The sequence below is a fragment of the Solenopsis invicta genome, chromosome 5 (genome assembly GCF_016802725.1).
Source record: "Solenopsis invicta isolate M01_SB chromosome 5, UNIL_Sinv_3.0, whole genome shotgun sequence".
In the NCBI taxonomy this organism is placed as follows: domain Eukaryota; kingdom Metazoa; phylum Arthropoda; class Insecta; order Hymenoptera; family Formicidae; genus Solenopsis; species Solenopsis invicta.
This window is the reverse complement of record NC_052668.1, coordinates 26,879,284-26,951,372: the sequence shown is the minus strand read 5'-3', so window position 1 is coordinate 26,951,372 and position 72,089 is coordinate 26,879,284. Positions and strand designations below refer to the sequence as shown.

At 34.0% G+C, this 72,089-nt stretch overlaps 2 protein-coding genes and 1 long non-coding RNA gene across 5 annotated transcripts in view; 2 read left to right on the top strand and 1 right to left on the bottom strand.

The window, feature by feature from the left end:
- The window catches only part of LOC120357929, a 3,487-nt gene extending 1,796 nt beyond the window's left edge, over positions 1 to 1,691 (bottom strand). The window contains exons 1-2 of the mRNA XM_039449943.1: positions 1,532 to 1,691; positions 1,328 to 1,466 (exon numbers count right to left, since the gene is read on the bottom strand). Of these exons, the coding sequence (XP_039305877.1) occupies positions 1,328 to 1,466; positions 1,532 to 1,581 (189 nt within the window). The 5' untranslated portion in view covers positions 1,582 to 1,691. The remainder of the gene's footprint in view (positions 1 to 1,327; positions 1,467 to 1,531) is intronic.
- A 9,861-nt stretch (positions 1,692 to 11,552) lies between these two features.
- Positions 11,553 to 12,077, top strand: LOC120357928. The gene is made up of 2 exons (XR_005574927.1): positions 11,553 to 11,681; positions 11,795 to 12,077. It is a non-coding gene; the product is annotated as an uncharacterized LOC120357928 (long non-coding RNA).
- A 20,781-nt stretch (positions 12,078 to 32,858) lies between these two features.
- On the top strand, positions 32,859 to 71,503 carry LOC105204147 (calcium-dependent secretion activator). 3 transcript variants are annotated; one of them, XM_039449941.1, is made up of 15 exons: positions 32,859 to 33,317; positions 52,221 to 52,783; positions 53,118 to 53,285; positions 55,334 to 55,825; positions 55,991 to 56,397; positions 56,513 to 56,977; positions 57,494 to 57,853; positions 59,266 to 59,508; positions 60,443 to 60,758; positions 61,979 to 62,135; positions 62,278 to 62,729; positions 63,369 to 63,527; positions 63,638 to 63,754; positions 64,049 to 64,287; positions 65,310 to 71,503. In XM_039449941.1, exons 2-15 carry the CDS (start codon positions 52,361 to 52,363, stop codon positions 65,506 to 65,508), a joined length of 4,197 nt encoding a protein of 1,398 aa, XP_039305875.1. In that variant the 5' UTR covers positions 32,859 to 33,317; positions 52,221 to 52,360; the 3' UTR covers positions 65,509 to 71,503. The 3 variants fall into 3 exon arrangements, with proteins under 3 accessions (XP_039305875.1, XP_039305876.1, XP_025996889.1); XM_039449942.1 differs by lacking the exon at positions 32,859 to 33,317 and adding an exon at positions 48,335 to 48,870; XM_026141104.2 differs by lacking the exon at positions 32,859 to 33,317 and having other exon boundaries at positions 52,361 to 52,783; positions 60,443 to 60,755.
- Positions 71,504 to 72,089: the final 586 nt, after the last annotated feature.

Sequence of the window (72,089 nt, the reverse complement as noted above, 5' to 3'; positions counted from 1 at the left end):
ATAAATAAGTTTTAAAAAAGAGCAATAAATAACTTAGTCAAATATGAGGCCCACCATTGAATCAGGTACATCATGTCTTTTATATAAATTGTGTGATTTTATACAAATACACATTAATACGCAGTAAGAACCACGTTGACTCTTATTCGCCCTTTACAATTATTGATTTTTTATATATAAAAGATGGAAAGTAAAATCAATTAAAATACTAAGAAACGTTTTAAATTAAAAAAACCTAAAAAATTCTGTTAAATTTATGAAAATTTCTTAATCGATATCAATTGATTTTAAACATGTGAGAAAATTCAGCAGTTTAATTTGAAACATATACCTACAATAAAATATGATTAAAATAGAAAAGTCCAATAGGACTCCTATTGGAGTCCAATAGGATTCCAATAGGATTCATGCACTGGTTCGAATTTACTTTTTTTTCTAAAAAAAACAGAAATTTCATACATCTTAAACATGTAAGATGGCTGATAAAGAAAACTGCTGTACACTGAAAAAAGAGCTTCGTAATAGCTACGAAATGTTAAGTGAAATAATGCCAATTAAATATTTGATTAATATAATCAAAAATAATTTTATCTTCCTAAATATGTAGTAATTAAGTATAAATAAATTTGGTAATACTTACTAAATATTTAGAAAAGTAAAATTATTTTTTGGTTATATTAACAAAATATTTAATTAGCATTATTTCACTCAACATTTGTTAGCTATTACCAAACTTTTTTTTCAGTGTACGCGTGTGTGTTACATGCAGCAGCCGCGTGTCAAAGAAATGACAATCGTCACACACATATATACATGCACAGAACTCGCATGCAGCGGTGCTCAGCGTGCGACACGGGATCATGCACGAACTTCCGAGCCCTAGTAGGGCTCCCGTGTCGCACGTTGAGCACCGCTGCATGTGAGTTGTGTGCATGTGTATATGTATTGTTATTTCTTTGACACGCGGCTGCTGCATGTAACACACACACACACACACACACACACACACACACACACACACACACACACACACACACGAAGTGTGATGAGGATATATCAACACAATTCAAACAACGCAATGATTGAAGTTTTAAGTACTGATGTACCGTTGTGGCTGAAGATTGCGACTACAAGTTTACTCTATGTATCACTCTTTCTTTCGACAATTAAGTTTACACTATGTTTTACTTATTACCTCGAGCTCTTATAGAGCCGAAATTGCAATAAAACGTAGCAATATCTTTTAACATTTAACAATTTAACACTTTGAGGTTACGAGTACTTTATAAATCCATGAAGCTGTTTGTTAATTTGAAATAATTCTTACCTCGGCAAAATTTTTTATTCCGTTATTTCCTCTGTCCGCGCGATCAACACTCGACTGGAACGACCGGCACAACAACGCGACTTCCTTTTGTCTCGTCAGCCTCGTGGCTCTCGTAGCTCGTGTCTTCTTCTTCTTTTGGCTGTTAGATTTCCAATTATTAAAATACTCAAAATACCATATACTTTCAAAGATATCAAAACTTACCAGCTCGCCGCTCGAGTCACACACGTACGCACACACGGAAGCATTAACATGCACGCATCATCGTGCACGCATCAGCACGCATGGTCGATTGTTGCGCAAGCGCGTTCTGCATGGGAGATGCGTTTGGCGCTTGCGGCGCGGCGTTTGGAAACATTATTTGTTCTTGGCTACAGTCAACGTGACGTTACAAGTGCTTCGAAGCATTTGAAGCAATGTCAAAACCTCGATCCTTATACATTCTCAGTTTAAGATGCAAGAAAACAATGATAAGTATTACATATATTACATATATTTTATATATATATATTTTTTTTAATAAAAACTATATTAATAAAAACGACATATATATATTTTTAATAAAAACTAACTATTAAAAAATGAACTGCTTCGTATCGCATTAATATCGTAAAATATCTCATTAAGAAATTTATATTTTTATGCCTGTGTTGTGTATATATTTTCACCAATTAAGTATACAAAAATAAGTTTTAAAAATTTCCAAAAACTGATGACTGGAACATATTTTAATAAACGTGTTTAAGTTTTAAAATATGCGATGAATTGTGTAGTGATAAGTTGGTTTACAAATATATAAAAAAGTTAATTTCTAACTTATATGCAAAGTTTAGTCCATTTTTAGTGTCATTTCGGCAAAACTACGATTTAGCACGCAATATTGCTGCAATTTTACATCAATATAAAACATTGCATTCTAATATTCTGTAATGTCACTACAATATTGTATTGCGATAAATCATAATGCAACATTGCTGCAATATTACAACAATATTATAGTATGATACATTGCATTCTAATATTCTTTGCAATATTGTATTGTGATATATGATGTTACAATATTACTGTAATATCACTGCAATATTGTACTATGATATATCATATGCAATATTACAACAATATCAAAGTAATATTACAGTGTGATACTTCGCATTCTAATATTGCTGCAATATTACTAAAGTATTGTATTGTGATATACCATGTTACAATATTACTGCAATATCACTGCAGTATTGGAATATGATATATCACAATACAATATTGCTGCAGTATTACTGCAATATTGTATTGCGATATATCATGTTACAATACTACTGCAATATCACTGGAATATTGTACTAAGATATATTATATAGCAATATTGCAGCAATATCAGAGTAATATTACAGTGTAATATCTCGCGTTCTAATATTGCTGCAATATTACTTCAATATTGTATTGTAATATACCATGTTACAATATTACTGCAATATCACTGCAATATTGCAATATAATGTATCACAATATAATAAATTTGCAATATCACTGCAATATTGCAATATGATATATCATATTGCAATATTACAACAATATCAAAGTAATATTACAGTGTGATACCTCGCATTCTAATATTGCTGCAATATTACTAAAGTATTGTATTGTGATATACCATGTTACAATATTACTGCAATATCACTGCAGTATTGGAATATGATATATCACAATATAATATTGCTGCAGTATTACTGCAATATTGTATTGCGATATATCATGTTACAATACTACTGCAATATCACTGGAATATTGTACTAAGATATATTATATAGCAATATTGCAGCAATATCAGAGTAATATTACAGTGTAATATCTCGCGTTCTAATATTGCTGCAATATTACTTCAATATTGTATTGTAATATACCATGTTACAATATTACTGCAATATCACTGCAATATTGCAATATAATGTATCACAATATAATATATTTGCAATATCACTGCAATATTGCAATATAATGTATCACAATATAATATATTTGCAATATCACTGCAATATTGCAATATGATATATGACAATACAATATTGCTGCAATATTACTGCAAAATTGTATTGTGATACTTCACGTTACGATATTGCAGCAATATTACTGCAATATTGCAGTGTGACGTATCACATTGTAATATTGCAGCGATATTACCACAATATTACAGTGTGATATATCACACTGTAATATTGGTGCAATATCGCTGCAATATTACAATATCGCTGTAATATTATTGCGATATTGCAATATTGCAGCAATATTGCAGCAATATTATGTGCTGTGCGGGTAGGTAGGTAGGTATAGGTTAGATCTGGATCTAGAATTTTCACGCGCCGCGTATGCGCGTGGCATCTAACATTATTTTGTTACTCATTCAAATTCATGACTGCGATTTGCAGTAAAAAGAACTTTGCAAATTTTGTAAGATTATTTAATATGATTGATTTATACGTTTGGATTTAGTAGAAATTATATAAGAGCAAGAATAATAATATTAAAAATTTAACAACAGTTATACAAACTCAACAAACAAGGCGACGTCAAATAACGTCTTAATAACATATTTTAATGACGTCTCTATTATCAATAAAACGCCATTGAAACGTTATTTGACGACATATCTTAAAATTAATTGGTAGGAAAGGTGCTTTTTTGTTGAATGTAGTCATGCAATATCAAAAAAACGGTAAAAAAATCTAATATATTAATATAAAAGACTTGCTTACTTAAAAGTACTACTTAATTAAGAAATATATTAATTAATAATATTTATTGTTATTCGTTATAAAGATGACTTGAAAATGACGATCAAATGACGATATATTTATGACGACAATGTTTTGTGATAAATGTTACGTTTATTTGACGTCATTATTTAGTCCATTGACGTCAAATGACAAAAACTGACCATAAATCGTCGTCATAATGACGACATCTTGCTACCTGGGCGATTAAGGCGTCGCGAAGAACAGCCGCAAAATTTAGAAGAATTGGGAGAAATTTTAACGAAAATTTGGCACAACATTCCACAAGATCGTATTGCAAGATGTATAAATATGCGAGAAGCCTTGCAAGCAGTAATTGATCAGAGAGGAGGAAATACACACTATTGAACACTCATGCGCGCGCGCGCATACACACACACACACACAGCAGAGAGGGTTTGGAGTCATTAAATACCGCAGAAGTGACGAACTGTGGGGTCCTTATCTCTGCTGTGATACACACACATACACACCCACGCACACGCACACGCACGCGCGCACGCACGCACGCACGCACACACACACACACACACACACACACACACACACACACACACACACACACACACACACGATGTGCAAAAATCCGACCGGCAACCTCCACGTGGTACACATTGGGTAATGCTAATGTCGGCGGTAGACGTTATTTTCCAAAAAAATGTACTGTAAAAAATGTGTTTATTCGAAGTCTTGTAACTCGGTCAAAAAAAATCGTAGAAAAAATTTTAAAAAAGCATTTTATAGACAAAATGTCATTCTTTATGGCACTTGCATTGGATTTGTCGAGAAAAAATTTTTTATTGAGCTACAGGCTATTAAAAATACGTAATTTCAAGGAAAAAACAGTGTATCTTTTTTGGGGCATAGTACTAAGAAATTGAAAAAAATTTTTGAAAATTATTGATAACATGTTAAAGCTGAAATTTCGAGCTTTAAAATGGTTTTTTAATTTTTTGTCTACGATGATTTTTCACGGAGTACGGATATCATTTGTAAAAAATGCAGGTTTAGCTTCAAAGTTGCGTAACTCGGTCACAAAAAATCGTAAAGAAATTTTAGAAAAAACATTTTGTAGGCAAAATGTTGTAGTTTATAAAGCTTTACTTGAATTATTCAAAATTTGTTGGTCGAGCTGCAAAGTGTCAAAAATACAAAATTTTAAGGAACAAAACAGGGTGTGCTTTTTTACTGCATAAGACAAGGAAGTTAAAAGAATTTTGAAAATCTGCTGATATAGCGTTAAAGTTGGATCTTCAAGCTTCAAAATGCTTTTTTTATTTTTTATCTACGATGATTTTTTACCGAGTTACAGTCATTTGAAAATAGCCTAATTTTTGGTGTCTAAAAAGTGTTCCCTATTTTTTTTTAAGTAGTGTATATAAAAAGCAAATTGAAATAGCTTGGAATATCGAAATTATGATGAAATATTGATGTCTAAATGGAAAATACCTATAAGTACAAGCAACTTATATATACATATACATATTTTTTATTAAATTACATAATTTCTATAAACTTACATATTTTTTTATATTTATAGGACTAATTGTATAATTTTACATCTATTATATGTAAATTTATTAAATTTTTTGACAGTGCAGAACAATGAGACACAAATCACGATAACGTCAAAATAATGTCAAAGTGAATCATGATTGATCAAAAAGTAACTCTTTTAGTAATCAATTTGCAGTCACTTAGGTCGATATTCATAATCGACTGGATGAGGCTATCTCAAGATGATACTTAAGATGATCATAAATATAAGAATCGACTATGAATACCGTTCTTATTTGGGCTTTTATTTACAACATTCACAGAATATATTATTTATTTAAATTTGCTATTTTTTATTTAAATGTGCTTTTATATTTATGCTTGTTTTCTCAATTTTGTTTAGTACAATTTTGGTCAAAGACGGTTAAAAATGTTAATGTGCGATGAATAAATACGTTTAGCCACGTATATTCTTATCTTACTGATTTATTGTGACAAATCGACGACTTTGTATTATAATAAATCTCATCCTTTTGCTTTTAATAGACTGTGTTGATGCAATATATAGATTTTTATTTTTATCTCTTTTATTAATGTTTTTCCTTCAACGATCGCGTCTCTATGATCTGAAAAAAATATATGGCAACAATTCATTAATATAGTAGCACCACAGTCACTATTTGTCGGGACATATGCATAAAATATTGGGAGTTTATTTTATGCTATTAATCAGAAGCTTACTTTTGAAAGAAATGCATCACTAACAAGAGTTTTCGACTTCCAAGTAAGTTTCCCTAAAACGTTATGATATTTTCTGAATTTGTAACATAAAGTAAACTTTCATATCATATATATATCCGGGCAATTAATATTATGACTTAGCGCAGTGTGGCGCTCATATAAAAGCACTTTTGTATGTCGAACGATGGTGTAGCAATGGAAGGATTAATATATAAAAATTTAGCAACTTCTTATATTAATCAAATTTTTTTATATTGTGTGCGTTTTATATTGCGTACATTATGTTGTATTAATTTTTGTAATAACATATTATTACGTTCTTTTACATTTTAGTAAAGCTTCACAATCTATTAAGCATTTACTTCGCTACACATAAGTATATCTGCAACATTTATTAGATTATATTTGTATTGCATTCAACATTGGTTTGTATACTTTACTCTGTTAATAACTTTATAATAAACAGGCAACGATTAAAACTGTTTAAAGCTTACTTATTATTAAGATTATAAACTTGACAAGTTACATTAGTTACAATACTCTGAAAAGAGGTTCTCTAAATACAAATGCTTAACGAGTGCCAGACTTCAAATTTTGACCACTGCCCGCGGACCAAACTAATAATCTAAAGAGGTTATTACGTGACAGTCGAGCATCGATCGGAGAAAAAACTTTTTAAGTATAATTATAACTATTCTTATATAATTATAACTATTCTGGTAAGCTCGTATGCAATTTAACAATTAATTGAAAAGGCCAGTGAGACGAGAAAAAAGGTGTAGATGTTCGTATAGCTAATAATACATATTTATTCGTATATAAAATCAACATAAGAATAAAAAAATTGATTAACACGAAATTAAATAGCGGAGTTCAGAACTTGGTCGACGTGCCGAACACGAGCGTGGAAAGAAAAAAGTACTTGGTCTTCCCGTATTTAAAAGACGTGTCTGAAAAAATATCTACGTCCCTGAATAAAGACATAATTATACTAGGTTTTAGATGTCTAAATAAGCTGGATAAGTTTATTGTTTCGTACTACATCGCATTTGATTTATATCTCCCGCGCGAGCTAAGTTTCCCTAGCCGAATTCCCGCCTGACTACGGGCGCTACCATTCGCTGCCGTGTCGCGTGCGCTCATAGCCGTCCGCTCTCTCTCTCTTGGCGCTCTCTGCGTCCGCCGCCAGCGACACAACCCGTACCCGGCGTTCCTTTCCCGCTAAAATTTGTATTCTTCTTCGCTACTCGGTACCACAATTACCACGTTTCAAGCTGTACCCGAAAATCGGCTCGTTCGGTTGTGATAATAAACTACATACGAACCAGAGGAGGATTACCTCCTCCTCGAACACGCCCGACCGCGAGAAACACGCCGCGGATCACAATGCGTGGACGGCGTTGTTGCCGTAACATTTATTAAGGCACACAAGGACAAGAACATAAAAACAGAATGTAATAACGTCGTCTATAAATTAAATTGTAACGACTGCAATGCCTCGTACGTAGGACAAACAAAGAGAAAATTAAAAACAAGAATCAAGGAGCATGTGAACAACATTAAACTTGAAACAGCGAAAATATCAGTCATTAGCGAACACAGACTCCAACAAAATCATTCGATCGATTGAGAAAATGTAAAAATCCTTGATTTTGAACCAAATTATCATAAACGCTTAATTTCCGAGATGATACACATTAACGAACAAAAAAATGGCCTTAATCAAAAAACGGATACGGAACTATTAGACGACTGTTACAACATTATTTTGAACAAACTGGTCGATATGTAACAAAGAAAGTATAGGGAATAGAATTGTAAACAGAAAAAGATTTGACTCATACGCAGGTTGCGTACGCTTCGCAACATCAGAAACGTTCAGTTTCCCTTGTCACGCCGATCAATACAGATCGACCGTTATTCGTTAACATTGTAAGCGATCAGCGTTTGAACATGCCTTACAACGACTCTAACGACGAATCGTAAGTTTAACTATTTACACTAAACATGCGATTCAACTGATACAGAACTTGTAAAAAACGGCTATTAGTGAATTTATTAGTAAAGTTTTTTTTTTCTGTTATATTTTTTAAAGTATCATTGGTCGGAGATTAATTAATTTGCACGAGTCGTACAAGAAGCGATAACGTAGACTGAATTGTTGACACGATTTGTTTCGCGGACTGGAAATCGACGAAGCAAGAATAGAAATTTCGGACCATGGGCTTTAAATCCCGGACTACTGTATTTAAGAGGCTGTTATGAAGATTTGTTCGCGCTCTGCGTCTGTATATAAGAATACACACACACTGAAGAAGACTCCGTAGAGTCGAAACGTTTGTGTCCTTTATATACGAATAAATATGTATTATTAGCTATACGAACATCTACACCTTTTTGCTCGTCTCACTGGCCTTTTCAATTAATTGTTAAATTGCATACGAGCTTACCAGAATAGTTGTTATTTTACGCTGGTATTAAAATGCGTCAAGAAACGGATCTTCACTCATTTAAATTTCATCGCTACAATTTTAATTTTATTGAACTCCACTTTGGAGAACGCGGAAGAACGATGTTAAAACGATGGATAGACACCAATTTTAAATCGATTAAGTATAGTTCTCAATTACAGTTTTGAAACTCTGTAAATCTTACAATGTTATACCTTTTCACTTATGGCACATCTTAAAAATTAGATTGAATCACCACAAGTCGATCAAAAAATTCGAGAACATAACCAATAAATTTAAAATAGAGGTTTTAAACATGGAAATCAGGGACTTGCACAGAACAATTTACTTTCTCAAAAAAGAACTTACAAAACTTGCTTATTTTCTTCCGGTATACATTTGGAACGACATTACCGCACATTTTTCTATCACGTTTCAAAGATACGTAACAAGAATAAACCTGACACATAAAAAGAAACTGGACAACCTAATTAAAAAAGACTCTTATAACAAAAACAACAAACTAAAACCAATCAGGTTTTATTGTCATTACAAAAAAAAAAAACAGGGGGAGATGTGTTCAAGTACTCTTCAAACATACCCATAACTGTGCATGAAACGGAAACGGTAACAACAACACTGATTGAACCTACCGCGTTCAAAAAAGAAAACGAATTTAACCCACTCATTCAAACAAACCAAAAGTGGTTTATAAACCTTTCAAAAACCGTAATTCCTAACGAAGTATCGAACCTATTGCAATTGGGAGGGAAATTTTGCATATCTAGCATAAACAAAAAATCGGCGATACACGAATTTATAAAAGATATCGAAGGTAACACCACCAAATTTAACGCATAACAAAAAACCGATATTCGTAACATTGTAGTTCCACAATTGCAACGGTTCCTAGATACTCGTACAAACAATAACGACATTGATAAGAAACTGATCTCCATGTTTAAATACACAACACAATTTTTAAAACAAAATGACAATATAATAATCACGCGTGCGGACAAGGGGAATGCAGTGGTTGCAATGGATGGAGAGGATTATTTACAAAAAATGCAAAGCCTACTTAATGATGAAGACACGTATTCCATAGAAAAAAGAGATCCAACAATTAAATTAGAAAAAACATTAAACGATCGTGTTAAAACATGGCATGCTAAGAAATACATATCAAAGCAAAAATTCTACTCATTACGAGCAAGTGACTGCATGCTACCAAAAGCTTATGGGTTACCAAAAATACATAAGTCTAACGCGTCCTTAAGAATTATTGTGTCGTCGGTGGGTACTGTTCTTTATCCATTGGCAGCCTTTCTGCAGAACACTATATCAGACAGCATCCCGCGAGCGTTGGGCCACGTCGATAACAGTTTTGAACTCTGTAAACTATTATCGAATAAGAACATACAGGACTCCGAGACCTTGCTATCTCTTGACGTGACATCCTTATTTACCAATGTGCCGTTAGACCTTGCGATCGAGGGGATTAATTCTAGATGGAAATTCATAGAAAAAAAGACCAACATCCCAAAAGACGAATTTATTACAGCGGTACAATTTGTCTTAACGTCTACGTTTTTTACCTTTAATAATAAGATATACAAACAAACGTTTGGTGTCCCTATGGGCTCACCCTTGTCACCAGTAATTGCAGACAGTGATGCAAGATCTGGAGTCCAAAGTTCTGAATAACATAAATGTGATTCTACCGTTTTACGTATGCTACGTGGACGATATCGCTTTGGCAGCACCCACCGAAGCGGTTGATAATATCCTGAATGAATTTAACGGATACCATAACCGCTTACAGTTTACTATCGAACGTGAAAAGAAACGCAGCCTCAATTTTTTAGATATCTTAATTAAAGTCGATAACAACACCTTACATACTGACTGGTTCCATAAAGAGACCTTCCCAGGTAGATACTTATCCTACTATTCACATCACCCAGTTAGCCAAAAAATAGGAACCATCTACAGCATGGTAGATCGGGCGTTGTTATTATCATACCCCCAATACCACAAAAAGAATCTAGAATTTTGCGTTAACACCCTAATTAATAACGGCTACCCATTGGAATTGATTTTTAACAAAATCAACATAGGAATCAAAAAATTGATTAACACGAAATTAAATAGCGGAGTTCAGAACTTGGTCGACGTGCCGAACACGAGCGTGGAAAGAAAAAAGTACTTGGACTTCCCGTATTTAAAAGACGTGTCTGAAAAAATATCTACGTCCGTGAATAAAGACATAATTAGACTAGGTTTTAGATGTCTAAATAAGCTGGATAAGTTTATAAAGGCACACAAGGACAAGAACATAAAAACAGAATGTAACAACGTCGTCTATAAATTAAATTGTAACGACTGCAATGCCTCGTACGTAGGACAAACAAAGAGAAAATTAAAAACAAGAATCAAAGAGCATGTGAACAACATTAAACTTGAAACAGCAAAAATATCAGTCATTAGCGAACACAGACTCCAACAAAATCATTCGATCGATTGGGAAAATGTAAAAATCCTTGATTTTGAACCAAATTATCATAAACGCTTAATTTCCGAGATGATACACATTAACGAACAAAAAAATGGCCTTAATCAAAAAAACGGATACGGAACTATTAGACGACTGTTACAACACTATTTTGAACAAACTGGTCGATATGTAACAAAGAAAGTATAGGGAATAGAATTGTAAACAGAAAAAGATTTGACTCATACGCAGGTTGCGTACGCTTCGCAACATCAGAAACGTTCAGTTTCCCTTGTCACGCCGATCAATACAGATCGACCGTTATTCGTTAACATTGTAAGCGATCAGCGTTTGAACATGCCTTACAACGACTTTAACGACGAACCGTAAGTTTAACTATTTACACTAAACATGCGATTCAACTGACACAGAACTTGTAAAAAACGGCTATTAGTGAATTTATTAGTGAAATTTCTTTTTTCTGTTATATTTTTTAAAGTATCATTGGTCGGAGATTAATTAATTTGCACGAGTCGTACAAGAAGCGATACGTAGACCGAATTGTTGACACGATTTGTTTCGCGGACTGGAAATCGACGAAGCAAGAATAGAAATTTCGGACCATGGACTTTATATCCCGGACTACTGTATTTAAAAGGCTGTTATGAAGATTTGTTCGCGGTCTGCGTCTGTAATGTAAGAATACACACACACTGAAGAAGACTCCGTAGAGTCGAAACGTTTGTGTCCTTTATATACGAATAAATATGTATTATTAGCTATACGAACATCTATACCTTTTTGCTCGTCTCACTGGCCTTTTCAATTAATTGTTATATAATTATATATCAAATATGTTCATATTTATTGAAAATATAAGTAATTATGCAAATTTTATAAATAATTATATATAATTATGCATCTTTTTTTTACATAAATTATATTGTTACGTCCAGAATTCTCGAAATAAGTCTCTCGGGTCGATTGGCAGGTAGAGACTTAGGGAAATAATTTGAGCGAGATAGGAAGAACGGAACAGGCCTAATCTCGCGCACACATGTTTCCGGGCGAGTGCGACGAGTCGAATGCGTCAGGTGTCAGAATGTAGGTCAGGTGTCGAGAATGACGACCTATGACTCTCATTCAAACTCTTGCATTCGTGTAGTCCTTATTTTGCGTAAACGAATTGAATCGCTTTTACGCGGGATCGGACCAAGTGCAATTTTATCGGAGCGGGAATTAGAGGTGATTGAAATAAACGAAAATGATTAAAATTAAAGATTACAATTTATTTTAACATAATAAAAGAAATAAACGATTACAATGATAGGTGATGACTAAAATAATAATTATTAATTTACAAATAACATTTTTGTTAGCAGAGAACATGTATGATAAAAGAAGAAAAATCTTATGATCTTAACAGAAAATGCAATTATAAACTTAAATTCTAATTGGTTACATTTGTGCTTAACAAGATATAAATGTGCATGTGTGGGTGTGTATTGTGATCAGGGGATTTTTAATTATCCAGGTAAGTTTTGGAGCGAGTTAAAGATTTCTTCCAATTCATTGGCTACTCTTCGATTCGCTTCGATATTTTCGTTTACTATATTCTCTATTTCTTCGGGAGTAAATAATGAGTAGGAATGCGGGTTTTCTTGAGAAAACTCTAACGCGGGGGAGTATGGATCTTCGAATAGGTGAATCGGGATTACGATGAAAAAAATCGAGGGAAGGTGTAGGAGGAAAATCTGTAGGAGAAAAGATTGAATCCCGAGGAGATGCTAAGGGCTCTGCAAAGGGATCGAAGATAGAAGAAGGTGACCCTGGTGATTGTTTAAAATCTGTTTCTACATGAGATCCAAGGGAGTAAAAGGGGGAGGAATGACGACAGGGGGAAAGAGAGAATGATTCGGCGGACGGATTTGGGATTGGTGGAGATGAATCGGTCGGTTCGTCGGAAGTTCTTAAATTAATTAGAGCGTTAGGCAAAACAGAATTTTTTCCTCGCTGATTGTGTAATTTTCCGTAGAGCGATAACGAAGCTTCCGGAGCTTCTTATTTCGACGATTCCGACAGTTCTTAATGCCTCTTCGAGCTTTATGTTCAGGGACTCGCTTATGCACTAGAATGAATTTGAGAATTAAGGCTACGTTCTCTCTTTCTAATGAAGGAAAATAAAATCTATATTTTATCTTCTTGAAAGAAAAAAAAGGAAAAAAAAAGGAAAAAGTTTGAATTAATAAAAGGAACGGAATTCTTCGTTTCCGATGGAAGGAAAGAAAGCTGCGAATTCGATCGAACGAGAGAGAGTTCGATTGTATCCAGCAGGGAATAAAAGGTAGTTGCGGATTCAATCAAAGAGCGCGATTGTATCCTGCAGAAAATGAAAGGAGAGTCGCGGACCCAATCGAAAGAGCTCGATTGTATCCTACGGGAAATAAAGAGAGTCGCGGACCCAATCGAAAGAGAGAGAGAGTTCGATTGTATCCTGCGGGAAATAAAAAAAGTCGCGGACCCAATCGAAAGAGCTCGATTGTATCCTGCGGGAAATAAAGAGAGTCGCGGACCCAATCGAAAGAGAGAGAGAGTTCGATTGTATCCTGCGGGAAATAAAAAAAGTCGCGGACCCAATCGAAAGAGCTCGATTGTATCCTGCGGGAAATAAAGAGAGTCGCGGACCCAATCGAAAGAGAGAGAGAGTTCGATTGTATCCTGCGGGAAATAAAGAGAGTCGCGGACCCAATCGAAAGAGAGAGAGAGTTCGATTGTATCCTGCGGGAAATAAAGAAAGTCACGGACCCAATCGAAAGAGCTCGATTGTATCCTGCGGGAAATAAAGAGAGTCGCGGACCCAATCGAAAGAGAGAGAGAGTTCGATTGTATTCTGCGGGAAATAAAGAGAGTAATAGAGGGAGGAAAGGAAGGGTGGTGAAATAATATTGTATATATGAGTGTTTTGAAAAATATAATAAATATCTTACTAGAGAGAGAAGGTAGTCTTATGAAGAGTAAATAAAAAAAAAATAATGGACGGCTAAGACTTACTGTTGGGTGAAATTAGTGAAGGTGCGAACGATTTGGAGGAGTGGATTCAGCTTACAACGGCGGACGGCTGGTCGACGGTTGGCACTCAGAGTGTTCGGAGGTTGAAAAGAACTTGTTGATTAATTCTCACAATGCCGCGTCAAATTTAAGTACGATAAATACGAATCCGAACGTCACAAACTCGGACATATAATGCCACGGAATGTGCGACGGATCGAACTGGAGTGAATCGCGAACGAAAAATGAGCGCTTGAGCAGAATGAAAAAAAAAGGTGCGGTAAGTGCTCGTAAATGACTGTAAATGACTCTAAGTAAGTGCTCGCGGGCTCCGGAGTTTCTTCCTTTTATACCTGATTCTGTCTATGATTTCTATGGGATTTTAATCCGCAGGTGTACTGTCTCTTATTATTGCCCGCGCGCTACCTATTAATTGCGCGACAAGTGTTTCGTGTCGATGGGTTCAATCATCCGCCAAAATCGGCACGTGTCAAGGGTGAACCAGCCGTATTGACTCGACTTTAGCGTATCTGCGCGGTTAAGATAGATCATCTTTTCGGTTGCTTGGCTGCATCGATTTCGAAAGAAAAGAATTGTTACTCCGCAGGACGTAACAATATGTACAAAATGTTTTTCCCAAAGTTACTGTGCAGAAAATTATTGCGCAGAAATCTGAACTTGCGGATTCTCGTTTCTTGCTACAAGATAGATAAAAAAAATATTACATTTTGATATACACAAATTTTCTAACATGTAATACTTTATAAAAAAACGTGTTTTAATATTCAGTATACATAACGTTAACTACATGTTTTCAGTGTAGGCAGTGAATATTGAAACATGGCCTCAGTAAAATTATTAAACATATTACTGCGTATGCTTTGCCGTTCGACGTTTGATGGTCCCATGTAATAGCACCTAGTAACATAGGCTTCGTTCTACCTGGGCGCTTACGAGTTGTAAAAACTTTATTCTATTTTTTTTCCCGTATAATGTGCGACAAATCTAAAATAAAGCTTACAGTATATGAGCGTTCAAACGGAATGCAGTTATATACGTACTCTTTGGCATCTTTACTTTCTTATTTACTCTCTGTCGAGTTGGCGGAGATAAACGCGGTTAAATAATTAGCCGGATTTTGGACAGGCATATGGACTACCAGTACAAAAAGGATTTGTATACTATTACAAGATTCTACTGTAGTCAAAATTTCATATTTTGGAATACCATCGCGGGTTGGACGTTGAGCATACGTGCCCTAAAATATATGTGTTTGATATAAAGCAACAATCATGTGGAAAAATATGTAAAAGTTATGTGAATGCTTTTGTACATGTAATCCAGATGATCCAAATGCTTGTAATAATAAATACAGTTTTAAAGGTTTGATGAATCCAGAAAAGTCTAAAACAAATTATTGGATTAAAAATAAAATTTAATTAAAATAATTATAATAAATTATTTTGATTAAATGTGTTGAAATTAAAATAAAATTAATCAAATATTGGAGAGATTTGTTTACCTTTTAAGTCTAATATGACTTCGAAAGTACTACATCTTCATTAAGCAAGAATAAACGTATGCCTTTGCAATGATTGATCATATATTTCGTCCAATCAAATTTCTTTATATCAAATTTAGATAATTGCTGATCTTGCTCGTTTAGACTATTCCACATTGCTTCAACATTGTCACGAGAAAAATTGAACAATTTCGTAATGAAGGGCTTGATTGCATTTAAATAATCATGTATCTTTATGTATAATTTCCACATTTTAAAAAGTATTTAAATTTAATGTAATCTTTCCATTTTATACAAGAACGATTAATTTTTATAGACTATTAGATATACATTAAGCTATTTATTTATATTTCTTGCAATAGCTTGGACGATTATTCATGCAAATGCTTACGGAGTCCGCAAGTAAAGCTGGAAGCAAGTGACCAAGCCATTTTTTTTCCCAAGCCAAATACAAATTTTATATAATATTTTTGAATGTACCACTGTTAACATGGGTAACCACAGAATTCCGTTCAAAGAATATATTTGACTTATTTCAATAATTTTAGAGCAATATTTACTAAAAGTTGGCGTGTTGACCGGCGGTACAAAATTATAAACCAACATGTTTTTGCCATTTCTACGAGATAAATTCACTCAAACATTTTTGAGTTGTACTTACTTACTTAATCCTTCTTCGTGCAAAATTATAAATAAGTATGTATTGATGTGTATAATGTGTTTACAATAGGACACAACCTCAAAAAAAAATTTTTTATATGTAATTAGGAGAGAGTGGGTAAATTGGACCTATCTGCAGTTTTTGTTTTCTATAAGTCACAAATAAATTTCGATCGTGTAATTGAAGGTGCCGTTGGAAAAATAATTTAATTCCCTACATTTTTGCTTTAGATCATTTTGACGTACTTTTTACTTGTGTTGAGCTACAATGCAAAATGTAAAAACGCTTTTTTCAGTCCGATTTAGAACCAATGATTTCAAAATAGAGCACCCCCTGGTCAAAATCGAACATTTCTGTTTATGCTGATTGTTAGATAAAATTTTAAAAGATTTTAATATATTTGTTTTAGTCTGGAGAAAAAACGAGCAATTTAACAATTAAAAACAAAAATTTTATTAAAAAGAAAGAAATTAATGACATAAATAATTATATAATTAGACGTTTCATGATTATGTTATAATATCGTTATTATGTAATTACAGTTGAAATTAATAAAATTCAATTATTCCGAGTGTAATGACTCATAATATTTTACTATTTTAATATTTTTAAGATCAGATTTGGTCGATTGATCATCAGTGTTACATTCAGGTTGCTATGTAAAAGTCTAATTGTCTTCTAATTTGAACACGAGTCATTTCGAAATTTGGAACAAATTTTATAATAAACTGCAGAAATAGTGACAAAACGCTTGATATTTTTGAATTCTATACTCTTCAATTATCTTAATCCAATTATCCTTCAAAATTTTAACACCTTTTCAATAATGATTTACAATGATTTTCTTCTTTTTTTTTTAATTTTTGCATGACGGCCGAAAATACGTATTCGCGTTTATTCTATAAACGTTATGACAGAAAACTGTCAAACTGCTGTCACATGTTCGGTGTTTCATAAAGACTTTAAATTATAAATGGCATGCAAATCTGCATAACCGTATTCATTTAAATTAAAAAAGTCTTATTTGGAACACGATCCGATTTACTTGAGCCGAATAAGCCCAGTACTAAACAAGGTTCCCTTTTAAATTTACCATTTAAAAACCCATTTTATGTTTGAAATATATGCTTAAAAAATATGTCATAGGAAGTAGATAAAGATTGAATAGGAAATTAATACCGCTGGCAACACATTTATTCGGTGCAACAAAAGCTTGTAACAAAGTGGGTAAATCAGTCGTTTTTATAAAAATGTGTTGTAAATTTAATAAATATACATTATTTTATGGTTTATTATAACATATTATAATATTATTCAACTTTCTAACTATAGGAAAAAACAAATATGTATATCAATTTTTTGAAATAAATATATTTTTTTATAAATAATGATTTAATAAATAAGGCCCACTTGTACATTAAATGTTATAGTCATTGTCATTTGTTTATTATGTATGTGGCTTGCAACAGAGAATAACGATTTTCAATGATACTAACTTTCCATAAGCTAAAATTGCACTAAAATAGCCAGAATTTCTTACAATTAAAATATTATTTATAGACAAAATTAAAAATAATTTTGATGTTTTACTAGTATAATAGATCTTAAAGGATTTCGTATTTGTGATTAATAATCATTTTAACAGTGAGTTGGAAAATAATATTTAATTCCTTTGTTATTTTTAATTTATTTTTAATTTAGACCTTATTAAAAACACAAGAATTTAATAAGGCCCAATGTCAGAATTTAAAAGCATTTCTTTTTTGTTTACTTAAAAATGTTTTATATAGAAGATAATTTTATTTTGGCGAGTGGTTGAAATAAACATTTTATTCTGATTTAGTTTATTTCAATATCTTTGTAAATAGAATTTATAAAAAATAAAATATGTTAGGTGGACCTTATTTGGCTTGGGTATCTTATAACATCCAAAAACTTCATCAGACTACGCCTGATTTCGTCAAACTATAGCTATAAAGGGTCAGGAAAAAACCTATTCTTTTTTTCAATATTTCCGCGGATTTTCTCAAGGGTAGAAAACTTTATCGGAAGAATTCAAAAAGTAATATGATGATACCTCATCAATGTCAAAGTTACCTGTTTTACGATATAATTTCTTCATTTACCTTGCCACACTTATTTTCCGGTCCAAAGTTCGTCATATTTCGATCCGTGAGACAGCTCAATTTTTTGCTTTGTTACTTTCATTTTAATTAATATCTTTAATCTTGTATTGTATAAATTAAAAAATATATAATTTAAATACCATGTTCGTAAGATAATAGCAAGTTCAGAGAATGATATAAAATAATTAAATTTATAACAATATACAAGAAAAAGTAAACTATGAAAGAGATTGTGCTTCAGGAGTTCACCGTATCCTGATCCGGTGAACTAGAGTTAAAAATTTGTGTTAATGAGAAATAACTAGAAAATAGTTCGTATAAAGTTAGACTAATGTTAGTTTTTGTCTTCAAGTTTCAGTTCTTAAAGTTATTTCTTTCTATTTATAGTAAGTTAATTTAAGTAGATTTAAAGTAAATTAATTTAAGTAGACTTAATGATTATAACTGCTTTTTTTTAAGTGCATTTAATAATATATGTATAACAGAGTAATACTGCTTTATATAGAAGACGTAATTATTTATTCTAATTAATTTAAAAAAAACAAAAATTATTAGACATAACATATGTATTTTATGTATAATGTCAATCTAAAGATCAATATTTCTTAACGTTGTCTCTATTAAAACGGAGAGATAAATATTTTAATGAAAATGAGAGAAAGTGAAAGAGAGAGACACTTAGTATTTTGTTAAATTTGACATCTCACAATTAGTATTGAGCACTTTATAGCATTTGTGCGTTATAAAGACCTGTTATAAAAACAGATTGTCCGGCCTAAAAATTTTGTGTTAGTGTAGTGTCTGTTTTAATTTTTATATTTTGTTTATTATCCATGATGCCAGATTTAATATTTAAGTTACAAGTAAGTTTAGAAATATTTATTTAATCGAACGTTTGCATAATTAACTACGCACGATTACGAAGAATTACGAAAAAAATTACGATATCTCTCTGGTCTCTCTCGAAAAATAATCTGCAGTACCGACGTCGAGGAAGTTCTTCTGTTACTTTAAGCATTTTCTTAATGAGAAGACTCGGTCGTTTCGTACGTGCAAACATTTTCCGTGTAATCGCATTACATTTCTCGGACTAGCTACACTATTGATCTCCTCTCAGCGTTACGTGATTTGGATCGGCAGATAGAGCACGATAGAAATGCACGAGAAAGATATATGACTGTATATTGAGCCCGAAGTCGAAAAGACGTTTGACGAACCGTTTGAAACGAATCGATAAGCGAATGTTATACACATACTAATTTTTAATTTTAGTCTAACTTGAAGGCCTTGAATGTAAATTATATTATTGAATTTAATGTATATCATTAAATTTAATAATAATTCAATAATCATTTATGTGCGTATAAATTTGGCAAATAAAGTCATGTTATACACGTGAACTGTGGTTGTGGAATATGGTCGTCTACCACGTGCATTTCTTTTACGACATTACAATAATTTTATTTTAGATATTGTATAATGTTTATTAAAACCAAAGAAATTATTTTAAAAAGTTTTAAATTTTATTTCAAACATTTTTTAAGCCAAAAGACTTATTTAAAAAAAGTTTTTTTAATAAAGTATATTTTATGATAAGTTCGTAGAATCTTGTTTTGAGTTGACACTTATTTGTGTGCAATCTACGAGTAATCACAAATTTATATTCTTTTTATAAATAAAAGTACTTTTCATAACATTAATTGTTAGTATTCCGCGACTCCTCTATTCTACAAACGCATCCTTTATTCCCCTCTTCAGTAAATTGTAAATTACGTTTGTTCTATACATATACCCGATGAACTTCTACCTATAGGGTAATTAGTAGAACTCTATGACTAATAAACTGGTGTTAGTTAGAATTGTGTCGCGTTAATATTTACTTAGTTATTGTCAAAAAACAAAATGGTATTTCATAACCTCCTCTTTTCCTCTAATATTAATGCTTCACAATCATATATAAGATTTTTCCTTACCGAAGAAAAAACTGATAAAATGCTCTACCCTATCTCTCGCAGGTAAGGTATTCCACAGAAGAGTCAACAATCTACGTCCCTCGACAATAATAAATATAGTTGAATAAATAAAACGGACGCCCATTTGACGTACCAAAAATGACCTGGGGTCCTATTCTTAAAAATGCGCGAATAACATTCGTATACAAAAATGGCAGAAAAGCTAATGGAATTATTCAATAGTATTCTCTCATTGACTTTTTTTCGTATGCAACAGTTATTTGCATGTTTTTAAGAATATGGCCCTTGAAGATATTCTAGAAGTGTCTCTTTTTACGTACAATATCTAGTGTTTAATAATGTCCAAAAGACGCCGTGAAGACAAATTTTAGACATGTATGTGTGTTGTGTTGAATTAAAAAAGTACATTATATAATAATTATATTTTAACATGCATTTTTCAAGGATATAAAATTTTTGCATTAATTTTTAAATAAAACTAAAGAAAACTTTATTAACATTCAAAATATTCTTATTTAATTTTTTAAATAAGAATTTTAAAAATTTGACGTTAAAAAAATATTCATGTCAAAGGGAAAAATCTCATAATTGCCCCTCTTGTTCTATCGCGTATATATATTTTACGAGTATTTACAAGCAATTCAATTTTGCTATTTATCGGCAATGCTGTGTGCTGCAGTGTCCTTCGGATGTCTGTTGTATAATGTAAAAAAAACATGATATTTTAGAACTGTTATCGAAAAAGTAAATTTATTCAATATTATTTAATAAAATTAAAAATGTTTAAAAAAATAATTTTAACGTAAAAAATTAACGAGTTAAAAAGTTAGACATATTGCTGAAATCCCTTAGCTGTCTTTAAAATGTTTGTGTAAATACCCTTACTATACGATATCAAAAGATACCTCTGAGATATATTTTAGACATTTAATCTTTCCACGAAATAAACAGAACCTTTCATTTAGAAGCGTTTCGGATATCCTGGGACAAATTGTTGCTTGGGGACCTTGTTTCGCGAGAAACGCGGAAAAAGATGCTCGCACTATATAAAAAATTACGTGGAAAGTCGCAATAAGGGGTGCGAACGATCCTTTCCCAAGGGTGACTTACCACTGACAATGAGAGGAAAATCGCCTGGACCTACCGTTCCAACGAAATTCCCAGTTCCGAGACGGATCGCACGACTGCTCACCTCGTTATTTTATTCGTTTACTCGTTAACTCGCTGTTTACGAAGAATTTGACGACGTATCACGTAAGTCAAAACTGGTTGATTGACTCTCAATTAAATTTTACGACTCAGCCAAGTGACGAGTATTAGGGTGCTTCATTTTTTTGTGTCCTACTTGCTTCCTCTTTTTTTCTCGTTTGTACGCGACACGTTTTATGTGGTAGCTTTCTTCCTCTTTCTTTCTCTCTTCCTCTCCCCCATCCTTTTTGACTTCCTGGACTTTCGTATGAACATGATTTCGCTTTATTTTAACTTTTCTCAAATACCTTCTTTTCTTTTTTATTTGTTACAATTCTTACTACACATTCTTGTAATTCTTTACAATATTTAAAACGAGAAATCAAATCATTCAGCTTTTAATTCTAAAATAACATTATCATTGAATGATATAATTGTATACAGTATTAGTAGTAATACGTAAATTTTACGTTCGAGAAAATAAGATCCTCTTAATAATGATACACAAAATTTTCATACATTTTACACTTTAATTAACAAAATACTTAATATACTTACTAATATACTTACTTACTACACTTTAATTAACAAAATACTTACTAATTTAGACCTTCGTAATCACAATTAACTAATACTTCAAAAAGTGGGTCTAATGAGAGCCACCATGCGGTTGTTGAGGTGCGTGTCAGTAAATCTTCCGTGTTTATTAATGGAAGTTGTTTAATAAACACGTAAGATTTATTGACACGCACTCCAACAATCGTTGTAACTCTCATTAGTCCCTCTTTTTGAAGTATTAAATTTCGTGAGTCTTAATAACAACTAAATTATTAATTTTAATATGACATAATTAGTAACTTTAATTATTTTAAAATGGATATTTTACTTTATTAAACACTTTATAGTACTTAAACGTTAAATACCTGTTATAAAGATCGATTAAATCAAAATTAAAAATTTTGTATTGGTGTACTATCTGTTCCAATTTTGATATTTTCTTTATTATTCATAATGCCAGATTTAATATTTGACTTAAAGATAAGTTTAAAAATATCTTTTTAATCAAATGTTTGCTTGACTAGACGCAATTTTAAAAATAACGAGAAATATATATTAATATTTTACTACATATAAAAAGTTATACATTTATCATGTTTAATTATATATAATTAAACATGCTAATACGAAAATTAAAATAATTAATAATGTTCTCTCAAGCGTTACTCATAATTATTGGCGCATTCTAAGAGAATACTAAAGTAACAAAACTTCCTCGACGTCAGTACTGCAGATCACTGTAGTTTATTTTTCGAGCAAGAATAGGCTATCGCTCTTTGTCCATCGCATAGATCTGTATTTGTTTTTAGATTATTTCACCATCTGCAAAAAGATCTGTTAGGTACAGTGCGTTGCATTGATGCCTGGGGTACCGATTTTAGGGACCACGTTTCTTTCTTGATTATTTTTATGTTCATGACTAAATGCTGCGGTGATCGTTGACGGCAGCATTTGCTCATAAACGTAAAAATAACTAAGAAAGAAACGTGGTTCTTAAAATCGGTACTCCAGGCATCAATGCAACGCACTGTACCATACTTCTTTGTTTATGACAATTCAGCTTCGCTGATTGTGAGCGAAATATGCATGTGGTAAAAGCACATTAGCATATCTTTTTTGTTAGGCGTTTAGTAATTTCACATGGTCATCATGCAGTGTTATTCATCGTGCATGTTTTTTGAAGATCGCTCTACTATCATTTTGTACGTACAAACTACACAACTTCTGTATTAAGGTAAAGTTAACCTCAGGTGACGGCTATACGAATGAATTTTTAATGACTTCTTAACTTTTTGTTTGATTTTCTTGTAAAATTTGTCTGAGCAGTTTTGTCTTCTTTTTATGCGTATTTCAATTCTATATATAAAAGTTTTTATGATTCTGTAACGCCAATTCGAAGATATTTAGAAGTTGTAAATGTCGATAATTCGCGGTACTGTAGCATGCTCTTAAGTTCTCCTTTTTTTCTATTTTTTCGTAGATTTTTTTAAATAATCAAGTTATTTGTTAATGAATGCTGAACAAAATATAGTACAGACACGCACCATAATAACGCGATTTTATCAGCAATCTAGTAAGATGGATGAGTATTCTGATCAATAATTTGTGGATGTAACACAAACTCGAATTGTATCCATTTTCGACATTTATCGACACCTATTTCGAGTCTATGTGGCCGGTATTCATAGTCGATTCTTATATTTAAGATCATCTTAAGTATCATCTTAAGATGCCATCAACCAATCAAAGAGCCGTATTAGCATCTTAAGACGTTACTTAAGACGATCTTGAAATAAAAATCGACTATGAATACCGACCTATGATTTTATCGGCAGTGCTGCAAAATGGATGTACTACGTAGTTCCAATTACTAAAATAGATGTACTGGCGGTAGTGTATGGGGGATTTCTTCCGTCCCACCTAAAACTCGCTCTGTCTTCTCTCTGATTACTTTAAACAGAGAGAAACATAGATTAAAAATACCCTTGCTTGTACGTAAAATCCATTTATTACAAAAAATAAACGTGCCTGTGCCAATGCGTTATTTAAGTAAATCTTTAAATTGTTTATTATTAATCTATAAAAGTTTTAATATGCTATAAGATCTTTGGCTAAAGTTTGTTTTATGTAACATATTAACTATATACTTTGCTTTCTTCATAACTTGCTCCAAATATTTCTTTTACGTTTACGAAGTTTATTTCTACAAGCGAATATTGCTATAATTGTAGGTATTATTTAAACTAATGTTATTATTAAAGAATTTTCTATGATATATTTTTATTATATTTACATATACAGGGTGATTCAGAACGACCCATGTGTCCCTGTAAAGACGTGTTCTTGAATAAATTCTGAGACGATTTTTCCTATACGAAAATTTTGTCCGACGCTTACTTTTTGAATAATAAGAGGATAAAGTTAGCGAATCACGGGCCGTGTACACATGGTAGACAAAGGCGGCGCAACTCGCCGTCCTACACGGGTAAGCGCCCGCGTTGGACGGTTAGTTGCGCCGCCTTTGTCTACCATGTGTACACGGCCCGTGATTCGCTAACTTTATTCTCTTATTATTCAAAAAGTAAGCGTCGGACAAAATTTTCGTACAGAAAAAATTGTCTCAGAATTTATTTAAGAACACGTCTTTACAAGGACACATGGGTCGTTCTGAATCACCCTGTATTTCTTAATGTCCATGTTATACCTTTAATAACTTAACTATGTCAAAGAAACAATCAAGTAGGTATTCTATACATAAGTTAATGTAAAATTATAAATAGAATTCTGTCTTGAATTCTGTCAAATTATACATCATGTAAAGTGAGCTTAACTTTAGTTTACCTCACAAAATTAATATATTGTTTGTACAATATCGTTGCGAATCGAAAAACTTTTACCATATATATTGTAATGTGCTTTTAGAATTTATCTCTTTCATGCTCTCATCCTTATCCAGGAATTCGTCGTAAATTGCAAAGTTTTGCTATAAATGTCACCAGTCAAGTGGCACTAAATTTATCGATATGTGCATCGCCATTGCAACGGCAAAGTGGCTCGAAAGAGCACCGATCGTGTCTGATCGATGTTCGTGACTACTACTATCGTTACATATCTTGGCCACTCAAATTTACATTCGATATGGAGCGGCGGGCGGGATAATTGCATTAAGATTATACACCATCGATCGTGGCCTATTAATAAAATCAAATTTCCACCTCGCAAGTGCAATCGACCAGCGGTCACAGTCGGTGAAACCAGATCGCTGTTGCTGTTGCTGCTGAATGGCAAAGTTCAAAATTGTAAGCTGATCGAAGCTACTTGATCATCGGTGATTTTGCTCAAAAAAACAAGCCGACGCGTACTGGTTGTTTACTTTTTCGAGACTGTGTAGAAAGTTGCGCCGGAATTTTCTTTAACGTTTAGCAGCATCTGCGAAATGATAAAGTCAATACCTAGCAACATGATGACGTATTAAGGGGGGAAGGCTATGTAATCGGCCAAATAAAAAGGTAATTTTCATAAATCTTTTTGCGGCACAAGACTTTTAATGAGCTGTCCATAACTTTTCTCATTATATATTTCTTATAATTCGTAGATGTAAAAAAATATGTTTTAAACCAAATTAGTTCAAATATGGCGGCGTAATGACACTCGCTCTCCACGTCCTAATTTTCGAGGGGGATCAAAACGGTGTACAATATAACTAAAAAAAAACATTCCATCAATATAGCTGAAACGGTGCATGTTTATTTTTTATTAAATTCTCCACCAAAAGTATCTATAAAACTTGCCAAAATAACTATCCAAAATATATTTTTCACATTATAAAGTAACTAATTTTATGCAAAAATTCAACTTTTTTTTCAAAACTGCGTAGAATTTTTATTTTAGTACTATTTACTATCAGATTTAAGTACTTGCGGTGTGCAATTTTATCAAAAAGACAAATTCGTTCAATTTTTTATTTCAGGATGAGATAAAAAAATATTGCATTGTACGCCATTTGACCTTCTCGAGAACTTGGAGAGCGAACATCATTACTCCGCCATATTTGAACTAATTTGGTTTAAACCAATTTTTTCTACATCTTCGAATTATAAGAAATATGTGAGAAATATTATGAACAGTTCATTAAAAGTCTTAAGCCGCAAAAATATTTATGAAAATCAACTTTTTATTCGGCCAATTACATAGCCTTCCCCCCTTAATTATGTAAAAAGTGTGTACTTTTGTGACCACTAATTTCAAGTAACTCACAATGTACGTTTCTTTACGTGATTTTAATGCCGTTTTAATTACGATCCAATTTTATATTTAAATATCGGATCAAATATGCCATATGCAGCGACGTAGCATAACATTTGCATAACATAAATTACATCACTATGTTGCCTAGTGTACACATATAATTATTAGAGTAGGTAGTAACGAGTTAATGCCGTTACTGCCATCGTGTCATTTTTCGGTAACGATTGTTATTTTTTTTCTATAACCGTAATGGTAACGTCGTTATATTTGTACATGCGACGTCAACGATAAGGAATTCAGTTATTTTTATTGTTACTTTAATTTTTTCTTATTTTTGTATCTAATTAATTCTTTACCTAAGAGGTGCAGTATAGTGCATTAATTCGCGTGTTTTCTCACGAAAAAAAATGCTAGTACTCAGTAGTGCACAGTAGTGTCACTACTGACATGCAATAGTATCACTACTGAACCAGTAGTGCTACTAATAGTGCTAATAGTGTTCAACAGATTCGAGTGGCAGAGCCAGGCGAATTAATACACTGCACTGTGTCTGGGTACACATTTCATTGGTTAACAATTTTTTTTTAATATTCTAGTGATCCTAATGCCCTAAAATTTTACAAATAAACCATACGTTCCATCTAGTTTAATTTTTTTCCAAAAACATTTTTTTATTTTATATACCATAAATAACATATGATTTTTTATATTATTTCTTATATTATGTAGTTAAAATATTATGGCTAAAGATATAAATGAATAAAGTACTTAGAAATGCAAAAAATTTAAATTTTGACTTTTTTCATTGAATTTCTATACAAAATATATATAGATACTGGACCACCTCTTTGGTAAAATAAATATATAAAAGATAAATCCTGATTGCTCAAACAACGGTTATTCCAAAAATTGTTTTTAGCAAAAAATAAATCTAGATAGCAAATGTAATTTATTTGTGAAATTTCAGGACACTAGAAACACAAGAAGATAAAAAATGAATGTTTCACAAATGAAATGGGTACCTGAATACTCCTTCGGCCTTCGGTAAAGTAAATAGATTTGCACATGTTTTTTTTAATGTATAATGATATGTACAATCGGTGTGCCAGGTCAATGATTACGTCCTATAAATGCAATCATATGTTTTATTTATTTTATATTGTAAATATTGAAAAATATTCTGCACTTTTATTCGAAATTGTGTTTTGATAGTCATTATTGTCAATATTGAAAGTTTACACATAACGTACACATAACGTTAATTATAAATTTTTAGTACTGGCAGTGCACATTAGAATTTTTTAGCAAAGATATTAATGTTTAATAAAACCGTTTAATAAAAATTGTTGATAAAGTTTATATATTTGTAAATTGCAATCTATTACAATTTCTAATGGTAAGTACATTACAAAAATAAAGATATTATTATAAGAAATTTAAAAAATTATTAAGTACTTTTAATATAAAAAAAGGAAAGTTTCTTATATAGTTTGGAGTTTTACGTTTTAATAACATTGATTTTTTAAATAACATAACTTTAAAATATAATATCTCACTCTAGCATTACAAAAAAAACAAGTAGTAATATTTCCAATTCTGATAATTATGTATAAAAGGTACATATGTAGCTGTCGTATTTTATTAATATTTTTAATATGTTATGTTATATTCAAACAAATAACAAAAAAGCAGAGTTAAATAAATTAATATATTTGTTTAACTGAATGAAATTAATGACTTATAAAAATAATTTCTTTATCTTAAAGTTTCATGAACAAAATGTTAAATATTACGTTAAGATTAAATTAATTTGAAATAAAATTTAATTTTGTAGACGAGCATTATTTATATATAGTAAAATTAGAAATTTGTAACTTTTTTAAATTAGATCAAAATAATTATAATGTAAACCATCAAACAAATTTAATATTATTTTATTTGTACATTTTTATGTAAAATAACAAATCTGTGAAAAAGAAATAATTATTTTTTAAGTGAAAATGTATTTTTTCTTTTATATAGATACATTTTTAAAGTAGGAAAAGGTTAATAAATTCATAATTGTAATCCAATAGGTTAAATTGAAATAAATCAAATATATAGTGCACATAATACCAAACACAATAAGATACCATTGCATGTGCATTTGTGTAATATAATTAATGTTAATAAATTTAAATTTATATGTTTCAAATGTTTCAACTAGATAAAGTCAAAAATTAAATTATTTAAAATAGACCAAGTTAAGTTAAATATAATTAAATTTTAATTTTATTATTCAACTTTTTAACCAGTTACCACCCATTTCCTGCAAAAAAGTTATTCCAGACATGTGAAATTAATAAAAACTGTAACTTCATGTTCATATTTCTAAAAAAATTATATATATTCTCATCTTTTTAATAACTCTATTGAACTAATCCATAACAGATTGTGTATTTATTAATAGCACGTGTTTGTGTACCGTGGGAAAATATTTCCTAACGTTCATATAAATAAAGCAACGTTGGAGGGCGACCCCAACATGAATGGGTAACCGGTTGAAATCACCGTGAATTATTTTCTCAGTATTTTTTATTCATAATTTTATCGTGTGTATTCTTAAATGTGTTGCTAATCAATAAATTTTATTTCACTTGTAATGTATACATTTGGTCAAAAACCACGTCATTCAAATAAATATATAAATGACATCATCGGAAGGTAACATTTCAACATTATTTTTACGTTCCATTATCGGAAGCATGTTTTGGTCTTTAATGACATAACTAATGACGAAAATCTCACAAATCAACGTCATTACGTTTCCTGGATCGTAACTATTTATTAATTTATTTGTAAAACTGAAGTTGGCATCAGTTTCATTAGATAACATTGTCCGTGTTGAATTATGATGTTCGCTTCGTCGCTCACAATCAGATAATGAGTAGTCTTGTATAATTCGAATCGCCAAGGAAATCTCGGCTTATCTCATTCACAATTAAATGTTTCATGCTATAAATATAACAACGGCGAATGAACTGTTGCGATGTATTATTATTAAAGAAGAAAAAAATTGAAGATATGTATATTAAAACAGAAATGCATAAAAGTTGACTTAATTTTTTTTAATTAATCCACAAAAAATAAACACGATTTTAAAATAAAAATTATATTAATGCTATCTCTTAAAAAGATTAACTTATTTAATTATATAATTATGAAATACATAACGTATTATTTTAATAACAGATAAATTAATTAGTGTATACACAGAGAAAAATGCTTTAATATGAATTAAAATGTAATGTGATCCGATTAAACGCCGAATCACGTGCTGTCATTAATATATGTAGTCAACTAAATTTTATTTATTTAAGTATATTTATTATTGTCTTTACTTTTAATCTTTCTGTGTTATTAATACTATCATTGAAAAATATTTTCAATTAGACTGATGCTCTGTTGATTGAACAGCATTTTTTCTCTATATATTTGTTATTAATATATTAATATATGGTATGTTACTTCTTAGATAATTTTGTGATACATTTCAATGGCCATCTTAAGTCTAAACAACTAGATTAATCAAAATACACGGAATCTGCGTAATAAAAATTAGCAATCTTGAACATGTTTATCGGTCTTGCGGACGTAGCTGGCCTTCGGTTTTTTTCTCACAAGATCAATATGTATGCCGAGTTTCTTGTAACGTCAATGCACTCGTACATAGATAAGGAAAAACCGATCGATGCAGCGTGTGTTTCTTTGATATCGCGTCACGCGAAGCGGTAAGAATAGACGCGATTTGTCTCGGTGAGATAAGCCAATAACACGTTTCATCGTATTCCGACAAATTCTGTCAATCGAAAGTAACATACACGAATGGGAATAAAATTTGTAAAACAATTAAACTCAACTTACAAACAATCATATTGCCTTAATATATTTGAATTTCAACTATTGCAATTCTCTCAGATTAATATTATGTGGCTTTTATTTTTATTACATTACTTTTTTTTAAATACTGTTTAAAAAATTATTTTAAAACAGTATTATAAATTAATTTCAGGCAATAATTTTTAATTGTTTGTGTTTAGTAATACTTATCAGAATATTCTTTTTGTTCAAACACACCGCCGAATTAAATATACTGAAAGAATTTTAACTTCTTAACTTCCTTTCTTATACATCTCTTTGAGAATTACAAATATGTTAGAAGATTCTTCAGTAGCATAGAAAATTATGATATTTTATTTTTGCTAAAAATTAAATTTCTTATTATACATATAGTTTATAAATATTTCGTTGTACAATATTTTTTTTTTAAAGGCATAATACTTCAGAAACTATTATTCTTCTACCTCCGCTTAAAATTAAATTTCCTATATTGCTGAGCAATCGTATACGGGACGACACACGTACGCTAACGCGACTTCTCGACTTATTATTAGGCCCACTTGACCCAGAAGATCCCAGAGAGTACTAGTCGCACGGAGAGTACTAGTCACATGGCCTCAGAAAGCTTCCGAAACTGCGTTCGCCATTATTTTCAGGTGGCTTACAGCGTAAATGAGAGCGAGCAGGAATTCGCAGACGAACATCCCTCAGATGTGTTAATCCCCAATTCCCTTTACTAACTCTGCCGCGGTTTCGCTCCTTTCGCTTCACCCCTTTTGATCCTGATGCGCTTTTCCATCTCTCGTAGCCGCAATCACCGCGTTCCTCTTGTTTTTCTTCCTAAGTGCTGCGCGCGCGCGTGCAAGTTCGCGAGGGAAGTTAACCCTGTATGCAACGCAAAATGCTCAGCTGCTACGGGAACGACAACGACGATGACGATGACGACGGCGGCGCGGCGGTAGCGATGGCGGCAACGGCGACGGCGGTGGCTATCACCGCGCGCAGCCGATCGATGGCCCAGTGCCACCTCGCGCGCGCATACCGTCCTTGTCCCCCTCCCACCCCCACCCTAACGATTTGTCCTCCTCGTGCATTCTCTCGGGGTGCGGGGAAGCCTTTCGTGACGAGCGAATGCACCCCCTTCCTTCCTCGTTTCATCTCGTTCTTTCAAGTCCTTTCTTTTTCGCTCCATCTTGCATCTTCTATGCATTTCTTCGTCCCCTGTGCTCTTTTGCTTCCCTCTAACATCGCGTTTAGCATTCTATTCTTTGTTGACACGTTTTACAAAAGAAATTTTCGAATTTCTGTTTCGTGCAGTCAAATGCCCTTTTGTCTCAATCGCATTTAAGATTTTTATTCCAATTCTGAAAACGTCCTCTTCCTGTTTCTTTACTATTATCTTTTTCATTGCATCAAAATATCAAGTACAAAAAAAATTGTTCTTTTCTCTTTCATTTTTTATTTTGCGTATATTTTCTAAGTTCTAGCTTCACGTATGTTACGTTTTCCACGAGTGCTGCCTTTAGATCTAAGGAGATTTATTCTTTCAGTAATTTGTGTTTAAAAGACGGAGTCCTTTAAATTTCCAACTGAAATAAGGTTTGTCGTTTTAGTAAGGCATCCCTTTCTCGTACGTATGTTTTTCAGAGGCTTGGTGCTCATATGTAAGAATCGCCATCTCTCCATTTTTCCATCCAAAATATAAGTGCATTTTCCAGTCTCTCGATCCTCCTCTCTTTCCCGCTGCTTTCCTCTCAACGAAACGAACGTCCGTCACGTAACGACCATCGCCGTTGCTGATCTAATCGCAGCCTTGACAGCGCTTTTTAGCTTTTAGCTCTTTACAAACTTTAATAACATAAAATGCTCGCTTCTCCTTCGCAATCACCGTTGGACCACCGTAGGTCTTCTTCCACCTTGATTCGTCTCCTCCTCATGGCTGCACCGGCTAGTCATTACCGTGGCTCTCTCTCTCTCTCTCTTTCTCTCTCTCTCTCCGATGTTTTTTTTTCAGATTCTCACACTCTTCCACCCTTTTTCCACTTTTCTTTCTCTCTCCCCATTTTGCTGACTGCAACATTTCTTTTTCTCCCCTTCAACCTCCTCTTCTTCTCGCCATCTCGATCTCTCTTTCTTTAGCCGCCCTCACGTCAGCAGCCCTTCACTCCTCTTTTTCATCCGTTTTTCTCCCTCTCGTTTGCTCTCCTCTGCTCCTCCTTCTCCTTTACTAATGTCGACATTTGCCTACCTCTCTACACTTGCCTCTCTCTCCCTTTCTCTTCGGCATTCCCACCCCTCACCAACATCATCCCCTTTTTCCACCCCTTCTCCCTACCTCGGCAGAACGGCAGTCGCGCAGAGCGGTCGCAGTTCGAACACGCCAGCTTTCGGATCACGAAGGGTCTGTCCGTCCGCCGCTTCCACCCTCGCAGACGATTCCTCTTCTCGTTCCTTCGAGCGCCGTCCGGCCTCACTCTTTCTCCCTCTCTCTTTCTCTATCTTTCTCTCTCATTTTTCCTCTCTTGCTTCTCTCTTCTCCCTCTTTCTCTTTCTCTCTTTCTCTTTTTGTCCTTGCATTCTTTTCTCTTCTTATACTCCTCGCGTTCATCCCGAGTGATCGACATTGGTTCCGTCATCGAGCGCCGCTCGATCTACCTTTCAAGTGGATACGCCACGCACCGGTCAGACCGACGCACTATACCGCCGCCGCGGTATCGTCGCTCGTCGTGCCGTTCGCGTTCTTTCACAGTCGCAAACGTCGCAGCGGGATGGCACTTTGGCAGACCAGGGAATCGCGACCACGCACCGGTTGATAGGAGGTTAGTCCACACAGAAATGCTCGCTTTTACGAGTACACGAGTCTCCCTCTCTCAGACCCGAGCCTGTAGACTCGCTCGATGGGAGACCTCTGGGAGAGCCGCTGCTCCGAAGCCCATTGACAGTTCACGGGTAGCGTAACGACACACCCAGGCCACGAAACGTGCAGCATCGAGTGTGCCTAGGGCAACGGCGAGCCTTGCTTCGAAGCCGCATTTGACGCTGCTAGATCAATAACACGCCGTGCGAGGAAAACTCGTACGCGCGGAAACTTCTCGGTCGGCTAAGAGTTCGCACCACTGTACGGTCCGCCTCTCGCGATCTCACGTTTTCTAGAGCAGCTTCTAGAGCGGCTCTAGAGCGCGATAAGCATTGGTGTCGAGACGTCAGCGAAACGTGTCGTGTGGAGATCGTGAAGACGAAGTCGTGTAGTGATAATGACAGCCATTGACTAACCAAACCACGCACACAAATTGACGGTAGTCATTGCGTTCTTATTATCTAACAATTAACTGCGCTAGTCAACATTAATAATGGACCATCTCATTAGTTCACATTAGTTGACGGCGGACTTTAGGGTGACAATCTGCTAATCTCTGTGCGCTGATTGCGGATAATCCTCGGTGAATAATAATTTACAATTAATCATCTAACTAATTCAGTTGGCGTCGATTTCGAGTTTATATCATCCACTAGCTAGACAGCTAAATATGGTTTACGATATTCCAATAGATTAACGGTAACCGTTGGTTTTTCCATTGCAATTGCTGCTGGTGTGCCGAACGAGGAAGTCGGATTCCGCTTCGACGAGCGTGGAAGGATGCACGTAGCTGCGGTGTGTCATAGTAAATTGAGACGGCTATCGATTTTTTACGTGTGCGCCTCGTCGGCTTGAATGTCGAGGATGAACGGAAACGTCGCGGTGGATATCGGCATCCGATGGACGCGGCAGCCGATCGAACAACGATTTTGTGTTCCAATTAAAGAAAATTGTGATTCTCCATGATGGCTTTACGAAGTCAACGATAATAAACATAGTTGTGTTGTGCAGAGGAGCATTCCAGTTGCGACTGCAATTGAAATTTTAACAAAAAAGTCCAGCTAGTGTGCAAACGTTTGGAATAATATTATTTTTTAATCGAATTTTAGCAAAATGGCAATTTTTATTGATTTCCATTGGACAATTTTTTTCTCTGATATTGAATGTAGGTACAGAACACAATCCAAAAGACTAAACGTTTTGTTTTATTTTTTGCTAAATATTTTTTTGATAAATTAATTTTGTTTATTTTTAAATTGATTTAATTTTCAGGTATTTTTTCAATTTTTGTCTTTCGAATCTTCATGTTTTCAATTAAATGTCTCAATATTAAAACGATAACTTTAAAATCTTTTGTCAAACATTTTTTTACTAAAAAAAATTAATTCTCTCTCCTTAAGAAAAGTGTGTCGATAAGCTGATCACTATAATCAACAATTGATGATATTTCATCAGTTACAATTGTAGCTAATCAGTTTATTGAAACACTTCTTCTTAAGGGAGATATTTAATATGCGTGGGGCAAAGTCGCTTATTATGGGATAGGTTCCTAATATGAGACAGCGAAGTTTCTGCTACATTAATAAACGCATATGGTTAGTACCATCATAAGCTTATTACTTTTGCCGTGAAATTTATTTAGTAGAAAATTTGTTATTAGATTACGTGTGCATTCGTTAAAAAAAAATTTTTTTGAAATTGAATGTTGTCAAGTTTGATTGAGATGAGTCTTTAAACCTTGTTTATTATAAAATAAACAATTATTTGATAATAAATTCTGTGCATGCAGTGATACAGTAAAGTCGTATTAATAGAAAAATACGGAATGTGATGATTTGCTTAATTATAAATGTTAGATTTGATTATCGAGGAACCGCAAAGCGTGGGACTCGTAATATGAGACACTCAAAAATCCTTAATTATTATTGCATATTCTGACTTCAAAAGCTCTCCAAAATTCTATAACGATTTTGAGCTTAACTTGAATCTAGTAAGAGCCAAGTCGATAACACCAATGTCATATAAAAAAAAATCTTTGTATCTCATATTAGAAACCCTTTTCTTGAATTAGCAAAATTGGCAATTTTGCAAAAAAATTTCATATACAACAAACTATAACTATTATCGATTCGTAACCTTTATCGATCAAACTTAGATATATTTACTATAATTTGAATATAAAAAGAAAAGTAAATAGTTTAAATTAAATAAATTTTATGTCTTTAAAAAAAAGTATCTCATAATAGGCAACTTTACCCTATATAATCTTTATTAAAGAAGCGTAATTTCTAAAAATAAAGCTTTTTTGCAGAAGTCAAAAATTCTACTACATTTTTTTTTAAATAATGCAATTTTAATTTTAAAATATTATATAAATAGTTAAATAATTAAATAGATACACTTAAATAGTTGCAATAAATAACGAAACAGAAACGATCAAACCAGAAGACTCGTTAAATACTTAATCTGTAATCAAAACTGACTTCACGGATTCTGATGCACGGATTTTGTATACAAGTTTAATATAGTTACAGTGAAATTATGAATTGTATTACCAGTAGTAATACAATTCATAACTGGTATTACATGAATTGTATTACCAGTGGTCTCGTCAGTGCGTGGCTATTGTATTACTAAGTAGTAGAATTCATCGGGCGAGACGAAGGATAATGAAATCGCAATCTCACGAGTTAGATGATAAATTGCTCCTTCCATTTTTCGACATCTACCGTCGGAAAATCGCATCGATCATAAGAGTGATTTTCCTCTTGCCCAGAGGCATATACGTAATGTGCATAGTGAAAAACAAAGCGTGTATACGTGAGAGGTACAAGTATTGTTGTAAAAGCCAGTCTACGCGCTCGGTCTTCGAAATGAAATGAAATTTTTCTGTACTGTGATTTGTGAATGGTGTATCAGTGACGGCATCGCCATTCAAGCTCTTCACAAAACGACTTATCGACCATGCTGAAGCTGTAGCACGCGTTTTAATGCACGAGAAAGTCTGAGGTCGCGTTTCCTTTGACACATTCTCCCCCGCGCAAGTTTACGGAGAAGAAATCAAATTCAAATTGAATTTATGCGTGGGTCAACGTTCATTCTTGGAATTCCGCTTATAGCTGACGTATTTTGTTATTATGATCGGACGAGATATAATAAAATATTCTGAAAGTTGTTTGGCTGAAAATTCTTCAATGAATACGAAACATATTGTTCTCAGCGAAGGTTTTTCAAAAGCATTTGCTGAAGTAACTATTTAAATTTGGATAGTAACTGTCACTTTGATCCCGATTAAATTTTGAACAAGGTAAATTGTTAGTAAACTAAAATTATCGTACGTTCACTTTTTGTAAATGTTGTCAATTTCTTGCATCTTCATTATATTCTTGACATTTTCAGCATTGCAGCAAAAAAATTATGTAATGTGTTTATCATCTTATATATGTATGATGCCTTGACATTAGAATAGAATATATTTCTGATCCCCTCAGGGTTAAAGATTTTATCATATTTTATTTTCGGGCGCTGGCTTACATCTACCTTACAACTGGCTTATTCTAACTTATTTCTAATTTGCGCTAACTTATAGCCTCGACGTTAAAATGGCGATTATTACTTTTTATAATATAATAATTATATTTTAGAGAGAGATTTATTACATCTATAAACGATGAACGTGTAAACAATTTTTTTATTATACGCACAAGCGAGAGACACAATGTCCGATGTTGCAGAAATTTCAAATTTGCATACAAATAATGTTAGAAAATCTAGTTAGTTGTTTCTGAACTTGTGTACTTAAAAATTTGTTGAAACGAATCTGACGTAACGCAATGTAGAATATACATGCTGGTAAATAGGCCGGTGAAAATCAATATATTTATTCTTTCGCACGGTTCGATACAGGTAGTACTCTATGACGTACTGGTTTAATCTTGATAAAAAGCGTGACCTCGTAAACGATAAAAATAATATCCCAGGTTTTACCGGGTCCAACTTTAACCCTTTTATCCCGTCTGAAATTCAATGTAATGATCTGGTCGTATACAAAAAAAAGAGAGGAAGTGATGCACATCCTGGAAATAGGCGTCTTGTCACATATACCGTGAGCTCAAAATAACACGTAGTTTTCTTCCCCCTCTGTTTCCATATCGTGTTCTTTTTTTTCTGTGTCTCTTCCGCTAGAAGGAAAATTAATATTTCTTCATGAGTTATACAGAAACGTAGAAGCGGCAAGGCTCATCGTCTGCGAAAATTGTCATGGATTGATGGAAGCGACAGACGTGCGCTATGATAATAAGTGGATCAATGTGCGCGCCATATTTAATAAGCGCAGATAAAGGAGCGCATCAATGTCGAGCTGAAAGCATTGGCATATGCCTGGAAATTCGATTGACACGGCATTTCCTCACCGAGCCGCTTCTATCGCGGATGGTAACAAAATTTCTGATGGAAGTGACGTTTTTAAAAATTCGTTACAAACACAGCTAACGAGAGAATTATATTTAGCGCTAAATTTTTTTGATTACTATGCTAGAACTAGTCTCTCTCTCTCTTTCTTTCTCTTGTTTTCCTTATTATCAAATTTATTTTACTGTTGCATGTTTGCTTCTTTGTTCAAGATTTTGTAAAAAATACAATATCAAAAGCGCGCGCGCAAAAACATTCGTGAATAATAATTTATAGAATTATTTTCTTATCTTAATTAATTTCAGAATACATAAATCTTGTTTAGAAATACGAAAGTTTCTCGATCTCTTTTAGAATTCGAGATTAAATTTTAAATACGAAAAGCTGTGGAAGAAATTGACAGAAATTTCTTTATAAATTTACTCCCATCTTTTCTTCAAAAGATAAAAAGCTCCATAAACTCAATTTATTTAATTTCTTATTTAAATATTTATTATATTTCCGTTGCCGTTTTTACTTGACGCGACTATCGATTCTGGATTGTATTGTGCTTAACGAAGAGTTGATAGAATGCGAAAAATGTACGCCGATAATGCGCTGGTAATTAGCAAAACTGAGCGATACTGGACGAAACTGGACACGGTTTATCGATTTCCTATAACTCCGGTGCAAATTTCGTTTACGAATCCCTATACTCTCGCTAATGCGATCAATTCAAATGCTGACGGTAATCGATGCGATTCCTTTTTTTAGCGCATAGCGCTGCAAAATACCTTTTAAATAAAAATAAATTCTATTATTATATAATAAATATATTCCCTTGCGAACGGTGGCGTTAGGCGAAGCCATAAGCTGCAGCGCCGAATCTAAATCCGGTAGCTGCGAATCCATTTGGAAAATGTGCAGCGATGGCACGCCGCTAATTACCAAAACCGAGCGCTGCAACACGTACGTACATACACGTAAGCCGGTTATCGATTTCTCTTCGCGTATATAAGTTTGGCGGAAATTTCGCGTCGCGACTGCGGCGCAATCGTGCCCCGGATCCATCGCCTCTGCTCCTCCTCCTCCTCCTCCTCCTCCACCACCTTCATCGCCCCGCTTTGCCGTTTCGAAACTTTTCCCCGTGGGTCGCGTTTACACGATCCAATAAGTTAATCGCCCGTACCGGTATCTATACCGTTGTACATGCGGGATTAGTATCTTAACTTGATAAACTTCGCGTCGTGTTACGTAATCCGCTCCCGACTCCGGTTTTCGCCTAGCCCGCCCGACACGTCGGCTCCCCTCATTTCTATCGCTGTCGAATGAATTATTTACGGGCGCTTATCTGCCGTTTCAACCGGGTTTCGGTTTGCGTCGAGTGATAGTACTGCAAACACCCTCGCACTTTGCCACGTAGGATGTACGAGGTACTCCGGAACGAATGTGGAACGTAGCAATACATTTCTACTCTCGAAACGGATGGCCAAACCCCTATCAAAAATTAAAGTCGCAATTTCGATTTTTCTATTATCTCCGCGATGCAGGCTGCCTTTAATATCGGATTACTGTGGTTGATATCGAAGAAACGTAATTATACGTTATAGTCAGAATGGACTTATCTTCGATAATGAACTGCTTATGTAACTGAATAGATCGGCAAACAATATCAATTACGTGTCTTATAATAAGAAAATTCATGAAAGGTCGTGAATTATACAACGAAGAAAAGGAAAAATTATTGAGATAAACTTAAGTATTAGGAGAGAGCTGTCAAATGCGTATTATTTTCAAGTTACCTTTTATTATACTTTGCATTTAGTACTGTTTTGGATGCAAATTAAAGTTCAAAATTCTAGCTTGCTGTTTCAATCATTTACTATTACATATTAAACCTTTCAGGTAATAACGAATTAATTTGTTACAAATTATTTCCTATAATATGCTGTGAAAGATACGATTTAGAAAATCGTTAGCGTCTAAAGCGTATCCTTAGTTTTTTAAATTGTTTTATCTTTGAAAATATTAAATTTATGAATTAAGATAGTTAAAAATATAAACAATCACAAATTAATGAACAGTTATTTTTTTTAATAAATAATCAAAAACTCAATAAAATATTTAATGTTCAATAATTAATAAAAAATAATCATGAAAAAATAAGAACACGGAAATAAAACCGGGTTGAATTTTTTTTGTAATAATATATTTTTATTGGTATACAGCAATTATCAGTTTTACATTTATCAGTTATGAATCTTATATTATTATCTGTATTGTAATTTTATAATGGTACGAGTTAGGAAACTTGATAAAATTTATGAAAATATTGATTTAATTTTTTAAATAATTATAAATATGTATATAATATGTATACAATAAATATAAAATATTTTACAAGCTTTTCCTCGTGAAAATATTGTATAATGATTCAAAATAAAATTGCATCATGACATTATCAGCTTCATAAATTGGTGAAAAATTTACATCAGATGCATCTAATTTTTTAAAATGCTGATCACATTTACAAAACAAGATGAGACTTGTTAAACCTTTATATATATTACTTATTCCTATATTTACTCTTATTTTTGTTACTAAATGTTGCTTATGTGAAATAAAAATGTAAAATATTGAAAAGATATGTACGCTTTAGGAAACTGGTATGCATTTAGCAACTCTGCCCTGAAATCTATTCAAGTTACTATTCGTATATCAATGTTGTTTCATTCATTTTTTATTTGCTATGGTTAAATCTCGTCATGCATATTTTCGTTAATATGAATAATGTAAAAAGAAATGATCTTTATGATAACTAGAGATAAATAAAACAAGCATTTTTGAAATTGAAATAAAAATCAAGTAAAAAAGTTTGTTTATGGTAAAAAGTATCGAGTAATTCAGATTTTACGATAACAACTGTACTTTTACCAAAATATTAACAAAAAAACGAGAATCATAAAATTTATTGTTCTACATAATTGTTATTAAAACTTTTGACATACGTTTGATACGTTACGTCGTTATAATTTAATACTTCTGTGTATTTATAACTTCAAATCGAAGCGAAAATATCCTTGCGTTGCGCGAATCAAATAACATGAGCTTTAAATTCATTTCCTGCTTCCTACTGACAATGATCTAGATATTCATGGCCATCGTCATTTAATTATTGTATTACATTTCGATTGTTTACACTTATATATACACAGAAATCTTCTGGCTGAATGCATAAACTGAATTCTAAAATAATACGAGATTAAATACGGAAAAGAGATATATATCCAAATAGAAAAACTTTACAAATACAGAATAAAAGGCTTACTAAATTTTTACTCAAAGCTTCAAATTTTTTTGCGAGTCACTTTTATTTCTAGTTATATCTACAGTAATTTGTTGAGTGTAATAACACTAACATATTTCGTTGTAAGAACTACGATCGGGAATTCAGTCGTAATTACCAGCCGAATTCGTTGTTTACGCAATTATCTTTGTGATGCCAATTGCATGTCAAATGAAAGCTTTTCGCATATTTAATATAAACATCGCACATTTCCCGCGGCGCGGCGTAACGTCGCCGTTGTTCCCGGATCATTTCGATCGTTGCACTATTATCTATGGCATTCTAAATCCCTTTACACCAGACGTGTTACTTCGTATCGCTAAATATTCATCGTGTCTGCATACGAATGTACGCCGAGCGCGTATCTGATAACGCCACACGTTGCTCCACATTGACTATCCGCTTTTACGTATCTCGGCCCCGCGGTATTTCACTTTCCCGGCCCAGGAATCGCGCCCGCGCGCGCGCTGTGTATCAATGTTACAACGGTGGAAACATTTGCATTTCTGGGTTAAACATTAACACGCCCGTATACACGTGCCTTTGTATGCGATCTGTATCGTGTATATTGTTACGATATAACGATCATACGAGAAAGAGCAAGAGAGAAAGAGAGCCGTCGATCACGTACCACCTCAGGTAAATTTCATTTGAAAATTAAATCAGAAATCATGTTCTATTTCCCATTAGCTAGGTGACATTAATTATGTCACGTTACGCTTGTCATTGTATTACGTCGTAAAAATATCTTGCTGTAGCTCTCTTGATTCCACGTGTATATCTGTTTTTCTTGCTGACGCTTTTCCTTTGTGTGTGTGCGTGCGTGTGTGTGCGTGCGTGCGTGTGTGTGTGTGCGTGCGTGCGTGCGTGCGTGCGAGCGTGCGAGCGTGCGTGTGTGCGTGCGTGCGTACGTGCGTGCGTACGCGTGTGTGTGTGTGTGTGTGTGTGTGTGTGTGTGTGTGTGTGTGTGTGTGTGTGTGTGTGTGTGCGTGCGTGTGTGTGCGTGCGTGCGTGCGTGTGTGTGCGTGCGTGCGTGCGTGCGTGCGTGCGTGCGAGCGTGCGAGCGTGCGTGTGTGCGTGCGTGCGTGCGTGCGTGCGTGTGTGTGTGTGTGTGTGTGTGTGTGTGTGTGTGTGTGTGTGTGTGTGTGTGTGTGTGTGTGTATGTGTGTGTGTGTATGATTGCCGTGTATATGGGATTAACTTCTTTCCCATTGTATTTCTTTGGTATTAAAAACTTTTTGATACCAAAGAATAAAAAAGGTTCTAGTGAATAAATCAAATGTGAAATAAATATATTATTACTTGTAAGAGCCACATCAGTTGACAGTGCGTGATAGATTTAGGGTAACTCCAATATTTACGTCGCGCGAGGATTTATGTATCAAAAAAGTCAGAAAAAATAGAAAGCAGAGAGATAAGTTACTTACAATCATTCTGTTGCTTACAGTCACTATGTTTTTATGTTATAAGGAGGGGAGTTGTGAAACATAATATTATTTTGTTTTTTGACAATAATTCAGTAAATATTAACACAACACAATTCTACGCCAATTTATTAACCATAGAGTTTTACAATATACAAAAGTTTAACAAGTTTCATCTTGTTTTGTGAGTGTCATAAGCATTTTAAAAAGTCTGATACATCTGATGTAAATTTTTTACCTATTTATGAAGCTGATAATAACGTCAACATGCAATTTTGTTTTTAATCATCATATTTTCATGAGAAAAAGCTCGTTGTAGAATATTTTACATTTATTGTATATACATATTTATAATTATTTAAAAAATAAATCAATATTTTTATAAATTCTCTCAAGTTTTCTAACTCGTACCATTATAAAATTACAATACAGATAATAATGTAAGATTGCTAAGTGATAAAGGGAAAACTGATAATTGTTACATATGATTAAAAAATACATAAATTACAAAAAAAATTTCAACCTAGTTTTATTTCGGTGTTTTTATCTTTTCAATTACTATTATTCAATAATTATAATAATTATTGACATGACTTAAAAAAATTTTAATTTTAAAAAATTCTAGTTTATTCAATAACTTGTAATTTGTACTGATAGTAAACAAGGTTTTAGTGAATCTGAAAAAATAGATTGTTATTTTTACGATATCACAGAAAGTAGCAAAAATCGACAAACTTTACAGTTGTCATCTTACCCCCCCCCTCACACCTATATACACATGTAAAAATTTTTTGCTACCTACAAAACAACATTTAGCTTTTATAAAAACACAGCAAACGCTAATAATCATTATAACCAAATTAGACATTCTACAATGTCTAATTCGACTGTAACAAAGTAATTTTAATGGTTATTCTTAAAATTTAACGCAAATTATACAAGATAAAAGTTATCAAAATTTAAAAACTGAAAGCTTGTTTAGGTTTTTTCTTTTTTTTCTAATCAGCAACAAAAAATTTTATTCGCTAATGCTGGAATTTTAATCTTGAAACTAGCTGCAAAGAAGAAAACAATAAAAAATTTGCTTTGTAGGCGCATTCTATTATTCACTCAGAATATTGAAAATCTATAATGCATTTAACATAAACAAAAGATTTTCTTTCACTGAAATTTGAAATGCAGCCATTAATAATTTTTGCAGCAAAAACTTCTCTATTTTGTTAAAATTTTAAATAAATAAAACAATTAAATAGATTTAAATAAATTTTTGCTCAAATGTTTATTAGAGTTCCATTAGTATATATAAAAATGTTAATTGTTAATGCTATTTTTTTCCCATCAAATTTGTAAATAACTACTGCAAAACGCGATTTTATATAAGAATCAAAAAGAAACTAAATGGCTTTTAAACCAATAAGTGAACTGTGCTCAAATTTTACACAGATACGTAAACATAATATTAGAATATTCTATAAAACCCTTACATTTTTTAAATGTTTTGAAACATGACATATATGTTCTTAATATTAACAAAACCATCGTGAGTTAAATCAATTTGTCAATATTATGAGTGACGGCAACGATGTATTATAATCTATGTAAAATGATTACTCTCTGTAGGAAGTGTAAAAGGTTTAGTGATTATTTCGTGATACTCACAAGTATAGAAACATAAAGTTTGTTTTTTATTCCTACACTAGACTGCACTAGAACTTCTCTTCTTTGCTTTCGCTAACTTTCAAACATATACCTATTTTACTTTAAGTGTACATACAGTTTAGAAAGTTCAAGAACAGAAAACAAATCAATAGTAAAGGATGGAGTAACACGAAAATATTTAGTTCTTGTATTTTTTGTACAACATGATTTGTACATTCATAAGTGGCCATAATCTCCTTTTTGATACACGGCAAAACTGTAAGGATTTTTCAAAGCTTTTTTTCCAAATATAAGAAAAATATTTCGTATTTCTAATATTTTTTTTTATAGTAATAGATAGTATAAAATTTTTATAGGAACATTTTATTTTCCTTAAACGTATTAAGTAGTACTTGACAAATTAAGTTTTTGTTAAGTGCAACGTATATATCGGAGTTACCCAATAATCATTTCGATACTTAAATGTTCACGGGTGTTCCCGATACTATCGGTTTTTTTAATTTAGATCAATTCTGACGCCCACTGACAGACAATCATTTTTATCCTTTTACGTATTATTTGGACGTCCGATTCAGAATTTAATACGAATAACAGGGAAAGACATTGAACCATTGCCATCACATTTCTTATTTCAACTTTTGCTTTGTTTGTACGTTCTGAAAAGGCTCCAACTCGAAGATCAAAACGTATTTTATACGAAGTATCGGAATGATTGTACTTATTGCATTGTCAACAGCGGCGACTCTTACAGGGAGGAGGCGGGGGCAACAATATATTAATTTAAAAATTATACAAAAAGTATGTGGTTCTAAAATTAAAAAATAAATTAAAGGTCAAAGAGCCAATTGCTGGATCATCAATCAAGAACAATCAAATATTTATAATAATGTTTCTCCGTATCGATATAATTTTTACTATTTAGAGATGTTTCGATTGCAATTTACGTTTACAATGTCTCATTGCATTCAGTTCGAGTTAATTGTAAAGACAGCTCTACCATACGGTCGTTGCAGCTTTGCATCAAGCTACTATATCTTCGACAATATTCTTATTTTAAAATGCGTTCGCATTTTCTTGTCATTTCTTTGTCATATTTATTTTACTTTTTATTACCGATTACATTACAGTAGCAATCAAAAGTAAAGGTACCTTTACGTTTGACGCTAGAGTTTCAAGCGATCACGTGTTCACACGTGATCAATCCTACCATCAATCAAAAAAAAGTTCAAATTTGCCAATACTTCAAGCATCAAAACTCGATATCAGGTAGAATATTAATTAAATAATTGTTTAAATAAAATATTCTGGATATAAATTGACAATAAATTCTGAAAATACAAGTTATTGCAAGGTAATACATTAATTTATTTTATATAAAATAATTTAACGTGAAATTTTATGTGACAATTATATTTATTATATTTATTATATTATATATATTATGTGAAAAATTTTATTACAAAAATGAAAAAAATGTTTAAATAATTATTTTTAATAATTTTGGTAAAACAAATGCCACAAATATTGACATTAATCTGGAAATATAAATTAAGTACTAGTAAGCATTCGAGATAATCTTTATTAGAAATTGTAAGAATTGAACTTTACAGAATTTATCAGCTTTAATTACTTGTCCCAAGTATTTTTCTATTTATGTAATTAAATTTTCCAGATTATATATAATATTTTAAATTTAATTCTATGACAAATTATTTATTTTATATTAAATAGATTTATATAACTTGCGATTAACTTACATTTTCAACATTTTCATCAACTTATCTCCAGAATCTGTTTTCTAATTAAAAGATTATTAATAACCTACCTAATTGATACCAACCTTTGAAGCTCGAAATTGGAAATTTTGAACTTTTTGGTTGACTTAAGGGTCACGTGTGGTGAGGTGATCGCTCGAAATGTTATTACCGTCAAGTGTCAAATAAAAATGTACCTTGAAAGCTAAAAATCGATGAGTACTTGGGCAATATCTAACGATAAAACATATTCTATATATTATTATAATATACATACAATATAATTTTGTAGTTTGTAGTTATTATAATAAATTTTCTTCTTATTTTTTTGATGTTCACAGACATCTGTGATTATCGCAATAAAAAAATGACGATGATCCGAGTAATTCTTCTAGGTAGACTTCAACAAAAAGCAATCTGACAAAAGAAAATAGTAATTTATGTATATTGTACTTTTAATATTTCTTTTCTATTTAATATAAAAATTTGATTTAAAAAATGTTGAAAATTTGCATCAATACGCCCATAAAAAGATTTCTCGATTCAATGCTATTATCTCTCTGTGAATCGTAGAATAAGATTAATACAGAGACAATCATAATTATTCTTAGGAAGGAAACATTATTCTTAAATAAGAAAAAAATGTTTAAATCCAGAATAAAACGGTCTTGATAAACTAAATGCATCAAGAAGTATGCCTATACAAATCAAAAGTAGTCAAGGCGACGTAATTCACAGTGACAATTGGTGTAAGGTAGTCGATTAAGAAATTTTCCATTTAAATCTTTTCACGCCTGAGAGCTTCAGAAATCTCTTCTCAAGCAATTTCTCAAGCTTTCTCCGATATTCCCTAATTTCCTCCGATTTTCCAGATCCGTGGCAATTCCATTCGTTCGCCTGCCGTTAACGCGCGGCGCCGTGCACACGCGTGCGTACATGTCGCGCGAGTGAATCAGATATCTCGCTCGAAAGAGAAACGGGAGGAAAAGGAAGTGAGAAGGACGGCTGGCGACAATCGATATGTGTGCACTGTGACGGCCACGCACGTCTTTCTTCCGTTCCAGTTCGCTTTCTGCATTCGCGCCGAGAGCGCTCGACATTGCACGCGGAAATCGATTGTCGCGTCTGGAAAAATTCCAGAAAACCGAGGAGGAAAACGCTCACGCCCCCATCTCGCACGCGTCGCCTACCCCCTTCGATCGAGGTTGAATCTGATCACAGATCAGAACTCGGTCGTAGACTCAATGCTTCTCTCTGTCTCTTTCTCTCTCTTTTTATCTTTCTGGCACTTTTCTCGTACACGAATATCTTCCTTTGCTTCGATTTCGCTAGCCGGAAGTTCCTTATCGACGGCTTCTGCGCGTTTAAGTCCCACGGCACGTAGCTGTCGCTCGCCAACCGAGTTTCTTTTCCGAGCTCCAGAATTTTACACGCAGTAGAATTTTATTCGTGATGTTACACTGACGCGCGACGGGCCGCTGTACATCCCCGTGAGAGCCAGATAAAATATATGTTTGAAAGCTGCGAATCTGTGCGAATTATTTGGAAATGTTGCGCACGGATCTTTTTATGCAATATCTGTTAAAACCGTTTGTGAAAATTGTTGTGGAAACACCTGACAAATTTGACGCAATAAAGAAACGATAGAGAAACATAAAGGAGTGGGTTTAAAGTAATATAGATAATGCTAGATAAATTCCTCGCGAATGTGGTAACGCGTACGTTTTAAATTAAATAAACTAACTTCACGACGAATTAATGAAAAGCACGACGAAGTAAGAGAATGACAAATTCTCAGAAAATACAAGTATAATAGTTCCTCAAAGCAATACGTTAATTATTCAGCTATTCTACATTCTACGCGTTTCTACATTCTTCCGTAATTTTTTCAGCGATAATCACACGAATAACTTTCTCTTTGTTTAATTTATTAATGTATGAAGAATCCGCGCATGAAATTCATTATTTTAAAATTATGCCAAGCCGCGCGGAATAAGGCAATTCGCCAGGCAATTCTATTCGTCAAATTAATTCTTCGTTAGAAGCAAACGATGAACGTTTCTCCATTAGCGCAGCCGGGCTTGTAATAAGCCATCCATTTTTCGTAGCACGTGTCTGCACGTGTCAGCTCATTTAAATCCGCCTGAGAACATTATGCCATTGAGGAGGATTCTTGCCGGTATTTCCATCCATCTCGCAAAAGATCTCGGTCGAAACTAGATCCTCCGACGCAAGTATATACGCCAACGTATAACGACGCAATGCGTAGCGACGTCGCGCCGCTATTAAATCAAGAATAAGCCGTTGGTCGATTAAGGACTTTGCGTCAGTTTCATGGTAGTTCTGATTCATCTGATTTTTAATTAATTCAGTGAAAATTTATTTGAAAAGTAACGTAAAGAAATTAAACTTGTTATATTTGAATTATGAGGTATTACAATATAAAAACGGAGTTTCAGGACTGACGAGAAAAATACCAATTAAATTTGAAAATAAGTGTCATATAGAAACGTGTTCTAGACTGAAATAAACTTTTAAAACGAGAAAATGCATTTCGTAGAAGAGAAAGAAAGAGAGAGAGAGAGAGAGAGAGAAGTTATATAGATACAATTTTAATTTCATTTCATTTAATTCCATGCCGACATTAATTTAACCGAGACTTTATTTGTAGTTCATCAGTCGAGGAATTTAATATTGAAAATTGCGAGGGTAGTAATGGTTTTTCGATAATACGTCACATAAAATATCAGAGTCTCTCGAGTTTGTGAAAAACAATTTCGGATATCTTTCGATCGATTCGGTGTATCGTTACAGAAGCCTATGGATTTTATATATATGGACGAGAGTTCTCTCGTCTCGCCGCGATATATTTACAAGGGCGCTGCATTCGAAGATATTATGCATTTTCACACATCGATGCGCTTTTCCGATACTGATACGAAGGTGAGTCCCTCGCAGAACGGAAGACGAGTTTAAATCGAGTGCGGCGCGCACGCGACAGTGTGGGCGAAGAACTGTATAATATTACAGGCGCACTTCAAAGGGCCGGTGTAATTATCGATGGACTTATATCGCGCGTATAGAGAGATTAAATGCAATTAAGCTTTACCACCCGTAGCCCACGAGCCGTTCTACGCGGAGCATATTATACTGTCAAGAAATACGAGAACGTATTTATCCTATTGAAAAGGTCAATAAATTCGTTCGACACCTCTCCCCGTTGTAAGCTCGTTTGCAAGGGAAAGACATTCGACAGATGACAGATATTCTAAAGTTCGAGTGAATACATTTCTAATAAACAACGCTTTTAAATGCATTACAAATGAGGATTAAAAAAAAACATGGAAAATTGTGAATTAAATTAAATTATAATAAAAACTTTTAGAATGTTAAGACACTTGTTCAACTATAGTGATTTGATATTTTTAATTATAATTACATTTTAAATAATTGAAACAAAAGTAATAATGCAGTATAACCATTTCACTAACTTTTCGCTAATTTCTCGCTCTAGTGATTCTGTCATATTCCATAAACTTTTGAATATTCAATCATTTAGATTCTTGGCGTTAAAAAATTTCTAGAATGTACATTTTAAACGTTATAGTTTTACACTTTTAATTATAATTGCATTTTAAATAATTAAAATAAAAATAACAATATGTCCATTTTACTAACTTCATTTTCCACTTTAAAGTCTGTCATATTCATAAACCTCATTTCTACTATTAAAAATTCCTAGAATGTACATATTAAATTTTACAGTTTCAAACTTTTAATTATAATTTTATTTTAAACAATTGTTTCATTTGAAATAAAAGTAACAATGTATAACAATATGATAATTTTATTAACTCCATTTTTCTCTTCAGACTTCAGATCCTGCCGTATTCATATATTTGCGAATTTTCAATCATTTAAATATTTAACATTAAAAAATTCTGAAATGTATATTTTAAATTTTATAGTTTTACACTTATAATTATAATTGCATTTTAAATAATTAAAATAAAATATAACTATATAAACGAATCTTAAAATGTAACTATGTAATATAATCATTTCACCAACTCTATTGTTCGCTTCAGATTTTGTCATATTTTAAACTTGAATTGTTAATACATCATTTAGATTTCTGACATTAAAAATTTGTAAAATATAAAGAAGAAAGTGATTATAAACCGTATAGATATTATGAACGTCCGTATTATCTCCGTTGTTAGGTAAATTGCTTGTAATTATTTATGGAATTATTTGATTAGTAGCCTGCCATTATATAGTGACGCTAATATGTCAATTCACAATAACTGACAATTGTTATAAGGCATTTCGAAACTTTTTTGAAGTAAACTTAAACATGTAATCGCATATACTTGCTCGTTGTTTTTAAAGTCGAGAGTATTGTTACACGCTCAATGAATGTATGTACACACGAGTGTTTCTTGTCTCTTAACTTTTTATTCGGCTATATACATTTCAAGTTATTTAATAGTATAGCATTTTGTTAATATGGTAAAAGCATGCATAGAAGCGCGTTGGTAAAATGAATATCAAGATTTTAATATTAAAATAATTCTTCAACACAAATTGATTGTCACTCTACAGCTACCTTCAGAAATATTAAAAACATTATTTTATCTTTATTATTTAACGTTAAATAAGAATTAAATCATAATCTCTAATGTTTCTAAATGCAAAAAAATTCTAAACAAGGAAAATTCTCAACTATGAAAAAATAAAAATATATTATTTTGTAACAAAATATTGTTACTTTTTTAAAGCCAATTTTGAAATTTATTTTTTTAGTTTCTATATAAAATATTGATTATTAATAAATTTATTGAATGAAAGGTAAATGAGTGCCCACAATATCACCTAATTCTCTACATTTTAGATTCTACGGCTTTTACACTTTTAAATATAATTTCATTTTAAATAATTGGAATAAAAATAACAGTGTAATATAATCACCGCATTAACCCCATTTTTTGTTCCAGACTTTGTCATGTTCGTAAACCTCTAAATTTTCAATCATTTAGATATCTCTGACATTAAACATTTTCAGAATGTATATTTTAGATTCTATGGTTTTACGTTTTAATTATAATCGCATTTTAAATAAATGAAATGAAAATAACAGTGTCACATGGTCATTTCTCTAACTTCATTTTTTGTTCCAAACGCTGTCAAATTTATGAAACCTTTGAATCTTCAATCATATAGATTCCTGGAATTAAAAGTTTTTAAAATTTTAGATTCTCTGCAATAAATTGCAAATCCTTCTCTCAGAGTCTTTACGTTCATCGCTGTAAATTCTCGTAAAAGAGTAGATTGAACCTGCCGTAGCAATCCGACAGCGGCAGACTTTTCAAACGATCACTTATAATTAAGATAGAATCAAAGCCGAGGACACAAAATATCCAATACAAGTTCAGTTGTCTCCTCCCTCCGACCGATTATTAGAATAAAATCCCCGTGAACGACATTTTTTTTGCTTCTACTGCCTCTGATAGCGTGACGTTCTCTAAAGGTTTATTTGTAGCCTCTTGCTCCGGGAATCTTAATGGAGAAACGGAATTAAAGACGAGCTTCAAAGAGCATCTCCGTCTGAGACCTTTTGGAGTTTTCGCGACAACGCAAAGCACAGCGAAAACCCAACGCTGGGGGATTGCAAATTGCTGTTTCGCGCGTGACGGCGCAATGGGATTAGGATAAACGGTTTTCTTCGCTTTTACGTACGACGAGCTACAATTATGCGAGCTGCAGTTCACGTCGAATACATCGTCCGTTGCGCGAAAAATCGGATGGAAATTGCGCGTAGGTATCCGCAGGCAAAATTTGATACGCAGCAGCTCCCGCGCTTACGTTAGATTGTTACGTACAATGTACGTAACAATCACAATGGTTAGCACAGCAATGGCTACAACTTGCTTTGCACTTAATATGAAATTCCTAACTTAATCAAGATAATTGAACTCGCCGTACGCTTAACGAAATAATCCGGCTTTGCGTCAGAGCAAGGAAATTACAGTTTTACTTCCTACTATAAAATGCATTAATCTCGTCAGCCGTATAGTTTAACGTGATTAGCTATTAAAGAACTTATTAGTTTTATTAATCATATCTCACTACAATGCTTCGCGATGTAAATCTATTTTTGTTATCGATTGTTTTCAGTTGCGTTAAATATTCAAACATGGCGTAAGAAGTTCTCCTTCTCTCTTTCTCTCTCTTTCTCTTTCTCAATTAAAAATAATCACATTGAAAATTAACAAAAATAAATAACATTTCAGTTTTGTAGAAGACTGCGTGACCAACGCCACGGAAAGTAGCAGAACACGACGGCTCCGTAACCACGTGAAGCGGCTGGGCCTCTTGTGAGGGGGGGGTCAAGAACCGCGAGCGTACCCCCTTAGAGCGTCCCTTCCCAGCAATGATAGATCCAAGCTCATCCGAAGAAGAGAGTGAGGAGGATCAGAGTACTCACCCCAGCGGTGGCGGAGGCCGTGGCGGGAGCAGCAGCTCTCAAGGTTCCCGCCGTCATCCTGGAAGTATCGGAAGCGGTCCGGGTTCCGGTAGCGTCGGCTCGCTCGCATCGGGCCTCACCGCCTCGCCGGGCGGCCCGAACCATGTGGGACCGCCGAGCACCACTAGCACCTATGGACCCGGGGGGAGTCGGGCCGTCGCGGCACCGCAGGACACCGCTGGAGCCGGTCTGGACGTCCCTAATCTCTCCAGCGCCAGGAACTCCCTGTCGCCGTCGATGAGCGCGACCCAAGATGCCGCGAACTACGCTCAGCGACCCACCAGTCCATCTCCCTCGGTAGCCAGCGAGAAGACGGAAGCGGAGTTGCAAGTACTGAAGCCTTTTCCTTGCTTATTCGCTGACAACATTTTATTTGCTTGCCGCATTTCGGTTTTAGATGTTTGAAAAATATGTCCACGGCGAAAGTGTACGATACTTGTGTAAATAAAATTAAGAGTGTGTAATTAATATTTCGGAGATTATCTCTCCGTAGAAAATGATCTAGTATTAGAAATTGTAAAACTCTTTTAAACTGCGAACGATTGAAACGATTGTGAGAAACATTTTGCTTGGTCCAATTTCGTTCGCAGAAAGAAAGCACAATTTGTCTAGCAATACGCGCAATATTTTGCTCCGCTGATACGAGTTTTCTCGTTTTCTTCAGGATAAGCAAGAAAGGGAGGAGGAGCAAAGGAAAACTCGAATTCAGCTTTACGTCTTCGTATCTAGATGCATCGCTTATCCGTTCAACGCCAAACAACGAATGGATATGCCGCGAAATCAGATAAAAGTAACGAAGCAACAATTAGAGACCATATGTTCTCGTTTTCAGGTAAGCAGATAGATTTCGTGTGAGTTAAAGAAAGAAACTCATTAAACTTTCTACTGGAATACGAAAATAGGAAATGCAGAATAATATTGTGAAATTTTGCCGGGAATTGTGTCGAATTTAATTAATCTTTTATCTCTGTTTCTTATATTTTATTCGTACAAAGGTATTAGGTACTTAAATACGCGTTAAGCGTATTTATAATTTTATGAAGTAAGAGAAACCCTTTGTGATAAATAGCCGTTTCTCGAAGCCTTATGCACAGTCTTATAGTTTAACCTGTAACCTTCACCTTTGCCGCTCTTAGATATATCGAAGCTGTACGATCGCATTAAATTATTGGCCGCTATAAATATAGACTGTTCCTAGCTATATCAAAGTAATCGTATTTCATGTCTGATATTGCTGCGTGAGATTTACATTAATTTCTCTAGCTTTTTTTACTGTGCAAAATTAAAATTAAATTTACAATAAGATTTTCTTTATGTGAGGTAAGGTTGCCGAAATCGCACCACTTTTGACATAAAGGCTAATAATAAGGAATTATGAGGAATATTTTTAATTTTTTTACGTCATAATAAAGTACAACATTTTTCCTTTCATATTTATTTTTTTTAGAATTTTATAAATTGTATTGTTATAAATTTTTAAATAACGATTTTTAAGAAGCCTTCAAATAGTGCGATTTAAGCAACTAGTCTCCTAAATCATATCACAGGTTAATATTACTCTTCCTGGGGTAAAATGACACTTTTTTTGCTAAGTTCTTTTTTCTCGAGCAAAAATGCGTTAGCATAATTTTATTAATGTTGGAGATAAATATCGTAAGTTAAATATAATTTTAGTCAATATCATTATTTTAATAATTTTTCAATAATATTATAATGACATTGTTACATTATGGTAATATTGTTACAATGTATGCTCGTATGATTATTATATTTCATTTTATATGTATAGCCACGATCAAAACAATGGTGCAATTTAGGAAACCAAGACATGATGCGATTTAAGAGACTAAAGCATTTTGTAAAATTTTATTTATTTAATTTACAAATAAGAGTACAAAGTTATTTAAACTATGCTAATCTAATTTTAATAATATTGTGATCATTACAAATTATCAAAATTTTAATTATTTATTTTAGCTTTTCTGTAATCAATCTACAAAATGTGTTGAAAAATAGCAACAAAGTTACCATTTTTCTAAAAATATTAATTACAAAATTTCGATTGTTCTTAACGTGTTGAATTCAATAAAGGATAATGATAATGTTATGTAATTTCCAAATAATCCTGCAAAGAGTGTACAAGTAGTGTAGTTAAATTTATACGCAAGATGGTGCGATTTAGGAGCCGGTGCAATATCGGCAACCTTATTCTACATACAGAAACGCGTGTGCACATGTGTATATACAAGGTGTCTGACACTTAATGATAAATATCTCGCATGTAGGTAGAATGGACCAAACTGAGTCAAAAAGTCCTGTACCACTTTGCAATCTTCCCAATAGTTAACGAGTTTTAAATTATTAAAGTATCCGAATTAATCCCGCCCATCGCCAAATTCAAGCAATCGTTGTTGCCAAGCGCAGAAGTTTACTTGATAAGAATGATGGAGGACATTCACGACTATGAGAGTGGGGGAGGCAGCGTTACGCGCTATTCTTGCGTAGCCGCGTTGCTGCTAGTAAACTCCCCGCTTTGCACGCTTGGCAACCTCGATCACGCGCTTGGATTTGGCGATGGGCAGGACTAATTTGGAATATTTATTAATTTATAACTCGTTAACTATTGCGCAGATCGCAAAGTGGTACAGGACTTTTCGACTCAGTTTGGACCATTCTACCTGCATGCAAGAGATTTATCATTAATTGTCAGACATCCTGTATATATGTAAAAGAAAGAAACAAAATTATCCTAGATGTCAATGAAAAAAAATAAAATGTAAAATCAAATGACAGTTCAAGAGAAATGTACATGAAAGAAAATAGTACGGAATACATTGCTTTATAATATCCGAATTTATAACGCGCTCGTACGAATTGCAGAGTTTTTTGAAGGGCGAGACGCAGATCAAGGGCGACGAGGCATTTCATAATGCCATACAGAATTTCCACGACGTGTGCCTGAAGTCGGACCGAGTGGTACATATGGTGCAAGGCGGTGCATGCTCCCAGCTCGACCTCCGCGAGATATTCAAAAAGAACGTTGAAAAGCGCGTACGGAGCCTCCCGGAATACGAAGGAGTGAGCAAAGAGACTGTGCTTACGTCCTGGTTGGCCAAATTCGATTGCATTTTAAAAGGTATTGGTGACGAGGACACCAAACGGCCTTCCAGGATGCAACAGCAGTCTTTGAACTCGGAGCTGATACTGTCGAAGGAGCAGCTGTACGACATGTTTCAGCAGATCCTCGGCATCAAAAAGTTCGAGCACCAGCTTCTGTTCAACGCCCTCCTGTTGGACTCAGCCGATGAACAGGCTGCCGCCATCAGGAGGGAGCTGGACGGTCGCATACAGAAAATCAACGAAATAGAGAAGGTACCGTGACGGTCGCTTTGTCTTCTTTTCATTTTGACTGTTATTCTACTTTAACGCTGTTTCATTTTGAACATGGATACGTTCTTTTTCTGTTCTATCGCTGACATTCCACCGATTGCTTCTGCTCGTACCTAAACGCCGACCGTTCCTTCTTTATCCCTTTAGAACCGCAAGCTCCTGCCCAAGTTCCTTGTGAAAGAGATGGAGTCGCTCTACATCGAGGAGCACAAGTCGTCTATCAATCTGCTAATGACTAATTTGGAGTCGTTACCAGTCTCCAAGGGTTCGATAGACAGCAAATACGGGCTGCAGAAGCTGAAGCGCTACAACCATCGTGGTGAGCGCTCCCGCTGCCGCGGTCAGGGCTCTCTCGCTAAACTGGAGGGCGACTCCGCCGATTCCGATCCCCAGCTGACGAAAATGGACGTCGGCCTGACCTTCCAGCTGGAAGTAGTCGTAATGGAGGTCAAAGGCCTCAAAAGCCTAGCACCCGAGAGAATAGTTTATTGCACTATGGAGGTGGAAGGCGGCGAGAAGCTGCAGACCGATCAGGCCGAGGCCTCCAAGCCTATGTGAGTAAAGTAAGAAAATCGACGATCGGATCGACGATCCCGATCCCGATCGCGATATATCCGACGGAAGGTCAGAGCCGACCGCATCATTCTCGTCCACGGGTCCTCTTTATAGGTGGGACACTCAGGGTGACTTCACAACAATGCACCCTCTACCAGTGGTCAAGGTCAGACTGTACACTGAGAATCCGGCGATGCTCGCGCTTGATGACAAGGAGCTGGGCAAGGTGATCTTGCGGCCCACCCCACTGTCGTGCAAAGTGCCCGAGTGGCATCGCATGACCGTGCCCAAGAACTGCCCCGATCAGGATCTGCGTATGAAGATCGCCTGCCGCATGGACAAGCCGCTTAACATGAAGCATTGCGGCTATCTTTACGCGATTGGCAAGTCCGTATGGAAAAAGTGGAAGAAACGGTACTTTGTGTTGGTCCAAGTCTCGCAGTACACATTTGCGATGTGCTCATATAAAGAAAAGAAAAGCGAGCCGTCGGAAATGATGCAGCTCGATGGCTTTACAGTGGACTATATCGAGGCCGGTTCTGCTAATCTCATGGTCGGCATGGATTTGGAAGGAGGAAGGTAAATTTTCCTCCCTCGCCGAAAGAGCGAGAAATACCTAATCCCTGCTGCAACAGCATGCTCGTAGAGTCGCACAAAATTAGTATAATTGTCTGTTGCAATTGTTCGTCATGTTATCAACTATTAATTATCCAATTTTTATTAAGACAATTTCTGCTTTTAGCAATAGAGATTTAATTAAATTCGTTTTATTATCCCACGCTATTAAATGTTTCACATAATTCTAAAGCACAAAACTTTTTATCCAAGTTGATTCTGGTAAAAAGTTCATTAGTATTCACTCACGCGGCACAGACCTCCTAGGACGTTCGTAATCAGAACGTCTTTGGGAGGTCAGGTGTGCCGTGTGGGTAATACTTTGAGAAGCAATTAGCTTACGATTAATTCGACTTGAACATTAATTTTCACATTTCATTTTGTTTAAACGTGATTGAATAAGATATTTCACAGCTGACAGGTGAAGATCGTGCGTGCTAATCGCACAATTCGCAATCACGTGTCGCGTGTATTCGACAGGTATTTCTTCAACGCTGTGCGCGAAGGCGACAATATAGTATACGCCTCGGACGACGAGAACGAATGTCACTTGTGGGTGATGGCGATGTATCGGGCAACCGGCCAATCGCACAAGCCCACTCCGCCGGTTTCGGTAGCTGACAAAAATTCAACCATCAGTAAAATTCAGGGTGACGCTGATCGCGCGAAGAAGCACGGTATGGAGGACTATATCAGCGCAGATCCGTGCAAGTTCGACCATCACGTTTTATTCAAGTACCTGCAGACCTTGATTCTGGACTACAGACTGAACGATCCTTACTGCTCGCTCGGCAGTCTTTCGCCTGGTCAAATTTTCGTGCTGGATGAATATTGTGCCAGGTAATAAATCTCGTCCTCGTCAACTTCACTTAAGAGAAGTATTTAATTTTAGGATATTAAAATGCTTTATTTTTGTTTTTGTTTTTTAAATGTTTAAATTAAAATAAGAAAAAATATGTATATTTAAAGGAAAATAGATTTACGTGTAAAATACTCATAAAAGAAGTATTTAATTTTAAATATTAAAATGTTTTAGTTTTAAAGATATACATATGTGTCATAGATATATGTATATGTATATAAATATGATGAAAAAAAAGTTTTAATAGGAATTTTGTTAGACTCGACGAGTATGTTCTAAAACAAACTAATCAAAAATCTTGTAGAAATTACCAGATTATAGTAAAATCTATCAAACGTTCTGGTTATACTAACCAGAATCTTGTTATAATAATCAAAAAATCTGCTTGGTTTCATCAGAATCACTCATTCAAATAAGTTTTGTTAATATAATCAGATCATTTTTCTCAGTGTATATATCTCATAAATACAGAGTTGGAAAGTAACGCGTTATCTTTACCGTTACATTTTTGATAACGATCGTTACTTTCCTTTATTATACCATTAACATTGTTACATTTGTACGATAACGATAATGAATATTTAGCCGTTACCTTTAACATTATTTTAATTTCTAATTCCTATTGAATAGGAACAAGATAATTGGACATCTCTTCAGTGCAAATATTATACAATCGGTGTGTTAGATCAATGGTTGCATGCAATAAATGCAATTATAAATTTCATTTATTTTTATATTTTATATTTAAATAAAATTAAATAGTGAAAAATATTTTATATTTTATTTTAAACTGCTTTTCAGTACTCATTGCCATTATTGTCAATGCTGTAGTGTATGTAATGTAAATTACAGATTTTCAGTACTGACAGTAAATATTAGAATGCATTAATAACGATAGTAATGTTTAAAAGCAATGTTTAATAAAAATTATTAATAAAATTTGCGCATTTTTAATTAAAATTTAAATTTCTGTAAAGATATATATATACTATAGAAAATGAAGAAATTAAAATAAAGAATAAAACAATTGTTAAATAAATGTAATATAATGAAAAATGTGCTATATATAGATTGGAACTGAGTTTTAATATTGCCTTTTAAACGGTATAATTTTAAATTATAATTTCTCTTATTTTAGTATTATGAAAAAGTAACCAAAGAGTTGATACTTTCTAAATAACAGTAACGCGTTACTTTTTAAAATTAGTAATGAGTAACAGTAATAAATTACGTTTTTAAAATTACGAGTTACGTTTTTATAAACATAGATTAAAACGAGATATTGAAAAAGTTATAAATTTAGAAATTTATTACGACTAATTTCTTCTTTTTTATTTTTTTTTATTTGAAATGTGTGTGTTGAACTTGAGCATCACTCTTCTGACAATAGATACGGGGTGAGCCTGTGCTTTCGGCATCTCTGTTTTCTTAACGATCTGTTGGACAGAATAGATCGTGGGATTATGATAGATCCGCATGTGCTACACTATAGTTTCGCCTTCTCTTCCAATCATATTTTTGGTAAAAAGGCGTCCGATGACTATCACTCGATTACCCATGAGGAGAAAAATAAATTTCAGGAGATTAAGGATCGACTTAGACAGGTTCTCGAGAACCAAATCACTAACTTTAGGTAAGCAATTCTAATCTCTTATAAACTATAATTGATGTAAAAAAAAAATAATTGTTAGAAAGAATTATTTATGTTTTTAATATTTAGTTCTGCAAATTATTTTTTCATGACGCACATGTACCTTAAAATTACATTGTTGGAAAATTTGCGTATTTTTGTGAAAAAATCTGCTGGTTAAAGTTTTTGTATTAAGTATTAAACATATTCATGTGTAAATTTAACACATGTCCGCTACGTTAACTGAATTTAACAGATATAAAATGTAGAATTGTGAAAGTGATTTAAAAAATATATTAAATAACACAATTTGAACGTACTTATTAAATGCGTGCAAATTGTATTATTTTAACATATTTTTTAAATCACTTTATAATTTTACATTTTGTATCTGTTAACACTTATATAAAAAGAGTATTAATGTTTTGCTATAACAGGAATGGAGATAACTGTACCATACTTTTTTTATTATTCTTCTGTTACTTTTATCATAAAAGATATGTTAATTGTACACACAAATAACTTCAAATTACGAGTCAAGATTGTATTTCTTTTTTGTTGAAATATTAACGCAATATTAATGTTATTATTTAACACATCCAGGTTATGTTAAATTATTATATTATGTTAAACACAAAATTTTGAGTGGACCATGTAATTTATATTGAGTTCAACACAATTTTTCCAACTGTGTACTTTTTTCTCAACAAGATTCACTTTTTTTCAAAATTACCAAATTTTTTTAGTGATATTTTTCTTAAATAATTTTTATAATAATATATACGTCTTTATTTTATAAGACATTAATTTGTAGACTTGCTGTTATAATAGTTATCGCAACAGAAAACCTATTAAAAGTAGACTAATTGCTAATCCAAAAATAATTTCCCAGAAGTTATGTCCGATCAAACATCAATTGTGTCCCTTCTCGCAACAGGTACAGTTTTCCATTCGGGCGTCCGGATACAGCGTCCGGTAACGCATTGAAAGGGGCATTATCCCTGTTGGAACCCGTTCTCATGAAGGACAGCGTAACGCCCGTGCCGCACGAGGAGGTGAAAGCTCTGATAAAGAAGTGCTTAGAAACGGCGGCGCTGGTAAATTACACAAAATTATCCGCCGAAGCGAAGATCGAAGACGATCTGAGCGGCGATATGAACGTGCCTCCCAATAAAAAGCTGGAGGATCTCATACACCTCGCCGAATTGTGCGTCGATCTGCTCCAGCAAAATGAAGAATATTATTCGGAGGTATTAGTTGGGTTTTTAGAACTGAGTGTCGATTCTTGGGGCTCTCGAGAGAGAGGGTTAGCATGCCTTGAAACACGGACTTAGGTAAGGGTCCGCCACCTCCTCAGAAGACAAAGCGCGCGTCCGTCGCCCATTTCGTCGTCGTAGACAATTGGCTCGCGTAGACAATCGCATAGAAAGCTTCTATTACCACCGCGAAAGTCGCTTTTCACGTAGAACAATCGTCGAATTACGCGGACGTCGTGAGATATCCTGTCGCAACTGAGAGACGTTCACTTTCTTGCGAAAAGATAACAGCAACACTTAATCTTTTTATGTTGTTATAATTTTCCAGTTTGCATACACATCATGTATATACACATCACAGGACAATAAATGGATGGATGCATCAAAGATCAAACGTTCGAGTCACCCTTACTTTCGCGCGTATAAAGTAGCTATCGTACTATCAAAAAAGAAGTTTAACTTTAAGATATTAAACTGCTTCATTTCTCCGTTTTTCAAATGCTTAAAAATGTTTTAATAGTAAACGGGGTTTAAATTAAAAATATTAAAACGTTTAAAGAGCCGTCGAAAGATTTCAATCTTAAATATTTTAATGTTTTAAATCTGAACGTTGTTCAAAACTGAAACATTTTTTAAGTATCTAAAAAATGAAGGTGGAAATAAAACATTTTAATATCTTATAATTCTTCCAAGAGCTCAAAAATCATTTCTTATTATTACGTAGTTATAGATTGAAGTGCGATTAATAGTCAGTGGCCGATCAATAATCATTTCCATTATTAGAATATTATACGCGTCGAAAATAATACTTTTATTTAGCAGGGGAATTGAATAATTCATTGCTGCGTCTATCCTAGCACTCTCCACACGTTGCTGCGTTTAGTTTAAATTTAGTTTCACTTTCACTTCTCACCAGATATCTTCCGCAAGTGAGAGATGTCTCGGCAACACTCGATCGCGGTATCTCCATCGACGTTTCGCTCGAGTCGATAATCACGTTGAGATCTTAGATGCAGCAAACGCTTGTCGCTTAGCAATTCCCGAGTTTTACGACCGTTCTCACGCACATTATGAAGTAGAAGTAGTGTCTTCTGGGTACTCGAGGGCCCCGTGCTCAGGGTGGCGTCCCCATCATCCCGAGCTAAAGGAAACGTGCCCACCGTATATGTGCGATGTCCAATATTTTCACGATCCGCTCCTACTACACTGTACCGCAGGCGTTCGCTTGGTTTAGCGATCTTATGGTGGAGCACGCCGAGATCTTCTGGTCGCTATTTGCCGTTGATATGGATAAAGTACTCGCAGAACAACTGCCAGACACGTGGGACAGCTTTCAGCTGTTCCAGGTATTGAATGATTATCTCAGGACTGACGGTGAGTTTTTAATTCTCCCAACATTACGATTGACGGAAATTAATTCAATTATCTTGTCTTATCTTAATTAAGTGTCGGAGATATGTTTTAAGATTAGACGTAAAGATTCTATAGACGGTGGCAAAATTTCATTTGCATGTAGACAATTTGAAGAACGGAAGATTCCATCAGCATCTACGCGACACGTTCGCGCCGTTGGTAGTGCGTTACGTTGACCTTATGGAATCGTCGATCGCTTCGGCGATTTATAAAGGCTTTGAGAAGGAACGATGGGAGATCCAGGGAAACGGTTGCGCGACATCGGAGGAGCTCTTCTGGAAGTTGGACGCGTTGCAATCGTTCATCGGCGGTTTGCACTGGCCCGATCATGAGTTCAGGCAGCATCTCGAACAGAGACTAAAACTTATGGCATGCGAGTTGACAGAGTCGTGCATTCAGAGGACCGACGCGGCCTTCCAGCAGTGGCTTAAGAAAGGCGTGACCTTTATCTCTACAGATTATATTCTACCGTCGGAAATGTGCACTATGGTGAACGTTATTCTGGACGCCAAGAATCAGAGTTTTAAGCTTTGTACTGTCGATGGTATCGATGTGGTAAGTTCATTTGGTAGCTGATCGTCGGGAACATCATCGAAGAACGCAATGTAACATTTCGCACTTTCATTCGCAAAATAATTTTAACGTCGACATATAATTTTGTAAAATCCATGAAAGTTATGTTGATTTAATCGAGTTTAGATAAAATTTTTATATTACTTTGTATTCTCGTTGCATATTTAATATATGTACGTTGATAAAAAAATTTCATAATTCTTAAAAATTTTCCATAAATTTATTAATTAAAGATTTTAAAAGATTATATAAGCAAAAAAAAAGATACTTACGTCAAGACATTTTATTTTAAAGATATACTTACTTAATATCCCTACCAGCACAAGATATCGAACGAATATTGTGATATTTTACAAATATACGCACGATATCACGATATTGTGCGAATGTTCGTAGAATATCTAGAATATTCTAGAATATTCGTACGATATCTTGTGCTGTTAGAGATAAGAATAGAAAATGTTGAGAATACGGATTTGTATTATAATATAGTCTAGAATAATAATATTATTTAAAGAATGTTGATAAAATAATGTTTCCACATTATAAGCAATGATATTGTTGTAAAGTAAATTGTTTAACAGTTTTACATGTTGCTATTGTTAATGTACGTGTTTCTAGCATCAGTGTCACGCCAAGATCGACGACATGATTGAAAAGATTTCAGCGGGAATGAATCAAGGAATGATTAACAAACTTATAACTGTATTGGAAGCGACGCTGTCTAAGCTGTCTCGTTACGATGAGGGTTCCCTCATCGGCTCCATTCTCAGTCTTACGGTATTCGTTTCGTTCAATGATAAATTTAGCGAGGGAGCAAGATGTCACGAGAACAACAATAGAGTATTATTAAAATACTTTTAACTTACGGCTCATGATTTGTTTTTTAGAAGGTATCAGGAAGCGGGAAGGAAATGGGACAAGCCTATGTAAACTTTATGAGAAACTGTATAGATCAGATTCGCAGCAAAGTCCTCGATGAATTGTGGATTTTGACTTTCTTCGAGGTAAGTGTCGATTTAAATTGTGTAAGTGACGAAAAAATTAAAGGATTAGAACTCGAGGTTCTTCGTTCTCATGCTTAGCGCTAAAATTGTTACTCCACTGCTCTTGTAATTGCATCGCTCGTTTTTATCAATTTCTAATCAGTCTTACGGTTTTACGGACCTAAGTGTCTTAGCATTGGATCGCGAAAAGGTCTCCAATTACAATTGTAAATCTTAGAGAGAAATTGGAGCGGTTTTAATACGTTTGCATTGTCGGGATAGATTTCGTCGAATCACTTTGATTTACGTTTGCAGCAATGGTACACGGCGCAGATACAAATGCTATGTAACTGGTTGTCCGAGAGACTCGATCATAGCCTGCATTTGTATCAATGTACCTGCCTAGCTCATATCGTAAAGAAGATCTATTCGGACTTTGAGCTCCAGGGTGTCATGGAGGAGAAACTCAACACGAAGACATATCAGACTATAGACAAGAGGATGAAGACGGAAGAAGCAACTTGTGCCTTAACCATGAGCGCTCAGAATGAAGAGTAAGATCTTTAATCTCTAACATTCAACAAAGTTGCATATCTGGAGTTCTGGTGAAAAAATTTTGCCTCAAAATTAGTTGAAATTTCACTGATAATCTTTAAAAACTGTTCTACGTTTTTTAACAAATATTCTTTAGTAAAAATTTCAATATAATTTCAACAAAATTTATTTAAATTTAATACAATTTTTTTATAAATATTTTTATCAAAATTGATAAAAATTCGATGAAAGCATTTGGTGATAACATATAATCAAAATTTTATAATATAAATTTTAAATTGTCTTATTTTCTTTCACTTTAAAGTCCAATCGCTTTCAAAAAATTATTTAATGGAATGAAATTCTTTTGTGTTACTTTTGTTAAAGCAAAAGTGAAGAATCATAATGCTGCAACCTTTATATTTTATCCTGTAACATTTTTAAATACAAGACATAAAACTCCCGTGTTTACCGGTCGCATACTGCTCGCGGTTGAACAATCATCGCGATTTTTAATTTCCTTATATTTTAATAATTTTACAATATTTTTAGCAAAATGTTAGATAAATAATATATTTTCAAAAAAATTCAATAAATTTTTCAAACAATTTTCAAAAAAAATTTAGTTCAATTTCACAAAATTTTTAGTGACTATTCAACAATTTAAATGAAAATCATTTTTTAAAATATCAAAAAATTTTTATTAAATTTCTAAAGAAATTTTAACAAATTTTTGGAAAACTTTTTTAAGAAATTTACAGAGAAATTTTAGCTTATTTTCAATGACTTTTTGAATTACTTTTGCTGGAAAAATTGTTTTTAGTGAAATTGCAACAAAATTTTAGCAACTTCGTTGAAGTACCACTTTCAGCAAATTTTCGCAAACTTTCAGAAAAATTTTTTCATTGGAGAGAGCATACCTTGAAAAAAGAAACCAAGAAAGTTTGTTTCAATAAACTAATTATTATTACTATTACTATTACTGTTTTGTCGCAACACGCTGGAGAAAAATTAATTAATATTTTTTTTTCTTGCATTGCAGAGGGCTTTCGGAGAATGGCAATGACGACGAGGTGGAGAGACCTAAGACAAAAGTGACGATCGTTGAGACGGAAGACGCGAATTACGTGGCCAATTTGAGTAACGTCACCTCGAATGTTGTTGGAAAAGTCGGTAGCATGTTCGGCAAGGGCATTGGCGGTCTTTCTACAAAATTCGGCTCAGCCAGCAATTGGTTCTAGTTATTGTTTCTAGCACTCTGCCAGTAAACCTTACATTCGACTAGTACGTTCCTTCGTCTAAATAAGGGGATGCGAACGAGATGACTTCTAAAGGCGTAGACAGTACCCTATAGGCAGTACGATGATCTAGAGTTTTGTCCATATAAACGAATGGTATGATTAAACGATGCAATCGATCGGATCAGTTTGGCTTTCATCGTCTAGCAGATCGTTTCGGTTTCATTGCGGGAATTTCCTCTTTGAGAGAGACTTCCGACCGTTTCACCGCGACGTTCAATACGCGCGGAATCCCAAAATTATTGATTAACTTATTGATTAACCACGATCAAAGAGCTAATTGTTGACGTACACTTACGTTTACTTAGTCATAGCTTTCGAATTTGAAAGAAAAATAACGCATATTATATAACATCACACGCGTTGAAAATTACGCGAACTCGTTGTGGGCTCGTTTTAATTAATCGTTTATGTTTGATCTCAGGTAATAGCGAAAACATAGTCGAGATATATTCGGAAAGGCTGATTATGCGAGAACACGTACGATATAGACCAGAGTAAACGCGTAGATATCTAATATCATATTACAAAAGTATATGTATATAAACGTACATACATGCATAACGCAACGTGTAATTATGAGATATTCATACATTCTGTCGTGGCCTGTATGCGCCAGGCTAGCGTCGTTATAATATATATTAGCTGAATTGTCAGAGCACAGAATGCAGATTTTTCCTATTCTAGTCTGTGTATACCGCGAGTTGTTTTTACGCGGATTTAGTTGTCGGAGGAGAAGAGCACGGACACGGTACTTCGCGTAGGCTGGAAAAGATTCTCGGGTCGATTGCAACGTTACTTGGATATAGAACGTGGAACCGCGACAGTAGAAAATCGCGGAAAATCTCCCGGAACAGAAATGGGAAATCGATCGAGGCGGAAGGGGGAACCGCGACTGACGAAGCTGCTTATCGAATTCATTTTGCAACCAACGAGGCAATGCTGTTATATACGATCGCTGTTATCTGTTGGACGACCATTCGCCGGATACTCGAACGGAAGATATATCTCTCGTATTATCGCAAAAATTTGTCGCGAGACAGGGGAACAGGAAAAAGATGGTGTTTTGTAACACAAAATAAAATGTACGAGGTGGGAAGGACTCATCGGGAAATATTTCTTTTACGGCGAATCTAGAACCAAATTTTATTATCGCAAGAATTTCGATTACCTTCCATCGAAAATTTCATTTCAATTGAACGAAAATTCTTGCGAAGTTTCTCAAGAAAATGTTTTGAGGAACTGTAATTGAACTAAAATTCACAATAAAGCAGTTATAAACAAGGCTTCTCACTTATACTACTAGTAATTGATGAAGTATCCGTTGCAAATTTTCGTGTCCCGTGTCTTAAATATTTTTTGTGGCCTTAAATATTTATTTGTGTAGCACTTTGTACAAAAATTGATATAGTTGATATTATTCGTACACATCGTAACGTAAGATTCAAGATCAGGTTGTGATCAGTGATAAATGAGTTTAATGTATAATTTCCACGAGTAATCGATAATAGTCTCTCAAACGGCAATAAATAATAATATTTCAGTGTTTAAGATTACATGCATCTCTATCTTATGTGGTTTCTTTCCAATGGTACTATAATTATTAAGCACCGCACGCAGAGAGATTTAAGCATGCTGGTTAGTCGCGATCGAATGGTCGCCGATAGCCATCAGAAACAGTGAGCGTAATAGCACGTTACATTTTATCTGTGTTACATTTACGCTAATTTACGGCTACCTTATAGCTAAGTTACGTTATACAAATCTGTACTTAATATTGTTATATACTAGCGTATCGTCTATATTTATATTTATAATATGAATCGCGATTCTTTATTTGCGATCAGAAAATGAACACGAGCAGGCGAGGAGCTTTTCTAGCGAGAGTCGCGCTTTCAGAGATTAATCAGAGGATTCTTTGTTTATTGACGAATACCGTTAAAATCCCCATTTTAACGTTATTTGATGATAAGAGAGAGGTTACTTTCATAAAAATCGTACGAGGACTATATTAATATCCTGCGGAGTGTTGAAAATTCTTCAGTATGCACCGAACACACATTGTGAAGTCGCTTGACAATTTTTCATTCTTAACAGTAACTCTTGATGCACGTGAAACTTTCTGAAATGATCGCAGACCTGGGGGCAATTCTCAAACGTGTTTACTACAGGCGTTTACCGTCGAGAGTCACTATTGAGAGTGATTCTTGAAACCGAGAACGAATATTATCCGGCATTGAAACGCTTGCGATTTTGCTCCAATCGCGACGTGGAAGGAATATATCCTTTTTAGATTTTTTTTTTTTTTCTCGTTATCGTCGTCGATAACTAACGTCGATACTACTAACGTCCTGTGAAAAAAAGCAAGTGTTATGTAGGTTTACATTGCAAGAAAGCCTTGTCTCTCGATTATGAGAAACATATATATTTTCAAAACCTCACGATATAACGTTCGTATATCAATGAATATTTTTATTCAGCTTGATATAAACTCTTGAAAGTGCATCAAACGCGAAAGTATAACAACGAAGCAGGATGAAAAATGTACGTCCCCTCCCCCCACCCCGAAGAAATCCTTGCTATGTTTTGTGTTGCAGCATCTTGTCTATGAGATTAATTAATTTCTACGCATTTCCTCTTTTCAAAGCAACGCGCGAGACAAATCCTAATAAAATCGTATTCATATCGAGCTCTTCGAGCTTTCTCTGTCTACCTCAAGTCCTAAGAAGCATGCCGCTATTTACGTAAATTTAATTTTAGAGCGACGAATTGTAAGATGCGACAAAGTAATATACTCAATTCAATAAGAATAGTTAATTTATAATCGAAGCTTATATTTCGGATAAAACGTGCAAGCTTCTTTATTTTCCCGCAGATTAAATTCGAACAATTCATATGGCTCACATAAAAGATACATATAAGGAACTACATTTAAGACACAAATATAGATTATGCCAATATTTATTTGTTTAATATCGATTTTTCACTGCCTGGTTAGCGACGGACACATTTTTCACCCTACTTCGGCGAGTAAGGCAGTAAAATTAAACGTACAAGAGGCGGAAGAGAAGAAATACACTACAAAAAAAAAAAAAAAATGTTAGCAGTCGCGCGAACGCGAGGCGAGGGATTTACCATTCGTTTGTACATACCTTAGCGGTGGCGAAACGGGAAAGAGTAAATTTTTTATATGATACATAAAAAAAAGAGAGAGAGCTCGCGCGAGAGCGGAGCGCGGGAATCCGACGGATTTTAAAAAGGATCCGTTTTGTCACGCGCTCGCGTTGCAAGAGCAAGAGATCGCATTCGAAGAGATTCGCATGGCTCGACAGTCCGAATTCGGCGTGGGCCAAATTCTTAGGGACGATGTTATGCTTTTCATCGTCGACTTTCGAACTTGACAGAATATTTTTTGATGCATCGCACGTTTACAGAGTAGGGCGACGAAAAGCGAGCTCCCTTATTCTCTTTCAATCTTCCTATCCTTTCTCTGTCTTTCTCTCACTCACTCTCTCTCTATCTATCTATCTATCTCTATCTATCTCTCTCTTTCCCTTTTTCTCGTCGGAATTTGACAAGTGCATGTTAGTTCGCTAACTAATGGATGAGATAATTGTTACTCCGTATACGGATTCTTTTAATCTCTATATTGTTACGTATGTTCGGTGAATCCCATGGTAAAAGGAAAACGCGTACGACGTGGTAAATCAAAGCTACGTTTTTGCACTCGACTTTCGGTTTGATTAGTATATTTTTTTCAAAATCGAGAATGCGCGGAGTGCAACAATGGTGCCTGAAGAAAAAAATGCCTCTGTCACGCTTTAGAATTATTCCTCGTCGTGTTAAGTCGAATAAGTTTCCTCAAACAAATCTAAACTGAAAACAGACTCTCATTATATTTTTATTCAAGTCGTTGAAAATTGGCGAGATAATTTTTGATAACTGGACAGATAGCGTAATTCAAGTTTGGCTAAAGCCGGTCTTTACCAAAATACTAATTTAAACTCGTTCGTCTCACATTCAATGTTGAAGATTACAACATTGCGCGTTTGCTGGAAGAAGAGACACATAATATTAGAGAAAATTTACCAGAGGATGATTCAGAAGCCTGATGAGCGCGTAGTTACAGCTGCTTGAATGTTTCGCCACTGGCATCACTGCGATCAGCGAAGCGTGATGTAATTGCACGTCTTACCGTCGCGACGATGTATATTGATATCGATTAAGTAAACGCGGCCTTACACACACACCGTAACACGATAATTGCCGTCGCGAATGTGATGAGATTTTACGAGTGCGAAAGGCTAGGCGCGCGAGCGAGACTCGTTTTTAAGCTCAAAAGAGAGGCGAAAGTAGGAGAAAGAAAACGAAGCGCGGTGAATTTGGAACGTTATCAAAAAGTAAAAAGAAAAAGAAGCTAAATTACTATACTATACTTATCGATGCTAATGACGTTAGAATTATTATGATTATCGTGGTTATTCTTACTATTGGTAATTCTCCTATACTCTACTAATTAGATTAGGACAGTTACGAAATGATCTCTCTCTCTCTCTCTCTCTACTTTTTCTGTCTATCTGTCTATCTGTCTGTCTACCTATTTATCTGACTATCAATTTTGTCTGTCGATCTGTCCATCTCTGTTTTGCTGCTCCGTCAATATTAATTCTTCACACCGGTCGAACTTCGATACGACGATCACTTCTGTCGTCAGCTCTCTCCACTTGTCTCTTTGCCTTTCTTTCCTTTTTGTTCTTTGTCTCTTTCCCATCTTGCTTTCCATCAGTTTTTCTCCCCTTGCTTCACTTACTCTTTCTCTTCTTCTTTTTTTCCCTTCTCTACCTACATCTTTTCTCCGTTTTGCGTTAAAACTGTGACTTTACTTGAAGAGATGGTCTTTTTACTCTAGCCAGTGTTCTAGTCGATTTAACTTTTACTCAACTATTGTTCTCTCGTTAATAAAAATTCCGACAAAAAAAAGCAAAACAAGTACAGAAAAAAAAAACAATACATATCCCGACGCTCTTTTTAATTTCCTTCTCAATAATCGGCTCGATTTGATCGGCATTCTATCGGTATCATCCCGTCATGTGTCTTTCACGACGATAAGATAAGAAAAGAAAAGAGAACCGAAATCACTCGCTCTCATCGTTTGTCGCCCACATATAGTAAGGTCTAGAGCGGAGGGTAAACGTGGTGTGAATGTGCGCATTTTCTGTAAATAATGGCATAATTTACATACGCATGTAACACGCAGCATCCTCATCGTAGTATCGTCATTGTAAGAGAAGAACGGTCGAAAGGGGAAAAATCTTGTAAGGAGAAGACGAAGTTAGAAATTGGATTCGATCTCGATTTATAATAAATTGATACCATGCAGGGAAAGAAATGTGGAAAGGAATGAAGAAGAGAATTTCATTTTTCATCCCTCTTTCCCCGCTCCGTTTCGAGTATTCTAAACAGAGAGATCGAATCCTTCTCAGTTTCGTTCTCGCAGAGGGAGGCAAGAAATGGAAAGATTAAAAAAGAAGCACGAGTTTCATTGTAAATAAAGCGACACGCGCAACTTCAAATTTTCATCGTCCCGCCAATCTCCGAGCCCGCGAGGAAAAAGAGAAGAGGAACGAAAAGGGAAAGATCGCTTGCTTAATCGGAATAACGAATGAATGATAATCACCGCCTGTCTTATTCTCTCTCTCACACACACATACACGCATGCTCTTTCTCTCTCTCTGTCTCTCTTTCTCTCTTTCCCCCTTTCATTCACCCTCACTCATCGGAGCATCAATCGCATCTCTTTACTCGACTGCAAAGCGGAAACGACTGTGATCTAGATTAGTGTTACACATCGCATGAAGAGGAGTAAAAGAAGAAGAAGAAGAAAAGGAGAAAGAAACAAAAGAAAAAAAAAACAATCGATCGATCAGTGCTTAAATGCGACATCGACCATGATCATGACAACGTAGATTATGAATGTCTCGTAGCGATTAAGTATTTCTTATGGACTCACGCATATACACTATATATATATATATATATATATATATATATATATATATATATACATATATATATATACATATATACATATATATATACATATTTCGCCGCGCAGAGAGAGAGGCTATGCGAAAACGTCGGTACGTTCTTTTCATTTTTTCCTTTTGTGGAATATTTGTGTAAGTAATTTGCATGTGGGGCAAGACAATGCAAAACGCATACATGTAATTGCAACTAATAAAGTATACGTTGTAAAATGAAAACATGTCATGTAGCGTCTCATACTTTCGTGTTCATTGCGCGCGTGTTCGATAGACTTCATATTTCACGCTTCTCTCGCGACATCTCATTCAGCTTGAATCGTCCAGCTTTCAGCTGCTGCAACAGTATCTTAACACTAAAATTATTGACGATGAATGTATTTCCACTAATTCTATTTGAATGCATCCCTAACGATACAAGATATCATATGGGTATTCTAGAATATTCACATCATTCGAATATTCGTACGCTATCATAATATC

What these genes read in the sequence shown, in the direction of transcription:
- LOC105204147 (XM_039449941.1), top strand. Translation starts at nt 52,361, where the DNA reads ATGATAGATCCAAGCTCATCCGAAGAAGAGAGTGAGGAGGATCAGAGT. An exon ending in ATGGATTTGGAAGGAGGAAG is followed by an intron (nt 56,978 to 57,493) that starts GTAAATTTTCCT and finishes TGTATTCGACAG; the next exon opens with GTATTTCTTCAACGCTGTGC. An exon ending in GCTCCATTCTCAGTCTTACG is followed by an intron (nt 63,528 to 63,637) that starts GTATTCGTTTCG and finishes TTTGTTTTTTAG; the next exon opens with AAGGTATCAGGAAGCGGGAA.